At 47.6% G+C, this 72,089-nt stretch overlaps 1 protein-coding gene and 1 long non-coding RNA gene across 2 annotated transcripts; both read right to left on the reverse strand.

Moving 5' to 3' along the window:
• Nucleotides 1-11,594: 11,594 nt before the first annotated feature.
• LOC121053575 lies at nt 11,595-41,343 on the reverse strand. Its single transcript, XR_005811153.1, has 3 exons — nt 41,062-41,343; nt 40,531-40,612; nt 11,595-12,035 (listed from the first exon to the last, which is right to left on the reverse strand). It is a non-coding gene; the product is annotated as an uncharacterized LOC121053575 (long non-coding RNA).
• On the reverse strand, nt 36,293-37,448 carry LOC107305516. Its single transcript, XM_015843544.1, has 4 exons — nt 37,340-37,448; nt 37,132-37,278; nt 36,826-37,014; nt 36,293-36,755 (listed from the first exon to the last, which is right to left on the reverse strand). The coding sequence occupies exons 2-4, from the start codon at nt 37,199-37,201 to the stop codon at nt 36,409-36,411; spliced, it is 606 nt and encodes a 201-aa protein (XP_015699030.1). The 5' UTR covers nt 37,202-37,278; nt 37,340-37,448; the 3' UTR covers nt 36,293-36,408.
• Nucleotides 41,344-72,089: the final 30,746 nt, after the last annotated feature.

The raw sequence follows: 72,089 nt of genomic DNA on the forward strand, positions 1-72,089 counted from the left end.
CCCTGGCTCCAACCTTGCGGCCATCGGTGTGGCCTCCCACTACACTACTACTCATCCATCGCCAAAGCCTCACTTGCCATTGGCCGCCGTATCGCTGTCTGATTGGCCGGGGCTGAAAGGAAGCCCAAGCCGGTTAATATATACACTTATGCCGACCAGACTGGTTTGCTTTTCTTAATCCCGTGGTTAGTGCGTAGCTTAGGTAGGGCCTAGCTGCTAATTAATTGCTAGTTAATTAACGCGAGTCGTCCCCCAACGTCTCTATCCCCAGGCTCGACAATTTATGTGTCAGATTAGAATATGTCCGTGCTGAGATGACTCTTACGGTACGAAAGGTAAGCTAGCCTCCCTTAACCTCTTCATTTTATCCGTGAATCGAGTGTGATAGCGGTGTATATATCTTCTAAGCTCTTGACTGTGATGACTTATTGACTTGCACCAGGTGTACCTATGTAACACGGTCACGGAGATGACCAGGTATGTGTGGCTATAGCTCTTGAGTTTCTTCACAGACGAATATTATGACTAGTCTACCAATTCAAAGAAAACGGGAGAAGTCGATCGGGTAGTATTAATTCATTCATGACGGGAATACTCTAGCGATCACTCGATCCAGTGAAAAAAATTATTATCTACCAGCAGTGATGGACCTAGAAAAAAATATCGTGGATGTGCACACTTCGTTGGGTAGGGATTTGGCTGAGATCGAAACAAGAATTTGGCTAGAAACACAGAATATCCATGTAACAGAAAATTTATTTTTCATGTTTTCTTTGCAACCATGCTCCCTCTTTATGTTGTGCTTCAAAAATAACATCATGATCCCACTTGATTGCTCAAGATTTTGGGTGTTATATATGGCGCCCACACGGAACTTGCTACGTATGTCACTGAAATTCTGAACATGTTATATGCTCCAACCTATACATGCTTCTATTTGTGTTACTGAGTACCTTTTTTAATTTTTTGAGTTAGGCTGCGTTCGGTAGTTGGTGGGGGTGGGTTAGTTATCCGGTACGGAAAACGTAGTAATAGATTAATACATGATTAATTAATTATTAATTATTTTAAAAATATAAAATATATTAATATGATTTTAAAATAATTTTTCTATAGATTTTTTTTTACAAAATGTACACCATTTGGCCGTTCGGAAAGAGTGCGCGCGGGAAACGAGGGGCTTAGATAACAAAGCCCTGGCTGAACGCGGCCTTATAAGTGCACGAGAAACATGCATGTTGATTGAACTCATCAATGTTTTGAAGCATTCCGATCAATATGCACACATGGCGCAAGAAGATCCCTAGTTAATTAGTTGAGATAGCATATGACATTATGACAGCAACATGCCACCAATTAGCCAGCTGCCACCAGCAATTTTTGCATGATATGGAATCTTATAACGATCAACTAACTCGTACCTGGAGGAGCAAAAATCATTTGTACCAACCAAAAATTGATAGGGAGTACATATTAGCACTGCTGTGTAAAGTAACTAATATCATTGTACATTCATACAAATTAATGTTACTAGCTAAACGACCATACATGAAATAGAGAGAGAGAGATGACACAATTAAGTACGCAACGATTTGCGCTCAATCTTTCTTTTAAAAAAAATATCTACTAGACTTATATGCACGTTTATAGTTTCTTAAGTGCTAACGTGACAGTATATACATGACTCTTATGCTAATTTCTAATGCCATTCTGTTGCAAAATTTCCCACAAAATTCATGTATTCCAAACATTACCTTCACACCTTTTAAAACACCTAAACAAACAGTTTAATTATTACTAGGTTGGAAGCAAAAGTTACACATCTCTGCACACTGTCCAAAAAAGTTTTCCTCAAGACATGGTTTTGTCCTATTTTACCTTTTGAAGCATGCATGCATGCATGCCACCATTTGTTTCAAGCAAATCAACGAATTCAACAAAAATACAAAATGATGTATAGTTTTAGATTATTTCTATATATGGTCATAATATAGACCCACTATAACCAATGGCATAAATAGTATATATGTATTTTTTTTCACTAAGATTAACGTTTGTAATTTTAGGACTTGATGGAGCAAATTAATGTGGCAACTTCTTTAAGCGTACATTCTCTTAATAATATAATTGTATATTATATATTATAAGATTAACGTTGTAATTTTAGGACTTCAAAGGCATGTATCTCGCCGAACGGGGATAGACGAGCTTGAAGAAATGGTTTTCATGTAGCCAATTTATTAAATATGTGATGATACTCGATCGTAGAAATGGTGAAACACATGATACTACATTCTTGGATTCCTACATAGTACAAACAAGCGGATACATGCACGTGCTTCCGTTAAAGCGTTGTGCCAGATTATATTGTGCCAAGAGCCCCCAAGACCCTACTGTACATTTATTATGAAATTAAAGAGAAAGATATTTACATTAAGCTACAAATGAAAGAATAATACACACAACACTCACGAATGGGATGTATATATATATATACTTTATGTGACTGCTAGATATTAATACATATGTTGCGACAAAAAAAATTAGTGTACTCCCATTTATTTATGGATCGTTAAATAGACCTTGATCTAACAGTTGATAGTTGTATTACCCAATTACAGTTAATATTTCATAATAAGGAAAGCACTGTTTTAAATATGCATGGTGAACATTAACATAATATATACCATATACTACTATGCTTTATAATTTAAATATGATTTGCAAAAACATATCTATACAAAAATAATCTTAATTATCTACCATTTTATAAAACATATTTTAAAACTTTCATGATATTTTATCTCAAAATTTTGATTTCATATGAAAACGCAAATTTCCAGATGTCAAAATCAATCCTTTCCAATCTATTAACTAGAAATGGTGAAAAAACCAGATACTTGAATCATATTTGTTTCGCTCTGAAGTATTACAAGTTTAAAAGTTTAAGATACAAACACAATAACAATAGGTTAAATGTTGCTAAATAGTTTGCCCTTAATTTCCTCCATGAATGATGAAGTTTGGAAGAGCATCATGCGTGCTGGTACTCCTTTTGTGCTCTTCTCTTACTAATATATTGAGACAGGCAAATAGCTTTTATTATAAAATAACAGTAATAACCAATAATATTGAGATTTGCTTGAAGCTCTTATCTCCATGGAGGTAAGACGGACTAAAAAGAAATACCAAGTGTTACCGAGACACTCGTATATATAAATTGTTGATTCCACTTAATACTCTATTTTCACGGTTGAGACGCAAGTACATGTTTATTGGTTAAATAGCTAATCATCAATGATGAAGTCGCTAGTCATAAAATATATGAGTGTGATCTTGGGAAATGCAAGATATAGTGAACTTCAGGTGATTACTATGATCCCCTTTTTGCAAGAAATGTGATGGTATCCTGATCGCTGTGTCTATGTATTAATTTAAAACTAGCCGACCAGGTCACCAAAGCAGAACAATTTGTAAATTTCCTATCTAAGACATCATATATAAGAGTGGGTTCATACATGTGGACGTATAGAAGTAAAAAAATCATGTCCTGATGTTTGCCTTTTGTCTACAAGTGTGAGATATTACCCAGTTTATATTGGTAGTACTTGTTATATCCTCGAGCGTTGTGCCCATCATCCACCAGTGCATCATCCTAAGTTCCTAACCAGATATATAATCAAATGCATCCATGTTATTTTTTCCCTCGTGCCTTTGCCTGTTTCATCCCTAAGCTACCTTGTTTGCACATCACAGAGTAGTTGATCATAGATAATATATAGATCCATCGAGTTAATATGCATGCATCCTATTAACTGTTATTATCTGTTGTACTACGGTACACTTGTCCCTCTCTGCGGGTGAGGGGGAGGTGGTTTGGCACATATATTTGCTAAATTAATGTGACGTTCCTATTTATCAGACCATCAAAAATTATTTTACTAAAAAATCATATGTCTAAAAAGTCTGTTTTTTTTAAACTAAGAACATAAGTGCCAACATCTCGAGTTCCTTCCCAGGAAAACCCAGGGACCTCCTCCAAAATTATTGTTCAAATTCAAATATTGTTATTCGAATTTTATTTGAAATTCCTTCAAAAATATTGTCAACTAGCCTAAAAAATCGTTCAAATACTTCTCCAAAAGTTTCCAAATATCAAATTCAAATCCAGTGTTCAAATTTTAAATTCAAACTCCAAAATAGTCCGCCCAACAGCCTATCATATTGCGGCTCGCAACCCTTCCCAACCGACTGGAGAGGCCACACGACATGCACACATGTGTGAGGCCCACTCGTTATAGCCATCTCCTTCCTTTGACTCTCTCTCTTGGGTCTGCTGATAGTGCCATTGCACCTCATTATTTGCCTGTCTACCAACTTGCCCCGCCCTAGCTCCCTCCGTGCCCTACAGCGTCGCACCGTCACCTGCCATTGTGGTTTCACCCTAGCCAAGCATTGTGTTGCAGCCCTACTGCTTTATCGCCCTACAAGCAACACCACCATTGCATCACCTCAAAGCTCCGCGCCACCACATTCTTCATCATCCTCTGGCCCTGGTTGTCATCTACTATAGTCTATCTATAAATATCCATGTCAATTTCTCCTGACTTCAAGCAAGCTTGAGCTCACAACCAAGCCATAACGCAGGTCTCTTTCCCCTTCATGCTAGTGAGCTCTGGTTCCCACACTTTGTCCTTCCTCTCTAATTCGTCGGAGCCTCTAATTTGAACCGCCCCAACTTCTAAAATAACCAACCAGTAAATTGGTTACCGACGTGACACAAAGCCCCTAACAACACTATGAGACCCTCGCTTTGTCGTCGTATGCTGCTAGCATTCTCCCAATCTCCAGACCACACTCGAGCTAACCACCATGCTCGTAGTGTCCTTCTCTCCCTCGCGCCACCCTCCACTCCCTCTGGCGAGACACCGTTCACCGACGCCATTGATAGGGCATCGGGTCAACCCCTCCGGTAGTGGCTACATGGATGCCATGCAACAGCCACGTCAGTCATTGTTAGCCCTCTCACATGTTAGCATGACAAGCCACCTTACATCGGGCCCACCTGAGGACTAGGCCTGTGCGTCAGCCTGTTGGACCAAAGCCTCGACGACTTTCATCTGTCATTCCTCAAGCCAAGGGTTCAACCTTCCTCCCTCGACCCATTACAACCTCGGCCCAATAAATCTTAAGCTCAAGAAATCCTAAGTCTAATTCTCAAGACCCACTTGTCTGCCTTTGTCATTTTATTTTATTTTTCAGTAATCCTTTAATTCCTTGTAAATATTCTAGAAAATACTTTAAACTTCAAAAATCCTATATTTTTGTCCTTCTATATAAAACATAATTTCAAAATGTGACCTAACTTGATCAAACTTATATGTTTGATATTCGTCATGATAGGCACTGAATGAATTTTGGTCAAGCGAATGCCACAGATTTTGAAACGTGATACAATTTTCTGTTTTCATAACGTATATTAAATGTTACCTGTCGTAATCTACCTTATAGTGCACGGTGGCACTTTTTTGTTACTTTATTAATACAGTAGATTGACCTGGTAACATATGCGTGTTAATTCTTTCCCAAGACAGATGCACACATATAATCATATATACAGAGGGAGACATAGGGAGAGGAGAATCTCAATAATTAGGAAGTGATATATTCTCCATTCTTGATGCAAGTATTTCTACAATTTAAATTTTATTTCAAGATATACGCATGTATGGCACTATCACTTATCCTATCAATCATTTATTAAAAATTCAATAGTAGAGAACACCTTATCCGTCACAGGTCAATACTCTTATCGGTAACGGGTATTGGTTCTGTTACAGACAAAGAGTTACTTATATGAAAAAATCATCGGTAACGGGTAAACCCCCGTGACGAAAATGATATATCCGTAACGGGTCATGATTACGAACTGTTACGGAAATGATATATCTGTAACGGGTTATAATGACGAACCGTTACGAAAATACACCCGAAATACAAAAAAGAATAACGGGTTATAATTATGAACCGTTACGGAAATACACTCGAAATACAAAAAAGAATAGTTCTAATTTTATTAGACTGTCTAGCACGCTTGGAACCATCAGCACCATCTATATTCATATTCATCATATATATGTGCAAGTTCAAAATTCAAACTCAAGACCTCCACCTCTATAAACACACGCTCTAACCATCTCAGGTACGAAGCATTTTTTTATTGCTTCTTCCATTTTATTCTTTTGACTATTAATTTTTAAATCATATAATGCATATTTCAATCTCTATATGATCTTAAATTAAGTTCTCACCTATAAAGGTGGAGTTCTCGATGAGATCTACAGCTTTCATATAGGAATCTTCTTCATACGAGGTCATTTAAAAATTTTAACTATTTGTTTTCAAATATATTCAAATAATTATAAGGTATATTTGGCCAACAAAAAAATTTTAAATGAAAATATAGTCAATTATAAGTTGTAGATAAACTCAATATCTACAACTTTGATATAGAGCATATCTTCATCCAATGTCATTTGAAAAATTTGAAAATATCATGTATTTCAAATATTTCCAATCAATGAGAAATTCAAATCTAGACATGTAAACAATGTCAAATGAAAAAAGTTATTACGAAGTTGTAGACCTATCTGAGATCTATGCTTTCTCTATAGAGCACATATCTATTCGACATTGTTTTCTAAATTCAAAGCTTAGTTTTTCAAAATAGATCTAATGCTCTGTAACACATATTTGAGCATATAAACAATCTCAAATGAAAAAAATGTCAATTACAAAGTTGTAGATCTTATCAAAATCTCCAACTTTTCTATTAGGCATATCTCCATCCGGAACAATTTTAAAAACAATTTTTTAAATGGGTATTTTCTTATCCGTAACAGGTCGTAACCACCGACCGTTACGGATATGGTTAGTTTCCATAACGGGCCATAATTATGACCGGTTATAGATAGTTATCTATAACGGTTCGTCCTATGATACTCGTTACCGATATGTTCTTATTCGTAACCGTCCATAATTCAGACCCATTACAGATAAGGTTTGTTATCCATAATGGTTCGTCCTACAACACCCGTTACCAATACATTCTCATCCGTAACGATTTGTGGTTTTATCCCGTTACAGATCATCCGTAACGGTCCATAAATATGACCCGTGACAGGTAACCTTATTATAGGATCGTAAAGGGTCTTTCCTACCTCAAAAGGTAGCCAATGAGGTGAGAGACTCCTCCACTTATATCCTAGGTCCTTTGCCCCTCCACAACCAATGTGGGACTATTCAACAATCTCTCCCTTCACAAATTGGTGTCCCTCAGCCCTTCAACGGCTCTTTACCGTATCCGGGCTACCACCAGCCCACGGTCCATCAGGTATACAGACCCCGCATCTCGGCAGGCACCCTACGGTCTATCAGGCCTTCACACACTGTGTCCATCGGACCAGAGATGTTAAACTAGTCAGGCTCTGATACCAATTGTAGGATCGTAAAGGGCCTTTCCTACCTCAAAAGCTAGCCAATAAGGTGAGGGGCTCCCCCACTTATATACTAGGTCCTTTGCCCCTCCACAGCCGATGTGGAACTATTCAACACTTATATCCGTAACGGGTCATTCATAGCAGGCATATTTGAAACGGGCTGCACTTTAAGCCGTTACAGATAAGTTGTCCGTAACACACCGTATTTTCTTGAAGAAAATGAACCGTTGCCGATAGTGTTATTTACTAGTGATTCTTCCTATTTTATCCCCCTATTCTTCCGCCCCTATCAATTCCTTATTTATTAAGAGACACTACAATTGTTTTTCTTAATCTTAATATATGCTAAATAACTTGGAAACACTTATATTTTGTGACATTGTATATTTCCTCCCATATATGCATAGCTGGACCCACTATGCCTCGGACAAACTTCAGTTGTAGTGTTAACAATTGATAAATTATTGGTTGCTTTGATTTGATGCAAAACTTGTTCTCCCAAATACTCCATAATATTTGGTAACATTGAGGTTGTGTTCTTTCTCCATATTATTTTCAGTTTTTTTCCTCGGTTGTTGTGCACACGCTTTCCAAAATATTAAACGGATTATTTTTTGGAAATATTTCTATATAGAAATCCATCATCTCACATTTCTAAAGTAGTATATTTTCAACTTTGTAATAATTAATTCCATCATTTAAACTTTTAAATAGCTACAAAAATTAGATATTCTTTCATCCTTCATTTTCAAATAGAAAATAACACATGTATGTGCTACTCCCTCTATTCAAAAATATAAATATTTCCAGATTTAGCAGATATTATGGTCAACAAAAAAATATTTTGATGCCCATAAATAAATGTATGATGAGAATACACTTGAATGAGAAGTGATTTATTGGATATTAGTTTTTTTTTGTAAAATACTAGAAATGCTTATATTATGGAACAATATTTAAATTCTGAATATCTTATATTTTGCAATAGATGTATTATATTAAAATTGATAGAGTTCTACCCTTTCAAAACATGGGGTAATTTTTTATAGATGGCAGTGGATTCTCAACAAAACCGGTTTGTATATATGGAAATGTATAGATACTTTCATGGCACACGTAAAATCCGTTGTTTTGAGCTCCATTTCTTCACAATTTTTTCTAGATGGCGTTGACACGTCACTTTTCATGATTTTTCAAGGACGACATCAGCTTTGTTGTTGAATTAGCGCATGCTGTTGAAGATGCAACTCGGGCTTTTAATCACCTTCGACCTTCGATTCTGATTGTTGACGACCACTAGCTTGACGCAGGATGACGGCCAACTTGAACGAGAGTGCTCGGTGTGTTGGGTTATCTAATCCAATGTTAATTTCTAATCTCTAGCCTAATATTGATCAACTCTGCTATGTAAAATTAAATTAATCTACTGGCCTGGCCTGGTTGAGAAGCCATTGAAGTCAAATGTTGTCTTTTGTTCTTTCCTTTTCTGCCTTTTCTTCCGCGATCACTTCACGGCCCTCTACTAGTGCCTAATCAACCGGGCAATTAGGGTTTTAGTCTGAGGATAGCAAACTTGGACGTCCCCTCTTCCTCTGTTCCTCTATTTATATAGCATTGGTGGGGCTCGGTGTGTATCTTGAATTTAATTAGTTGGAAGTTTTGATTCTACCGATCACCGAAACAAACTTCTATTTTATCTCTTTATATGTTATCTTTTCTTATTAGAGAAGGACACAATAAATAGTCTCGGTGTATTTTGAAATTCTATACCGTTCTCTTTCTCTATTTCTGTTATCCGGTATCTAACCGAGAAATGAACCAATATGGTGAACCGCGAATTGGTGCATGGAGGCCGGACGACAGCTGGTGATGGGTCTCGAACGGCTCTGTTTGTTTTCATTGTCCGCTTCCACGCAAGTTGTATCACCGTTTCAATTCCCCTTCCCATCTCTCCAAACATATGCTCGGTCCATTTCATATTATAAATCTTTCTGGGTTTATCTAGATTTATCTATATATTAATGTATATATTTTGTATATATATATGTTTATTGACACACAAATAAATCTAGTCAAGGTAAAAAATTCTTATCATATAGAACGGAGGAAATATGTACTAGATGCATGCTGGTTTTCAACATGTGCACAGCGCTGCAGGTAGCGGGCGTATGTGCGTCAGAGCGTACATGTGCGTCCGTCTCTAATTGTTCATCGCTGCACAGGCCTACGTCTTATGCAGCGCCTGGCTGTTACGGCTTGTCAGCATGTACAAGTATGTGTTCTGGCGTGGTCTCTAGTGACTTAGGGCATATACAGTGCTTCGATGAGACGAGGAGCTCTAGTTCGCCACATCAGGGCTAGATCACCAAATCGGCATGAACCGTGCCCCAGCAGGGGTACACGGATCCTGATGAGGAAACGGTGGCCTCGTCACAAGAAAGGAGGATGGAGCGCCACTTGCACAGAACCACGGCGCCTGCTCACCTTCCTCCTGCGTCCAGGTCGCTCCCTTCTTGGTTGATTTATTCGGTTAGACATCGGAAAAAAGAAATTAGAGATAGATACTGGTTTATGAAATTCGGAATCCACCAAAACTGATTTTCTACTGTGTCCTACTCCTACTCAAACAAGAAATTTGAGATAGAATACGAGATAAACCCCCAACTCCCTCCAGCGATATAAGTACAGAGGAGGAGGGGACGTCCAAATCCAACGTGCAAAATTCGTGGCCCTAATTGCCTGATCGATTAGACGCTGGAAGGGAGTCGTGAGGTAATCTCAGGACATTGCAGGTACAGACCCGAAGGTCGTCGACACCTGATCAAAAGAGAAAGCCCTACTGCTTCAACAATCAAATCAAACAGCAAGGAAAAACATAGAAGAACGGGAGAACCGAAGAGGAATTTGATCATGATGGCTTCACAACCAGGTCAGTAGATCAATTTAATTTCGCCATTAGCAGAGGTGATCAATATTAAGGTCAGATTTGAAATTAACGTTGGATTAGATAACCCAACATCATCGACACCGCCGAGGTCGCCGGCCTGGACTAGATCCGCTCGCCGACGCCGCCGAGCTCGCCAGCTCGGATTGGATCCGCTGGGCCGACGCCGAGCTCCGCTCCCCAACCCTTGCCGCTGAGCTCCGCCGGCACCTCCCAGATCCGCGACTACCACCGAGCTCCGTCGCTGTCGCCGCGCTGCCCCAGCTCCGTCGCCATGGGCCGTCACCGCCGTCGGATCGGGGCTCAGATTCGTCGAGAGAAAGAGAAGAGAGAGCTCAGAGAGAGGAGAGACGGTGGAGTGGTGAGGAAAGAAAAGGAGATTTTCTTTTTCCCTAGAACCAGATCCTTTTAACTATGTATATATGCCCTTATATAGGCAGAGGCCAAGGCGACGGCACGGCTTGCTACTCACGCAAATCCAGTGACCGATCACGATTAATTCTTAATTTATTCAGATAAATGGAAGCAAACACGCTTCAATCAGTTCAGCTCCACTGAACTATACAGTACACATAAAAGATCGGTGTGTAATAACGATTCATTAATCATGAAAAAACTAAAAATGACATCAGGCCCATGCATCAGATGTGTTTGCCAGTCTGTCTTTACGTCAGAGATAATGACTATGTTCATATAAAGAAACCATCTAAGCAAGGCAGCACTAATATCTTTTCCTTTGCTGAATCATTTGAGTTCTATATCAAATTCCAAATTAACTAGTTTGAACTATGAATCCATTTGTGCATTCAGAAAATATAATAAAACAACTAAAATAATAGATATTCTAGACGTAGTTTATTATTTGAATTTCAGGAGGGCCCACCCGTCAAATAGTTGTGCTTCCAAATATTATAAATATTAATGTGTCCGTATATTGATCAAATGTTTGAAAATTTTAATTTCATCAATCAAATCTGGTCACTACCGTTGGATGATAGTCTGAAGATATGCACGCAAGTCAAAAATCTCATACACGCTCCCTTCCCCCAAGCCCCCATGCATTACACGCATGTTTGGCAGAAGAACAAAAAATCAAATGTTTGATCAATAGCAAAAATAAATATTAATTATATGAGTGAAAAAATGGCACCGGGTAATGAATTATTTAGTATTCAAAAGTTCATCAAACAATATACATAATGGTTTTGAATAGATGTGCATTGTTTGGTGATGGGCTCTTCTAATTCTCCATGAGGTATATGTATAATTTTCTAAGGTAAAAGAGTACCCGACCAGATGGATAGAAAATAGAAAGAAACATAGTTCCAATATATGGAACCCAAAGTCCATATTCAGTCTCGAACAAACTCCAACCTAGTCTCGGCACGATCTAAACTCTAGAGGAAGATGAATGGTAGGTAAGCCAAAACCAAATCTTTTGCCGAATTAAAAGATTTAACTCGAACCAAAAAAACAACGAAGTCTATGTAAGCCCACACCCTCACCGCCGGTCTTACCATGTTGCTTAAATAGTTTGATGGCTGACTCTCCCGAAATTGGACCGCCGCATGTCCTCCAGTCTAACAGCATGCCTGTCACCAGTTAGACTCAGAATCTTGAAAACGCAGGTTGACGAAACTCGAATTTAAAGAATGGAATTATCTTGACTTTATTGATCAATTATTGGTTATAAAGTGTTCCAACAACACTTCTCGTAAAACTTTTGATCTAAAATCAAATTCTAGGTTATTCCCTAATTTTGTCTCATCTAGAGCTCAGCAAAATGCCTATGCGGGACCATCCCCTCGCTATCTATTTATACCCTTAATATAGTTGTGCAAAGCTCGTGTATCCAACATAAATTAGGACTACCATCCACATGGAAAACCTTCCCTTACATCTTCAAGCATAGCGTTCATCCACTACTCATTAGTTGAGACATAAGTAACATCTTTGGATTCAAAAGAAGCAACAAAAGCATAACGTGGCCTTGTTGGTGGCCTCGTTGATGGCTGATGTGCTCTCGGTAGCAGTGATGGATAATAGAATGCACGTATCAAAGATGATGAGTGCTTTATCTGTGGCTGATGACCAATGATGCAGAAGTGGTGGTGTGGGATACCTATACCGGGGGTATCCGGAGACTACACGAATACGTACGGTCAATGGGGTGCTGAATAGGAAGGAAAATATATCTGTATGGTGTCGGCTAGGAGTCTAGTACGTACCGGATTACATGCCGTGTACTTCGGACCCGAGCCATAACTGAACTGGGATAGATCTTAGTCTTGTTAGATTAGGACTCTATCATATCCGTGACCCTTTCCCCACTATATAAGGGGTACGGGGTGCCCCCTTGAGGGCAACAGAGATTCATCTACGCAATACAATCGCCAAGCAGGAGTAAGGTATTATCTCGCCACGCCGAGAGCCTGAACCTGGGTAAATCGTCTCCCTCTTCATCTTAACTATCTAATTCCGAGCCCGGTAGCCAACATAAATGTTATTGCCGACATCAATCGTCGACAGTTGGCACGCCAGGTAGGGGGTGCGCTATCTTTTCTTTTTCGATCTAAAGCTCTTTTTAGCGAAGTTCGATGGACTTCAACTTGGACATCATGAAGAGGAAGTTCCTACCGGGCTCGACTTCCAAGTTTGACGGCATCAGGCTCAAGCTCCTCCGACTCCGACGAACAGGTTTGTCGGTTTGAGCCCAACTAGAAGGAATCAGGTCAGACCCAGATCCAATCTGGGTCACATGACACCAAGATGCTCTCCCCTGGGTCGGATCAGCAGGCAAGTCAAGACCAATCTCGAGGTGGCGCGACTCCTTTGGTCGACGTTTCGAAGACTCATAGCAGCACCGGAAGCTTCGTGCCGCCCCGAGAGGTCTTCGCCGCTAGCAAGCCGGCGTCACCTTCCTCCGTAGCCAAGCGGCAAGAAGGGGAGGCGGCCCGACTAGAAGAAGAGCGCCGACTCGAGGAACAAAGGGAACGCCAGGAGTAGGAGGAAAGGGCACGACCAACGACGCAATCTCATGCTGCGCTGGGACTCCAATCTCGGAAGATGTAGAGCAATCTGCTCCAAACCCAAGTCGACGGGCATGACGTCTTCAAGACGCCCCAGCAGAACGTCCGTATGACCGCCGATCTACTCGGTGACATCATCCAGCAGCTCCCACAGCCAGATTTACCTATGGTGACTACTGCTACGATCCAGCACTCCCTCCAGCGCACGACAGGTTCCCCAACCGCTCGTTCGGAGGCTCAGTCGTCCAGATCTCCTAGGTCTCGGGCTCACGCCCAGAAATTCCTCACACGAATTTCTGAACTTAATTATGTATTAAATCCCTGTCCAGGACCAGCCAGGGTACACAAAAAGACAATGTTGATTACATAACCATCGTTCTTAGAAACAACTGAAAATAACACTTATTCTAGCGGAAATGCAGCGGAAAGAAAAGGTAGACTAGCTCCAGCGGGTACGGCTGCAGTCCACAGGCAAAGCTTCGACGGTAGAACAGCTCACTCCTTAGAGACACCTCCATCGGACTCAACTTCTAGCTCTGAAGGGGGAAAAAGTTGGGCAAGGCTGAGTACAAACCACCGTACTCCACAAGTGACACGAAAAAGAGGGTAATAAATGATGCATAGGGATTATCGAGGGCAGGCTAGGGTTAGTTGCAATAAAGCAGCGGTTAAACAAATAACAGAGATCAAAAAGAGTAAAGGTAATTGAAGACATTAAAGGATAAGTAAATAACAGTTGTAAAATACCACAACACTATCCAACGTTACACCATGTTGCAACAGGCCCAACCACTACTCAACGTTACACCACGTTGCAGTAGTCCCGAGTGAAAACCAGTTTACTCAAGTTATTAAAGGTTCACTAATCACAGTGAAGCTGGGAGCTCGCCCGTGACTGTGGGCACGACTATTCGAATAGTTTATACTCTGATCAGAGGTGCACTACTGTACCCACAAGACACGACTCCACTACACTTGAACGTGCGCCGACATACCACCATGGTATACCGGAAAGGAGACCGTGATAGGAACCGTCACACAACCCTCCCTATTTAATCGCACCACACTTCAAGTTTCACCCCCTCCTTTACACTAAGTCGGGCAGTCCCCTCTTGTGCCTTGGTAGATCCGGAAGCAGCAGAGGCTTTCGTTACACCACGATTGCCCGTCCATACTCCATCACGTCTACCCTTGCCTCGGTACGTCAAATAGTTCGAAGCCACGCTTTAAATCCCACCTTACCCATTTCGGCATGTGGTTAGCACTTAATTACTTCCAAGGTTTCCCGTGAACCGGTCCTTAATCGCCATGGGTGCGACGCTCAAAACCATGCACCCACAGCCCACCATTAGCAATATTTTAGTTGACATTAACCCGAACCGGGTAGTGAATCATTATCTTGGCTATTCAGAACCAAGCATTATTAAATGTGATCCCATGAGCTATTTGTTCTAAGCATGGCTAAGCATTAGCCTAGGCCTATCTCTAGTCAAGTTACCCCTGGTCCAGCAATGAATAAAGTTGGATAAACAACAGCATAATAATAAGGTTTACCCGAAAATAGCATAAGGTAAGTACTTTAATTAAAACAATGCATATTTGAACTAATAAAGCGGGGAATTTGCAATAATGGGTTCAATATGTTCAAGGATGAGTGTCACTTGCCTTGCTCTGGCCCTTGGGGAACTTCGGCGACGATCTCGAAGTAAACCGGCACTTCGGCGGGGTCCGAATCTAAGCGACAAAGCACAAAAATAAATAAAACAGGCACAAACTCTACTGAAACCGCAAAAGAAACTATTTTTAATGGATTCTTGATAATTTTATGAATTTAATGAAATTTGAATAGACCTAAACGGAGACTTGATGAATTACTTATGAATTTTAGAAGTTTTCTGGGTTTTTTAGCTAAACAGAAAAGTCCTAAATCAATTATTGCGCAATTAATGGGGCTGCTGACGTCAGCGAGGAGAGAGGAAGCTGACGGCTGACAGGTGGGGACCACCTGTCAGTGAGAGAAGGGGAGAGGGAGAGACTGACATAAGGGCCCGGGGAGGAGAGAGAGAGGAGGCGGGCGCGGGGACGACTGACGGGTGGGACCCACTCGTCAGCGAGAGAGGAATAGAGAGGAGGTGACAGAACGCGCGGTCGGGCGAACGGCGGCGACCGGCGGGAGCAGCGGGCGACGCGGCGGCGGCGACGCACGGCGACTGCTGCGCGACGGCGACGGCGGGACGGCGACGACCGGCGAGCGGCGAGCGGCGACGGCGCGACGGCGACGACGGCCGGGGCGGCGACGCACGGGCGCAACCCGGCAGAACAGCGGCGACAGCGACTGGCGAGCAACGACGGCGCGGCACGCGCGGGGGCAAGCGACGGTGGCTGGACGTCGGCGACGCGAAGGCGACGACGACCACGGCGGCCGGCGGGAGGGGTGAGCTTCGCACTCGTCCGGCGATGGCACGCGACTCGGCGGCGGTCGGCCGGAAGGAGGAACAGAGGGGAGGAGGGTGCGGGTGCTCACCGGCGGCGGCGAGGGCGCGGGCGGGTCGGCGAGACCGAGGCAGAGGTGGTGACGCGGGCGGGAGCGGGAGATCGGCGGTGGCGGCGGTGAGGCGACCGGGCGCGATGGCGACGACGCGACGGAGGAAAGCGCGGCGCGGGGACGCTCACCGGCGACGACGAGGACGGCGACTGGTCGGCGACAGCGGTGCGGAGGCGATGACACGGCTGGACAACGGCGAAGGCGTCCGACGGCGAAGTTGCGCGGTGGCGGCGAGAGGCAGCAGCGCGGCGGCGACACGAGCGATGGCGGAAAGTGGGCGACGGCGCGGCGGCGGTGGGGATTTATAGGGTGGCGGCACCGGCTAGGGCGGGCGGAGGTTGGAGACCGAGTCGGCGACGACGCCGTCTCGGCGGCGGCCGTTGCGGCGACGGCGGTTGCGGCACGGCGGCGGACTCGGACTCGGCCGGCGCGGGCGCGGCGCGGGTTGGTGAAACGGTCACTGACAGGTGGGCCCCACCTGTCAGTGGCGCGAGAGAGAGGAGGGAGGCGGCGCGGACTCGCGGCGCGGGCGAGCGGGCAACGCGGGAGCTGGGCCGAGCGGCGGCCCAGGCGGGGCGCGCGCTGGCGGGCGGAGGGAGCCGGCTCGGCTGGACCGGCCGAGGAGGCTGCGGGCTGGCTCGGCTGGGCCGGCCCGGGAAGGAAAAGAAAAAGAAAAAGAAAAGGAAAAAGAAAGGTGGAGGAAAATTGGACTTCGGCCCAATTTGAGAAGGAAGGGAAAAAGAAAAGAAAAAGGAGGGAAAAAGAAAAACCCCACTTTTGCCGAGTTTTAAATTAATTTGTTTGGCCAAATTTTATACTTCTGCAATTTGAATTTAAATCCAGTTAGTCGATTTGCGAGCCTCGCTTTTGTTGAATTAAGTTCTTTTAGAGGGATTCTTCCTGAGTTAATTAAGCCAATTGTTACTTACGAATTTCTTTTTACAATTTAGGCTTAGGACAAAAACTCCGGGTGTGACAGGAGAGGCTGACAGGTGGGCCCGGGAGGTGAGAGGGAGGAGGGGCGCGGCGGCGGCTGACGGGTGGGACCCGTCGGTCAGCGAGAGGGAAACAGAGAGGGGAGCGGGGAGAGCGGCTTGGCCGACGGCGGCAGCTGGCGGCGGCGCTCGGCGACGGTGCGCGGCATAGTGGCGACGGCGCGATGGTGACGACCGGCGTCCGGCGACGGCGCGCGGTGCACGACCGAGGCGGCGGCACACGCGGCGCAGCCGGGCAAAGCGGCGACGACGGACTGGCGTGGCGACGACGACCAGGCGACGAGCGCGGGCGCGGACGGGCGCGGGTGGCGGCGGCTTGATGACGGCGTCGCGAAGGCGACGACGACAGCAGCGGGCGGCGGCGACGACGAGCTCCGCACACGTCCGGCGACGCCGTGCGGCTCGGTGGCGGTCGGCCAGGAAGGAAAAGACAGAGGGGAGGAGGAAGGAGACGCTCACCGGTGGCGGCGACCGTGCGGGTGAGTCGGTGAGGTCGAGGCGGTGGTGGTGACGCGGGTAGGCGCAGTCGATCGGCGATGGCGGCGGAGATCGATCGGCGACGGTGAGGAGGTCAGGCGCGGCGGTGACCGGGTGGCGAGAGAATGCGCGGGCGCTGGAGAGCCCCGCCGGCGACGACCGGGGCGGCAGCAAGTCGGCGACGGCGAGGCGGAGGTGATGACGCGGCTGGACGGCGACAAAGGGCATCCGACAACGAGATCGAATGGTGGCGACGACGGGGCAGCGCGGCGGCGGCTCGGGCGGAGAGGAAAAAGTGGGCGACGGCACGGTGGCGGTCGGGATTTATAGTGCGGGGAGGCCGGCTAGGGTGGGGCGGTGGTTGGAGACCAAGTCGGGTGCGGCGAGGACTCGGCGGCGGCGGTTGCAGCGGCGGCGCGGCGTCCGGCTCGGACGCGGCCGGCGCGGGCGCGAGCGAGCTGGCGCGGTCGCTGACAGGTGGGCCCCACCTGTCAGTGGCACGAGGGAGGAGGGAGGCGGCAACGGACTTTGTGGGCGAGCTGGGCCGAGGCGGCGGCCCAGGCGGAGGGGAGCGCGTGCAAGGAGAGGAGGCCGGTCAGTCGGCTGGGCCGGCCCGAGAAGGAGGAGAGGAAAAAGAAAAAGGAAAAAGAAAAGGAAGAGCAGGAAAATTGGACTTCGGCCCAATTTGAGAAGGAAGGGAAAAAGTAAGGAAAAAGGAGGGAAAAAGGAAAGCCCCACTTTTGCCAAGTTTTAAATTAATTTGTTTGGCCAAATTTTATACTTCTGCAATTTGAATTTAAATCCAGTTAGTCGATTTGCGAACCTCGATTTAATTAAATTAAGTTCTTTTAGAGGGATTTTTTCTGAGTTAATTAAGTCAATTGTTATTTACGGATTTCTTTTTATGATTTTAGGCTTAGGACAGAACTCCGGGTGTGACTTGGGCGAACGTCTCGCGCAATCGACTGGGTCCCGGCCGCATAGCGAAAGCAAATTGCGCCGGCACTCTCCTGAGTCGGCGCAGAAGAGAGACTCCATCGAAAGGCAACGCCACATCGATAACGAGATTCACCTACTGGATCGGCAATGCCAAGAGCTCAGGGCTGAGAAGCGGTGCCTCAATCAACAGGACTCCGCCAACCTCCGTCGCAAGCTTGAACACCAAAGCCACACCCGCCGGGAGGACCGTCGCCGCGACCGGGACCACCAAAGTCATAGCCAGGCGTCTAGGCATCGGTCACCCGAGAGCTCTAACACTGACATGACAGACGGCGTCCCGGACTTCACCAAGAACTTAAGTCAGTTGACTTGGCCGACTGGTTTCAAGCCCACTAGCATCAAGAAGTACGACAGCTCCACTGACCCGAAAGCATGGCTTATGGTATACTCCATGGCCATTCGGGCCGCACGAGGTGACACCAAAGCCATGGCCAACTATCTGCCGATTGCCTTGGACGATTCGGCCGGACATTGGTTGTCGGGGCTCCCCAAACGGTCTATTGACTCATGGGCAGAGCTTCGCGACCGGTTCATCGCCAATTTCCAGGGCACATATGAAAGGCCAAGGACGAAGTACAATCTGTACCAAGTCCAACAAAGAAAAATGAATCCCTACGGGCTTACATCAAGCGGTTCTCAGAGGTCCGCGATTCCACCCCGAACATAAAAGATGACGTGGTCATCGCCGCATTCCGGAAAGGAGTATGCGACGAGCCATTCATCGCCATATTCACCAGGAAAGAGCCGACTACTGTTAAAGATCTCTTCGACATGGCTAACTCCTACGCAGCGGCCACCGATGCAGTATCCGCCTCATGGGGAGATAAGCACGATGAGAAAGGACAGGCGTCCGGCAAAGGAAAGAAAAAGGAGCACAAGAAGGACTCGGACTCACGGAAATGCAACCCCGAGGAGCTGGTCGCTGTCGTAGACCGATAGCCGATCCAGCGTCCCAAGATGTCTGATTATGACAAAGTCATGAACAGCAAGTGCCCCTACCACCTGAAGTCCTCCCACTTGGCAAAATATTGTTTTGTCATGCGTCAGTACGCAGAGCAATTAGCTAAAGGCTAGTCGGGGGCCGCCAGACCAAGCAAGACGAAGCCCGCCGACAAGAAAGACGACGACTTCCAGGATTCGCAAGCCGAGCTAAACCACATCTTTGGTGGCCCGCTCGCATATGAGTCAAGCCAGAAGCAAAAGCTCGCATCAAGGGAGATAAACACCACAACGGTGGATGTCCCCCAATACCTACGATGGTCAGAAGTTCCGATCACATTTGACCGCTCGGATCACCCTGATCGAGTGGTCCACCCGGGACGGTACACACTAGTGCTAGCCCCAATCGTCAAAAGCGTCAAGTTGAAGCGCGTGCTCATTGACGGAGGAAGCGCTCTCAACGTCCTCTTCACCAAGACGCTCGATGACGTGAAAATCCCAAGGTCGGAGCTACGCGCGAGCAATGCAGCCTTCCACGGGATCATTCTTGGGCTGTCGGCAGCACCACTCGGGCATATCACTCTTCCGGTAACCTTCGAAACAAAGGATAACTACCGGATGGAGAATATCTGCTTTGAAGTCGCTGACTTCGAAACGGCGTACCATGCCATTATCGGCAGACTCGCGCAGGCAATGTTCATGGCGGTCCCGCACTACACCAACCTCATGGTCAAGATGCCCGAACCAGATGCGTCATCACCCTGTGCAGCGACATCAACCAGACCTTCAGCTGCGAGGCGGAAAGCTGCGAAATCGCACAACAGGATGAAGAGCAAGCCGGCTGGGATCAGATACGCGAAGCCTCGACTCACAGGACAGAGGACGACGACCTAATTCCAAAAAGAGGGCAAAGATCACCTCCAACGAGAAGAAGTAGATCGCCCTCGACCCCGCCAACTCGTCTAAATTTACATTCATAGAAACTCAGTTCGACTCTAAATAGGAACTCGCGCTCGTCACTTTCCTCCGAAATAATAAACATATTTTTGCTTGGAAACCGTCTGATATGCCGGGTGTCCCTAGGAAAGTGATTGAGCACTCTTTGAATGTAAAAGACGACGCTAGGCCAGTTAAGCAGCGCCTTCGCCGCTTCGCACAGGACAAGAAAGACGTGATTAAGGAGGAGTTAAGCAGTGCCTTCGCCGCTTCACACCAATTGGTTGGCCAACCCTGTCTTGGTCAAAAAGAAGAACAACAAATGGTGAATGTGTGTGGATTACACGGACCTTAACAAGGCATACCCTAAGGATCCGTTTGGTCTGCCCCACATCGACCAAGTCGTAGACTCGACGGCTAGCTATGTATTACTCAGCTTCCTCGATTGCTACTCGGGCTACCACCAGATCAGCCTAAGACAGGCCGATCAGATGAAGACTGCCTTCATCACACCATTCGGCACATACTGCTACATCACGATGCCGTTCGGTCTAAAAAAAGCAGGGGCAACCTATTAGCGAACGATCCAGGATTGCCTCCACAACCAGATCGGGCAAACCATAGAAGCATACGTCGACGACATGGTCGTCATATCGAGAAAGAAGGATGACATACTAGATGACCTAGAGGAAACCTTCAATAACCTTCGACGGTACAGGATGAAACTGAATCCTGCGAAGTGTGTGTTTGGCGTCCCCTCCGGCATGCTCCTTGGTTTCGTCATATCCCGACGAGGCACCGAGCCAAACCTGGAGAAAGTCCAGGCCATACTCAACATGAAGCCTCCCAACGAGTTCTAACATGTCCAGAAGCTGGTCGGATGAATGGCGGCCCTTAGCCGATTCGTATCACGACTCGGCCTACGAGGGATGCCCTTCTTCAAGCTATTGAAGAAGACCGACCACTTCACGTGGACCTCGAAAGCACAAGAAGACTTCGAGGACTTCAAGAAATACTTGACATCTCCCCCCGTGCTGGCTTCGCCCAGCCCAAGCGAGCCGCTCTTACTCTATGTCTCAGCCATAGAACAAATCGTCAGCACGGTCCTCGTGGTCGAGCGGGAAGAAGATGGACACGCTAAATTGGTGTAGCGACCAGTCTACTTCGTCAGCGAAGTACTCGGAGAGTCCAAGCTAAAATACCCCCAAGTCCAGAAACTCCTCTAGGGCATCCTGATCACGGTAAGGAAGCGTGTTCATTACTTCCAAGCCCATTAGTTTCAGTCGTCACGTCCTATCCCCTTGGTGACATCATACACAATAAGGAAGTGCAAGGCCGCATCGTAAAGTAGGCACTGGAGATGATGCCATACAACATCACCTTCAAGCCCCGCACCGCGATCAAGTAAGAGGCACTTGCCGATTTCGTAGCCGAGTGGACCGATGTACAGCTGGAAACCGCACCAGAAGAACTGCCCCACTGGACAATACACTTCGATGGCTCCCTACGCATGTCGGGAGCTAGGGTTGGAGTGGTGCTTATATCGCCCAATGGCGAGAAGTTTAAGTACGTACTCCAAACCCACTTCTCGGCCTCACATAACGTAGCCGAGTATGAAGCGCTCCTGCACGGGCTACGGATGGCTATATCCCTCGGGATTAGGCGGCTGCTCGTTCGTGGGGATTCCTAGCGAGGAGTGAACCAGGTCATGAACGAGTGGACATGTGCTGACGAAAACATGCAAGCCTACCGACAGGAGGTGCGCAAGCTCTAAAATAAGTTCGATGGACTTGAGCTGGTCCACGTTCTGCGGCACAAAAATGAAGCCACCGACGAATTAGTCAACCTCAACTCAAAGCGATTGTAGGTGCCAACCGACATATTCGTTGAACACCTCAAGAAGCTAACAGTTGAAAAGAAGGGCGAACCCAAGCCAGCCCCGAGTGGAGCAATAGACAAAGGGAGCTCTGACGACCGTACGGTCGTAGTCATCAACAACGAATGGAGAACACCATTCATCAAGTTCCTCACGGAGGAAGTCCTCTTGACCGATAAAGCAGAAGCCGAACGCGTCAGTAGACGAAGATACTGCTACATCGTCTCGGACGGAGAACTCCTCCGACGAAGCGCGTCGGGCATCCTTATGCGCTGCGTGCTCCTCGATGAGGGCAAACAAATCCTCGAGTCGATCCACTCCGGCTTCTGCGGCAACGACGCCTCAGCCAAGACGCTAGTCGGAAAGGCATACATGCAAGGGTTTTTCTGGCCAACCACTGTCACAGACGCGCAAGAACGTACTGGTTAGAAAGAGCAAAGGGTGTCAATTCTTCGCAAGGCAAACACACGTGTCGGCACAGGAACTACAAACTATCCCGATCTCATGGCCGTTTGCTGTCTGGGGACTCGACATTGTCAGGCCCTTCAAGCGGGCATTAGGGGGCTTCACTCACCTGTTCATCGCCATCGACAAATTCACCAAGTGGATAGAAGCAAAACCAGTCACCACAATCGACTCGGCGCACGCGAGAGGCTTCATACAGAACATTATCTACCGCTTTGGCATTCCAAACCATATCATCACGGACAATGGTAGGCAGTTCATCTCAGGAGTCTTTCAGGATTTTTGCGAGGAGCGTGAGATGATGATTTGCTACGCGTCCATAGCACACCCGAAAAGCAACGGGCAGGTCGAGAGGGCTAATGGCATGATCCTTCAAGGAATCAAAACCAGAGTCTTCGACCGACTACATCCCTACGCCGGACGATGGGTGCAAGAGCTGCCACCAGTACTCTAGGCACTCCGCACCTTCGTCAGTCGAGCTACGGTGTCACACCCAGAGTTTCGTCCTAAGCCTAAATCGTAAAAAGAAATTCGTAAGCAACAATTGGCTTAATTAACTCAGGAGAAATCCCTCTAAAAGGAATTAATTCAATTAAATCGAGGCTCGCAAATCGACTAACTGGATTTAAATTTAAATTGCAGAAGTATAAAATTTGGCCAAACAAATTAATTTAAAACTCGGCAAAAGTGGGGTTTTCCTTTTCCCTCCTTTTTCCTTTCTTTTTCCCTTCCTTCTCAAATTGGGCCGAAGTCCAATTTTCCTCCCTCTCTCTTTTTCCTTTTCTTTTTCTTTTTCTTTTTCTTCCCGGGCCGGCCCGGCCGAGCCGGCCCACTCCTCCTCGGCCAGCCCAGCCGCGCCGGCAACCTCCCCCTTCGCGCGTGCCCCGCCTGGGCCGTGGCTTTGGCCCAGCTCCCGCGCTCGCCGCGTCGCCCGCGTCGCGAGTCCGCGTCGCCTCCCTCCTCTCTCACGCGCCACTGACAGGTGGGGCCCACCTGTCAGTGACCGTTCCGCCCGCTCGCGCCCGCGCCGCGCCGGCCGAGTCCGGACTCCGCGCCGTCGCCGCAACCGCCGCCGCCGCAACGGCCGCCGCCGAGACCGCATCGTCGCCGACTCGGTCTCCAACCTCCGCCGGCCGTAGCCGGTGCCGCCACCCTATAAATCCCGAGCCGCCGTGCGCCGTCGCGCACTTTCCGCCGTCCGCTCGAGTCGCCGCCGCGCTGCTGCCTCTCGCCGCCGCCGCGCAACTTCGCTGTCGGACGCCTTCGCCGCTGTCCAGCCGCGTCATCACCTCAGCGTCGCTGTCGCCGACCAGTCGCCGTCCTCGTCGTCGCCGGTGAACGTCCCCGCGCCGCGCATTCCTCCGTCGCGTCATCGCCGTCGCGCCCGGTCGCCTCGCCGCCGCCGATCGATCTCCGCCGCCACCGCCCATCTCCCGCTCCAGCCCGCATCGCCACCTTCGCCTCGATCTCGCCGACCCGTCCGCGCTCTCGCCGCCGCCGGTGAGCATTCCCATCCTCCTCCCCTCTCTCTTCCCCTTTCCGGCCGACCGCCGCCGAGTCGCGCGCCGAAGCTCGCCGCTCCCGCCGGCCGCCGTGGTCGTCGTCGCCTCCGCGTCGCCGACGTTGCTTGCGCCCGCGCGTGCCGCGCCGTCGCTGCTCGCCAGTCGCCGTCGCCGCTGTCCTTCCACCGTCGCCGTGCGTCGCCGCCTCGGCCGTCGTCGCCGTCGCTCCGCCGTCGCCGTGCGCCGCCGCCGCCGCGTCGCCCGCCGCTCCCGCCGGCCGCCGCCGTCCGCCCGAGCCACGCTCTGCTCCCCTCCTCTCTGTTCCCTCTCGCTGACGAGTGGGCCCCACCCGTCAGTCACCCCGCGTCCGCCTCCTCTCTCTCCTCCCGTGGGACCCGCGTGTCAGTCTCTCCCTCTCCCCTTCTCTCACCGATAGGTGGTCCCCACCTGTCAGCCGTCAGCTTCCTCTCTCCTCGCTGACGTCAGCAGCCCCATTAATTGCGCAATAATTGATTTAGGACTTTTCTGTTTAGCTAAAAAACCCAGAAAACTTCTAAAATTCATAAGTAATTCATCTAGTCTCCGTTTAGGTCCATTCAAATTTCATTAAATTTATAAAATTGTCAAGAATCCATTAAAAATAGTTTCTTTTGCTGTTTCAGTAGAGTTTGTGCCTGTTTTATTTATTTTTGTGCTTTGTCACTTAGATTCGGACCCCGCCGAAGAGCCGGTTTACTTCGAGATCGTTGCCGAAGTTCCCCAAGAGCCAGAGCAAGGCAAGTGACACTCATCCTTGAACATATTGAACCCATTATTGCAAATTCCCCCGCTTTAATAATTCAAATATGCATTGTTTTGATTAAAGTATTTCCTGTATTTATTTTCTTCGGGTAAACCTTATTATTATGCCGTTGTTTATCCAACTTTATTCATTGCTGGACCAGGGGTAACTTGATTAGAGTCAGGCCTAGGTTAATGCTTAGCCATGCTTAGAACAAATAGCTCATGGGATCACATATAATTATGTTTAGTTCTGAATAGCTGAGACATGGATTCACTACCCGGTTCGGGTTAATGTCAACTAAAATATTGATAATGGTGGGCTGTGGGTGCATGGTTTTGAGAGTCGCACCCATGGCGATTAAGGACCGGTTCACGGGAAACCCTGGAAGTCATTAAGTGCTAACCACATGCCGAAATGGGTAAGGTGGGATTTGGAGCATGACTTCGAACTATTTGATGTACCCAGGCAAGGGTAGGCGTCATGGAGTATGGACGAGCAATCGTGGAGTAACGAAAGCTTCTCCTGCTTCCGGATCTACCAAGGCACAAGAGGGGACTGCCCGACTTGGTGTAAGGGAGGGGGTGAAACCTGAAGTGTGGTACGATTAAATAGGGAGGGTTGTGTAACGGGTCCTATCACGGTCTCCTTTCCGGTATGCCGTGGTGGTATGTCGGTGCACGTTCAAGTGTAGTGGAGTCGTGTCTTGTGGGTACAGTAGTACACCTCTGATAAGAGTATAAACTATTCGAATAGCCGTGCCCACTGTTAAGGGCGAACTCCCAGCTTCACTGTGATTAGTGAACCTTAATAACTTGAGTAAATTTGTTATCACTTGGGACTACTGCAACGTGGTGTAACGTTGAGTAGTGGTTGGGCCTGTTGCAACGTGGTGTAACGTTGGACAGTGTTGTGGTACTTTACAACTGCTTATTTTATTTATGCTTTACTGTACTTAATTACCTTTATTCTTTAAGCTCTGTTATTTGTTTAAACTGCTGCTTTATCGCAACAAACCCTAGCCTATCCTTGTAAATCCCGTTGCATCATTTATTTTCCCCTTGTCCGTGTTACTTGTTGAGTACGGTGGTTTGTACTCAGCCTTGCTTAACTTTCCCAACCCAGAGCCAGATGCAGAGTCCGATGGAGGTGCCTCTCAGGAGTGAGCTGTTCCGCCGTCGAAGTGTTGCCTGTCGACTGGAGCCGTACCCGCTGGAGCTAGTCTACCTTTTTCTTTCCGCTGCATTTTCCGCTAGAATAAGTGTAATTTTCAGTTGTTTCTAAGAACGATGGTTATGTAATCGACATTGTCTTTTTGTGTACCCTGGCTGGTCCTGGACAGGGATTTAATACACAATTAAGTTCAGAAATTCGTGTGAGGAATTTCTGGGCGTGACAAGTTGGTATCAGAGCCTCCTTTGACCGTAGGATCAGCCCAATGGAAACCCTAAGAGCCCTCTGCTTTTCATGTTTGTGCATAGTTTGCGAAAGTGGGAGTGTTTTGAAAATGGGTTAGTGCTTTTCAAAAGCGTGAGTGATTTAAAAAGACAAAACCCCTTTGATTGAAAAGTGTGAGTAAATCGATTTACAGGTAAAACTTTATTTACTTTCTTTCTTTTATGATTTATTTATCTTGAAATAAAATTTTGCATCTATTGATTCCAGATCCTTGTGTTCATTAGATGGCTGACCACCCTTTGTATCATCGTGGAAACGGGATGGCTGGATTCGTGGCAGAGTTGGCAAGAGTCTCGTTCACAGCAGGATATCCCTATGAGCCGGAGTACACCACGATCCACCCTCTCGAAGGCGAGTTCCCCCACCGAGTCAGATTGGAGCTACATGGAATCCCTGGTTTCCTCCCTAACTTGGAAGCAGAAGGAGCTGGAGGTTCGCATGAGCATGCCTGCCAGGAAGCTGCCTACAGTCTGATGACAACGCTCAGGGCCAGGCATGACCTGACGTTTCGACATTCGGCTTACCGGTATCACCCTGGTCGTGGACCCAACTCCATGGTCAGTAGGTTTCGGTCTGCCCGAAGTGAGCAAGACCCTACCTTTGGTAGGATGTGCACGATGCTGCAGGGTCTCGACCAGATGCATCACGACCTCCACGAAGCGTCCAAGGCCTTGAACGACGCCAAGCTCACCCAGATCGTTCGTCTGCAAGATGAGGTCGACCGCTTGAAGAAGGAGAACGCCAGGCTCAAAGGACTCCCAGAGCCCGGAGGTGCAATGTGTCGCACTACGGCAAGAAAGCGAACCCATGGGCCGCCAAGAGTTCAGTCTTACCCAGGTGCCCCGGATGAACCAAGACCACTGATGCAGATGGTGCCAACCTCTCCGACCCCAGCGCCCGAGGAAGGTGTCTCCCCGTTCAACGCTGCAAGGAACCGCAACAGGGTCGTCTCGGTCTCAAGCAGCAGCGAGTCCGCTTCTGGTGAAGATGAAGATGGTCTCCCTAGCAACTCCAGAAGCCGCTCTGAAGACGAGGAAGAAGATCCGTCTCCCGTCGTCGATCGTCGCTCTCCTTCCGTGCCCTAGACGCCGCCCTTAGCTTCGTTTTAGTCGTTGTGTGCTAGTTTTTGGTGTGTTAGGTTTGCTTCGCTTGGGGCTAGTGGTGAACCATAGCAGTAGTGGGGTTATGGTTGTGCCGCCAGGAGTTGTGTGGTTTTAAGTGTGTTTCTTAAGCAAGACAATTACAGTTCACTAATTAATTAAAGCCCTTGTTTGCTTAGTCGTTTCTTTTTCTTCTTTCTCTTTCTGTTCCTCTCGCCCCGCAGATGGTGAACACCCGCCACGGCAACCGCGACACCGACTAGTCCAGTACCGGAGGGCTGTCCCCGCCGCCTCCACCAGAGAACCCGTCGCTTGCCCAGATTCTTGCTAGCCAGACGCAGATGCTCTTTTGGATGATGCAGCAGATGCAACAGCAACAGCAGCAACACCAACAAGTGCTCCACCAGCTTCTAAATCAGAACCAGAACAACCAGCAACAGCATGGACCACCCCCTGTGCAGTCCAAGTTACCAGAGTTTCTCCGTGTTCGTCCCCCCAACTTTCTCAAGCACCACCAACCCCATGGAGGCAAGTGATTGGCTCCATGCTATCGAGAAGAAGCTCAACCTATTGCAGTGCACTGACCAAGAGAAGGTCTCCTTTGCCGCACATCAACTGATGGGTCCCGCCTCTGCTTGGTGGGATAATTTCCTGGTTACCCGCACCGCTACCACGGAAGTGACTTGGGCGGAGTTCTGCCTTAACTTCCGCAAGGCCATATTCCCGATGGGATAGTCACACAGAAGAAGCGTGAGTTCCGCGCTCTGCAGCAAGGTACCAAGAAGGTGACTGAGTACCTTCATGAGTTCAATCGCCTAGCACGATACGCTCCCGAGGACGTCCGCACCGACGCCGAAAGACAAGAAAAGTTCCTTGGAGGCTTGGATGATGAACTGAAGAAGCAGTTGCTTTCGGGCGACTATGCCGATTTTGAGAAACTAGTAGACAAGGCCATCCGTCAAGAGGACCAGCACCTCCAGATGGATAGAAAGAGGAAGGCTTCGCAGTCCAGGTCTAACCAGCCGCCTCCTCAGAAGCCCCGATTCCACACCGGTTCCTATCCTTCGAATCAGCAGCATGGGCAATCAACCTTCATTGTCCGCCAACATCGTCCTTACAATCCCAGCAACTTCTCCAGCGGTTCATCCCAGCGTGCTCCACCTCAACGCGCTCTCCCTGCACCAGCTCCCCGGCAACAGAATGCTCCTCCACCAACAGCTCAACCTCCTCCAGTCAGGAAGGATGCAGGTGCAAAGCCTGGGGTGTGCTACAACTGTGGCGACCCAGGTCACTTTGCCGACAAGTGCCTGAAGCCGAAGCGCAGTGGGCAAAGGTTCGTGCTAGCTCGCGTGAATCACGTCACCGCCGAAGAAGCACAGGCTGCGCTAGAAGTAATACTGGGTACGTTTCCTGTCAACTCCGTACCTGCTACAGTACTTTTTGATTCTGGTTCTACACACTCTTTTATTTCAAGGAAGTTTGTGGGATTGCTTGGGTTAAAAAGGGGAAGTTAAGAAACCCGATGCGGGTTAGTACTCCAGGGCATAGTATGTTTTCGGACATTTACAGCCCTGAGGTGCCCATAGAAATCCAAGGGACACCCTTTCTAGCCAATCTCATCCTTCTCGAATCTAAAGACCTAGACGTCATTTTGGGAATGGACTGGCTTACCAAGCATCAAGGAGTGATTGATTGTGCCAAGCGTACAATCACCTTGACCAGTGAAGAAGGTAAAGTGGTGACTTATCAGTCGCTGGAGTCAGTGACAACCAGGACTTGTTTGAATCAGATGAAAGCCGAAGAGCAGCCCTCGGAAAAAGCCAAAGACCCAAAAAAGTTGGAAGACATACCAGTGGTTTGTGAGTATCCGGAGGTGTTTCCAGATGATCTCACCATGATGCCGCCAGAAAGAGAGATCGAGTTCCGTATCGACTTGGTACCCGGAACCGCACCGATCTATAAGAGACCCTACAGGATGGCCGCCAATGAGATGGCAGAAGTGAAGAAGCAAGTGGATGAACAGCTTCAGAAAGGTTATATCCGACCGAGTACCTCGCCTTGGGGTGCCCCGGTTATTTTTGTTGAGAAGAAGGACAAAACTAAGAGAATGTGTGTGGACTATCGTGCTTTGAACGATGTCACTATCAAGAATAAGTATCCTCTGCCAAGGATTGATGATCTGTTTGATCAGTTGAAGGGAGCCAAAGTGTTCTCCAAGATCGATTTGAGATCCGGGTATCACCAGTTGAGAATTCGGGAAGAAGATATCCCTAAGACGGCATTCACTACTCGCTGTGGCTTGTATGAGTGTACGGTAATGTCGTTTGGACTTACTAATGCCCCGGCATTCTTCATGAATCTCATGAATAAGGTGTTCATGGAATACCTGGACAAGTTTGTGGTTGTCTTCATCGACGACATTCTTATCTACTCCAAGTCAGAAGAAGAGCACGAGCAACATTTGCGGATTGTGCTAGAGAAGCTAAGAGAACACCAGTTGTATGCCAAGTTTAGCAAGTGTGATTTTTGGCTGCACGAAGTGAAGTTCCTCGGCCATGTGATCAATGCCCAAGGTGTAGCAGTGGACCCCAGTAACGTGGAGTCAGTGATCAAGTGGACCCCGCCTAAGACGGTTTCCCAAATCAGGAGTTTCTTAGGACTTGCGGGCTATTACCGCCGGTTCATTGAGAATTTCTCGAAGATAGCCAAGCCAATGACACAGTTGTTGAAAAAGGAAGAGAAGTTCAAGTGGTCTAGTGAGTGCGACAGGAGTTTTGAAGAGCTCAAGCAAAGGTTGGTTTCGGCACCCGTGTTGGTTTTGCCGGATCAAACGAAGGACTTCCAGGTTTACTGTGACGCATCCAGATCAGGACTGGGATGTGTGCTAATGCAAGAAGGAAAGGTGGTTGCTTACGCCTCTCGACAGTTGAGACCACATGAGGGTAACTACCCGACTCACGATTTGGAATTAGCAGCTGTGGTGCATGCCCTAAAGATTTGGCGACACTACTTAATCGGTAACAAGTGTGAAGTATATACGGATCATAAGAGTTTAAAGTATATCTTTACACAACCAGATTTGAACCTCCGTCAGCGAAGATGGTTGGAATTGATCAAGGACTATGATCTAAGTATCCATTACCATCCAGGCAAAGCAAATGTAGTTGCAGATGCTTTGAGCCGGAAGAATTACTGCAGCTCTGCGATGTCAACGGAAGTTTGTGAGCAGTTACAACAGGAGTTTGAACGACTAAATTTGGGTTTAGTCGAAGAAGGCTTTGTGGCAGCCCTAGAAGTGCAGCCTACTTTGGTGGATCAAGTTCGCCAATCCCAAGCAGATGATCTGGAGATAGCCGAGCTAAAGAAAAATATGCGAGTCGGTAAAGCTCGAGATTTTTCAGAAGATGAACATGGAACAATCTGGATGGGAAATAGGTTGTGTGTACCAGATAACAAGGAGTTAAAGGAGTTGATACTCCAAGAAGCTCATCAAACCCAGTACTCTATTCACCCCGGGAGTACCAAGATGTATCAGGACCTCAAAGAAAAGTTTTGGTGGGTTAGTATGAAGAAAGAAATTGCAGAATACGTCGCCTTGTGCGATGTTTGTCAACGAGTCAAAGCAAAACACCAAAGGCCAGCAGGATTGTTGCAACCTCTCCAGATTCCAGAATGGAAATGGGAAGAAATCGGGATGGATTTCATCACTGGTTTACCAAGGACCGCTGCTGGTCATGACTCGATTTGGGTAATTGTTGATCGATTGACAAAGGTCGCTCATTTCATACCAGTTCACACTACCTACTCGGGGAAAAGATTAGCCGAGATTTACTTGGCTAGGATCATGTGTTTACATGGAGTACCGAAGAAGATCGTTTCTGACCGTGGAAGCCAGTTTACTTCAAAGTTTTGGCAGAAGCTACAGGGAGAATTGGGAACCCGACTGAATTTCAGTACGGCTTATGACCCATAGACAGATGGTCAGACAGAGAGGGTAAATCAGATTCTTGAAGATATGCTCAGAGCTTGTGCTCTCGACTTTGGTAGAACTTGGGATAAGAATCTACCGTATGCAGAGTTCTCATACAACAACAGTTATCAAGTCAGTCTGTAGATGGCACCTTTTGAAGCATTGTATGGGCGAAAATGTCGTACACCCCTCTTCTGGGATCAAACAGGAGAACGTCAAGTTTTTGGGACTGAAGTTTTAAGCCAGGCGAAAGAAAAAGTCAGAATAATCCGTGAAAGGTTGAAAACAGCTCAAACCCGACAGAAGAGTTATGCAGATAATCGTCGAAGGGACTTAGCCTTCGAAGCAGGAGACTATGTGTACCTCCGCGTCACACCTTTGCGAGGAGTACACCGGTTTCAGACCAAAGGAAAATTGGCACCACGTTTCGTGGGACCATACCGGATAGTGGAACGCAGGGGAGAAGTTGCGTACCAGTTGGAACTCCCCGCTAACATGGCCGGAATCCATGACGTGTTCCATGTGTCGCAGCTCAAGAAGTGTCTCCGTGTGCCTGAGGAACAGACCAACTCCGAGCACATCGATCTACAGGAAGATCTAACGTATGTGGAGAAGCCAGCACGGATTCTAGAAACCAGTGAAAGGAAGACTCGGAACCGTGTGATCAGATTCTGCAGAGTTCAGTGGAGTTACCACTCAGAAGAAGAAGCGACATGGGAAAGAGAAGATGAGCTCAAGGCCGCCCATCCGCACCTCTTCGCCAGTGCCTCCGAATCTCGGGGTCGAGATTCCGTTTAAGGGGGGTAGGTTTGTCACACCCGGAGTTTCGTCCTAAGCCTAAATCGTAAAAAGAAATTCGTAAGCAACAATTGGCTTAATTAACTCAGGAGAAATCCCTCTAAAAGGAATTAATTCAATTAAATCGAGGCTCACAAATCGACTAACTGGATTCAAATTTAAATTGCAGAAGTATAAAATTTGGCCAAACAAATTAATTTAAAACTCGGCAAAAGTGGGGTTTTCCTTTTCCCTCCTTTTTCCTTTCTTTTTCCCTTCCTTCTCAAATTGGGCCGAAGTCCAATTTTCCTCCCTCTCTCTTTTTCCTTTTCTTTTTCTTTTTCTTTTTCTTCCCGGGCCGGCCCGGCCGAGCCGGCCCACTCCTCCTCGGCCAGCCCAGCCGCGCCGGCCTCCCTCCCCCTTCGCGCGCGCCCCGCCTGGGCCGTGGCTTCGGCCCAGCTCCCGCGCTCGCCGCGTCGTGAGTCCCGTCGCCTCCCTCCTCTCTCACGCGCCACTGACAGGTGGGGCCCACCTGTCAGTGACCGTTCCGCCCGCCCGCGCCCGCGCCGCGCCGGCCGATTCCGGACTCCGCGCCGTCGCCGCAACCGCCGCCGCCGCAACGGCCGCCGCCGAGACCGCGTCGTCGCCTACTCGGTCTCCAACCTCCGCCCGCCCTAGCCGGTGCCGCCACCCTATAAATCCCGAGCCGCCGTGCGCCGTCGCTCACTTTCCGTCGTCCGCTCGAGTCGCCGCCGCGCTGCTGCCTCTCGCCGCCGCCGCGCAACTTCGCCGTCGGACGCCTTCGCCGCTGTCCAGCCGCGTCATCAGCTCAGCGTCGCTGTCGCCGACCAGTCACTGTCCTCGTCGTCGCCGGTGAACCTCCCCGCGCCGCGCATTCCTCCGTCGTGTCGTCGCCGTCGCGCCCGGTCGCCTCGCCGCCGCCGATCGATCTTCGCCGCCACCGCCGATCTCCCGCTCCAACCCGCGTCGCCACCTTCGCCTCAATCTCGCCGACCCGTCCGCGCTCTCGCCGCCGCCGGTGAACATCCCCATCCTCCTCCCCTCTCTCTTCCCCTTTCCGGCCGACCGCCACCGAGTCGCGCGCCGTTGCCGGACGAGGCCGAAGCTCGCCGCTCCCGCCGGCCGCCGTGGTCGTCGTCGCCTCCGCGTCGCCGACGTCTGGCCGCCGTTGCTTGCGCCCGCGCGTGCCGCGCCGTTGCTGCTCGCCAGTCGCCGTTGCCGCTGTCCTTCCACCGTCGCCGTGCGTCGCCGCCTCGGCCGTCGTCGCCGTCGCGCCGTCGCCGTCGCGCCGCCGTCGCCGTGTGCCGCCGCCGCCGCGTCGCCCGCCGCTCCCGCCGGCCGCCGCCGTCCGCCCGAGCCACGCTCTGCTCCCCTCCTCTCTGTTCCCTCTCGCTGACAAGTGGGCCCCACCCGTCAGTCACCCCGCGTCCGCCTCCTCTCTCTCCTCCCGTGGGACCCGCCTGTCAGTCTCTCCCTCTCCCCTTCTCTCACCGACAGGTGGTCCCCACCTGTCAGCCGTCAGCTTCCTCTCTCCTCGCTGACGTCAGCAGCCCCATTAATTGCGCAATAATTGATTTAGGACTTTTCTGTTTAGCTAAAAAACCCAGAAAACTTCTAAAATTCATAAGTAAGTCATCTAGTCTCCGTTTAGGTCCATTCAAATTTCATTAAATTCATAAAATTGTCAAGAATCCATTAAAAATAGTTTCTTTTGCTGTTTCAGTAGAGTTTGTGCCTGTTTAATTTATTTTTGTGCTTTGTCGCTTAGATTCGGACCCCGCCGAAGAGCCGGTTTACTTCGAGATCGTCGCCGAAGTTCCCCAAGAGCTAGAGCAAGGCAAGTGACACTCATCCTTGAACATATTGAACCCATTATTGCAAATTCCCCCGCTTTAATAATTCAAATATGCATTGTTTTGATTAAAGTATTTCCTGTATTTATTTTCTTCGGGTAAACCTTATTATTATGCCGTTGTTTATCCAACTTTATTCATTGCTGGACCAGGGGTAACTTGATTAGAGTCAGGCCTAGGTTAATGCTTAGCCATGCTTAGAACAAATAGCTCATGGGATCACATATAATTATGTTTAGTTCTGAATAGCTGAGACATGGATTCACTACCCGGTTCGGGTTAATGTCAACTAAAATATTGATAGTGGTGGGCTGTGGGTGCATGGTTTTGAGAGTCGCACCCATGGCGATTAAGGACCGGTTCACGGGAAACCCTGGAAGTCATTAAGTGCTAACCACATGCCGAAATGGGTAAGGTGGGATTTGGAGCATGACTTCGAACTATTTGACGTACCCAGGCAAGGGTAGGCGTGATGGAGTATGGACGAGCAATCGTGGTGTAACGAAAGCTTCTCCTGCTTCCGGATCTACCAAGGCACAAGAGGGGACTGCCCGACTTGGTGTAAAGGAGGGGGTGAAACCTGAAGTGTGGTACGATTAAATAGGGAGGGTTGTGTAACGGGTCCTATCACGGTCTCCTTTCCGGTATGCCGTGGTGGTATGTCGGCGCACGTTCAAGTGTAGTGGAGTCGTGTCTTGTGGGTACAGTAGTACACCTCTGATCAGAGTATAAACTATTCGAATAGCCGTGCCCACGGTTAAGGGCGAACTCCCAGCTTCACTGTGATTAGTGAACCTTAATAACTTGAGTAAATTTTTTATCACTTGGGACTACTGCAACGTGGTGTAACGTTGAGTAGTGATTGGGCCTGTTGCAACGTGGTGTAACGTTGTACAGTGTTGTGGTACTTTACAACTGCTTATTTTATTTATGCTTTACTGTACTTAATTACCTTTATTCTTTAAGCTCTGTTATTTGTTTAAACTGCTGCTTTATCGCAACTAAGCCTAGCCTGTCCTTGTAAATCCCGTTGCATCATTTATTTTCCCCTTGTCCGTGTTACTTGTTGAGTACGGTGGTTTGTACTCAGCCTTGCTTAACTTTCCCAACCCAGAGCTAGAAGTCCGATGGAGGTGCCTCTCAGGAGTGAGCTGTTCCGCCGTCGAAGTGTTGCCTGTGGACTGGAGCCGTACCTGCTGGAGCTAGTCTACCTTTTTCTTTCCGCTGCATTTTCCGCTAGAATAAGTGTAATTTTCAGTTGTTTCTAAGAACGATGGTTATGTAATCAACATTGTCTTTTTGTGTACCCTGGCTGGTCCTGGACAGGGATTTAATACACAATTAAGTTCAGAAATTCGTGTGAGGAATTTCTGGGCGTGACATATGGGACAATCGCCCTTCTTCCTCGTGTACGGAGCAGAAGCAGTCCTACCCACCGAAATCAACCACGAATCTTTTGAGAAGATAGACGTGGCCACGATAGACCTGGCCAGGGAAGACGACCTCAACAGGTTTTGAGAAGATAGAGATATCGCGACCATCCAGTCGGCACGCTACCTGCAGGGACTCCGCTGATACTACAACAGGAATGTTCGCGGGCAAGCATTCCTAGTCGGAGACATGGTCTTACGCAAAGTACAGACCACAAAGGATCGACACAAGCTCTCCAATCTAGGAAGGGCCCTACGTTATAGCCGAGGTCACTCGGCCCGGTTCATACCGACTAAGGATGGAAGACGGAAGGCTGCTAGAGAATTGATGGAACATCGAACAACTATGTCCCTTCCATACATAGTCGATTTTGTTTTGTAATTTTTTCTTCTTAACCCTTGACTGCCCTCGCCGAGTGGTCCCCACTCGGAAGACCAGTCGGGGGCTACAATGTACTTTACCTCCGGGTTCCTTTTAACAAAGTCTGCTGCCAATGAGCTCTCTAACTGTCGGTTAAATCGAAGTCTGGATGCTGTGGCACATCCACTCGGCCACACCTCTCTCCCCACAAAACCGGGTAACACTATGCTAAGCTCCGCGCTGGCTAAGTCCGCTCGGGGGCTGCTGGGACAGGCACATGCCGAGAGGATATCTCTTCACGTGATGACGAAACACACCACAGCAAAAGACTCAAAAGCAAATAGATTAAATAAAATCACATTACAATCGTTCAGCCTAAATATGGCAAACTACTGCAAATTCTCCAACTTCTTTACAGGCCAAGGTCGTCTACGACCGACTCGGCGCCCTTCTACGCTTCATTGATGTACTTCACTGCTGTCTTCTCGTCGCAGTCAGCGGCAAACCGGTCGCAGATGGTGTTGACCTCCACTCGGGGATACAGCGACTTTACAATGGCGCTGGCGTGGTTGGATGCCAACTTCGTTGTCTCCCGCAGCTCAGCGCTGTGAGTCATAGGCATCTTCTCGAGCTGCTGGATCACCCCGTCTATACTGACCGACAAAGAGCCCTGCGCTAACAGCGGTGTCGCCTCGAGCACGTTAAGGGCAACCGTGATGAGCCGGTCCCGAGCCAACTCAGCTTCCTGGGTCATGGTCTTAGTAGCCTCCACCATGGATTTCGCCTGAGATTGTGCCTCTGCTAAGAAGGGCACGGGTCAGTCGACGATACGGAGGAAGAAGCGAAGGACGGAATAAAAAGAACTTACCCACGAGGTCGGCAACGGCGGTGTCCTTAGCTTTCTTGAGCCGAGAGCATTCGACTTCCAGCGCAGCCTTCAACGCCGACAGCTGGGAGCACTCGACTTCAAGCTCAGCCTTCACCGCTAGTAGCTTGGCGCACTCGGCTTGCAGCCCAGTGTTCACTTTCTTCAGCTCTCTCAAGGCTATATATTGATCTAGTAAAGGAAGATCACGATTAGTTACGAAGTGAAAGTGATAATCAAAGTCAAAACATCGCACCTTTGATCCAGGTGGTGCTGGACACTTGCTCTACACGGAGTCAGCTATCTCACCGTACAGGCGGCTCTCCATAGCTTTGGCACGCTCCAAGAGCTCGTCGCGATCCCGACGTAGGGCATCCATGTTCCCGAGCTACGGGTATAACGAGAGAAGGAAGTCATGCGCGCCTTGGATCGTGCCTTGGATCGTGCCTCGATTCCCTGAGCACCTTGACGTGAGCTAAGGAAGTCATGCGCGTGGGGTAACAACAAGGAAGCGTACCTTCATAAGCCTGACCGACTTCTCAATGTATCACTCGATCTTGGCGATGTCATTGGAGTCGTCCGACAAGTCGACCTTGACCTACTCGGTGCAACTTTCATGGGCCCTAGGAGGAGCTGCCCTCGGGGTCATCATCACGATTGGTGGAGCGAGCGCCTCAACATCCAGCCCGCGTTGCCTGTGGCCGGGAGCGCTACGCCGGGTCCCGGCCCTGTGGTTGGCACCGAGGCGATGGCCAGGACGATCGCAAGAGATGCTCTAACGACTGCCCCTGCAACGGGGTTAGCCGCTGGTGTGGGGGTCGTGCTCGAGGCAACTGGCGCAATGGCCGTCGGTGGGCCTGGGGTAAGAACCTCTCCAAAACCAGTCGGAGCAGCGGGGTCGATGTTGCTCGACTTCCTGGAAAGCGTGGCAATTTAGCAAGGATAAGCCACAAGACGATTATGGGCGAGGTAGCATTACCTTGGACCGGTTTTGAAAACCGGCTTCCTCATGCGCCTCGGGGCCGGCGGGCTTCGAGAGCGAGTCAGAGCTGGGGTGTCGTTGTCCTCTGGTGCTTCGGCTAGCCCGGCGTCGGGATCAAATGCCATCCTCTTGGCAGCGGGCTCATCAGTCGAGGCTTCCGACCTCCTCTTCAGCACGAGCGAAACCCGACTAGGAGGTAGGAGAAGAATTGGTGACGATCCTACACGAAAACCAGGCATCAAGATACACGAACGGGGGTAAACATCTTCCAAAACAGGAGACAAGTTTCCAAGGGCATGATTTCACTCACCGTAGGTGGAACGTTCCCAGCGTTGAACGGAGATGGAAAACCGGAGGCTATAGCTGGGATCAGGGTGTTGGGAGCAAATAGCTTGCGGGCTCGTGACCGGATATCCTATGTCGCAGTGTCTCCGTAGTCTCTTGAGTTGGGTCGTCACTTCCAGTGTAGTAGAAGGCAAGTCGGACCCGGTCCTTTAGAGGCTGGATCCAGCGACGAACGAAGTGCTTTGTCGCCCAAACGCCTGTCAGACCGGCGGTCTTTAGGTTCTCGATCAAATTGAGCAGCGAGTTGACTTGAGACATTTCCTCAGTCGTCGACAACAGTGACCATGACTCCTGAGCTACGGGGGCGTGGCCGACAAAGGGAGGAAGGGAGTCGGTCAGATTGGAACAGTAAAACCAGGTTGCGTGCCAACCTTTGAGAGAGGTCCTCATCGGCAAGGTATTCCGCCAACTCTTTGCTCTGGATCAGCCCCGCTCCCGACAGCACCAAAAGGTTGTCGTCGGAGATGATGGAGGCTTGCCAGGCATGCAGTGGCAGTTCCTTCTCGGAATCGGTTGGGGAAGCCATTTGCGGGGACCTCGGGCGAACGGGGAGGAGAGCGTGTATGCAACGAGAGGTGGAGGCGGTGGATCCGATGGCTAGGGTTACCGGGTGTGGGGATCGCGAGAGCAAATTGGGTCTACAATAATCAGTGCGGCGGAGAAGAAGATGAATAGTCAGGGTAACGGGAGGCTTAAATGGGCTGCCAATCGGCCTAACGGCTAGAAAATTCTGTTACTAGGCTAAGTATTGTTATATTCCCCTGCGGACAGAGCAGGCCAAAATTTTCGGTGCTGGCATAACGGATACCATGCTGTTTTTCAGTAACATTACGAGTTTTATGACGATTTTATGGAATTCGTAATTTCCTTCAAATCGGGAATCAATGGTACGCCTATGTTATGGGCCCATGGCCGCGCTCGGGAAGGCGTAGGTCGATATCGCCCATGGCACTTAATTGTGCTTCTTAGCCAGTGCCTAAACTTTGAGTAATCCCGAATACACTCGGTACTAATTACTCGGCTCTAACGGTTAGGCCAATCGGCGTGACCTACCCCACGGGCAGAATGTAGCCAAAGGCTGTATGTCCGGGGAAACACGGCACAAAATCATCTCCAAACCACTCGGGTCTGGAAGCACTACGAACAGTGCAGCTCGAGTCAGAAAGCCTTTTTGGGTAACAGTCCATAGATGACTATATGTTTAATTGTTACGCATTTAAGCATAGAGTCGAGGGCTACACATATTAGGTGCATCGAACTTTTCTTCCAATCGGAGCCCTCCACAGCCTCTACAATCATCCCAGAGTACTCGGAATCAATCGGGAAGCACTCGGGGAGCGCCTGAAAAGCACTCAGATAGTGTCAAGCATATAGCGCAGGGATACGCCTGATAATCAACAATCTGCATGGATGACGTGCACTGCTATGGACGACTCCGAGGGCTACTGTGGGATACCTATACCGGGGGTATCCGGAGACTACATGAATACGTACAGTCAATGGAGTACTAAATAGAAAGAAAAATATATCTGTATGGTGTCGGCTAGGAGTCTGGTATGTACAGGATTGCATGCCGTGTACTTCAGACCCGAGCCGTAACTGAACTAGGATAGATCTTAGTCCTGTTAGATTAGGACTCTATCATATCCGTAACCCTTTCCCCACTATATAAGGGGTACGGGATGCCCCCTTGAGGGCAACAGAGATTCATCTACGTAATACAATCGCCAAGGAGGAGTAAGATATTATCTCAGCACGCCGAGAGCCTGAATCTGGCTAAATCATCTCCCTCTTCATCTTAACCATCGAATTCCGAGCCCGATAGCCACCCTGTAAGTTTATTGCGGACATCAATCGTCGACAGTTGGCCTCACCTATAACAAGACATACTATTATTATCCATGATGGTCTCTGGTTGTGACCTTTTAGTGGGGACCTACAATTACCTCCGTCGTATGGAGAGGAGTACTTGTTATAGGTAAGACCGTTCCTATGACATGTCAAACCTCTCGGTCTCACTTACAATTGTTCCTTTCAGAACTAGTCAAATATGAGTCTATCTATGACGAGACAGAGACCCCCGCCTTGTCACAAGTAGACTATCATATTTGAAGAGGTCTAGTGCTTCTTTTGGCTTGCCTATGCCAAAATTATAAGGTGCTTCTACGTGTGATTTGTTCTGTTCACTCCCAACAGTTTAAGGAATTGACATGCGACAAAATTCATTAGAAATTAGACTTCATTAGCAATATGTCATGCATTGAAACTAGAGGTGATTTTGCTGGATTATATCCCAAATATAATTAAATATAAATGTAACAAAACCTCGCATAAAATTTAATGATTGAGATCACATTATATTCGTGCAAGAGATGGGAAACCTTATTCTCTTCCCTGAACCCCTCGTCTTCCAGCGCCGTTGTTTGGTAGCTTGTAAGACGTCGGGCACCTTTGAGAGGAAGCCTTGCAGTTTGACATAATGATGCACATAAAACGAGAAATACCATTAGCGTATGATTAATTAAGTAATAACTAATGTAATAATCTTGAAAAATTAATTAATTTTATTTTTATAAGCAACTTTCATATAAACATTTTTGCAAAAAAAACTACTATTATTTAGTAAGTTGGAAAGCATGCACATGAAAAAAAAAAAGATATTAGAGCCTGTTAGCCGCTTCGGACACACCCCCTCATCGCTCCTTGTAACTCCCCTTCTTTCCTGAATGAATGCCTTCTCCTCCCGGGCCAGCCGGACTCGTGGATGAAGTAGGATTATATTTGACTTGATCTTGTCAGCAAATTTTGATGTAAGTTGGCAACTCAATCGATCCTCGATCTCCATGGCCGGCCGGCGCTTCCCATAAGAGTATGGAATAAAAACAGCCGCGGTAGAAGACGAAAAACGGTACCTGCGCGCTCGACGACGAAACCACCCCACCAGCCGGACGGCACGCCTGCACCTGCGTACGAAGGAGGCCGCATGTGCGCGCCCGTGGGCCGTGGGGACTGCGGAGTCGCGCGCTTGACGAGGGCGGGGGCGGGGGCGCGGTTCGGATCTCGGCGCGTGGTGGGCGGGGGGTTCGAGTTGGCGTGCGGTCCCCAGCCCGCCGAACCTGGGCACGCGGACACCTGGTGGATTCGATTTCGCCCACCCCGCGCCCCCCCGTCTGCGGGAGACAATTCGCGCTTTCCGCGGGCGCGCCCGTGCGTGCGGTGCGAATGTGCGATCCGCCGATGCCCTCCCCCCATCTCGTTCCTTTTTTGAGGCTAGGCCGTTTTTCTCGTGTGCCCGCGCGGCGCGCATCGGATGGACAGACGGAGCAAGCGCAAGCACAGCAGCGTGTGCTGCGCCGTGCATGGGGCCGGGGGAAACCAGAGAACAACGCGGGCGAGATTAATTGACTGGATCGGATCGTTGGGGCAGTGCATGCAGCACACGCCTGTCTTCAGTCAGTGCTAGCTGTAGCTGCTACTTTGTGAGCTCGCTAGCGCGCTGTATCAGTCCGGGATGCATGTCAGCATGTGTACATATACTATAGTATAGAGCTTCTGTCAACATTTGCTTTGCAAGCTTACGTTGTATTGGTTGGGTTTGGATCGCATGAAACCCATTGACAATTAAATGACTTAGGGCGTCCGCAACAAGGCTAAGTCAGCTAGCTATTTAGTTGTATACGTCAGCATGTATCCTATGTGGAGGAAAGAGAATGCGCACAAAAAATCGAGCCAGCGATTCCCTCGTCGCTCATCTCGCACACGGAACGATGAGCTAAATCGTCGGCCTCTTCGTCATCTCCTAGCGATTTCGGTCGGACTTCTTCCCGCATACAAATCTGTTGCGCGCGTGAATCCTTCTTTTCCCTCGTCCGTTGCACACGAATCCTCCCCTTTCTCCCGCGTCCACCACACGCGACAATCCATCCCAATCCAGCTGCTCCCGCCCTTCCGATTTATTTCTAGAGCCTGCAAAACCAAAGGTCGCTTCCTCTTCCCATCCATCCTCTTCCCATCTCTCTTTCTCTGCTCTATTCAAATATGTATGACTCGTTGCAAGGGGCGTGATTCAAAGATCTGAAATCCATTTGCTGCTTGTGGTGATGAGCCGCCGGAGCAAGCGAGAGATGGCTCCGCCACCACATCAGACTGAATCTACTCCTTCGTATCTTACTGGATCCGCTCGTGCCGCTGGGAATCAAGTCCCTACTCCGTTTCCTACATTTCTTGGTGGTGGTTCTACTATCAGAGGTCAAGCAGGTAATTGATTTTGTTAGCTGGTGACAGCTGCCGGCCGCCGACGCTACTTGCTGCATGTCTGCCTTGCTGCTGCGTGTTGTTGCTTGCTTGGTGCTAGCCGCCCGCCGCCGGCATCCCTTGCTAGTTGTCTGCCTTGTTTAATTAATTGGTGTTTGTTCGATTAATAGATTATATTAAGGTGCTTCTGACTGCTATCTTCTAATAAGAAGTACCATTATCAATTAATCTTTAAATTTATCATGTATTAGATATTCATGTGCATATGTATGACCACATCATTAAAAACTGGATGATTTCTCTAAACTAATGGCCGAATGGCATGACTTTCTGTAGCATGGTGGCCTAGACCTTTGTCACAAGCCACATCTTCAGCAGCCACATCCACAAATTGGTAAGTTTTTTTATATGTAATTCTCTTGTTGCACTAGTTGTCATTTTATTATGTTCGGAAACAGTTAGTTCACTTGATATGTTAGTTTCAATAGAACTAACGATATGGCTTGCTTGATTTTCCAGTGGTATGGATTACTATCCACCTGGTGGTTTTATGAACTTTCTTCAAACTGGACAACCATTCATTCCTCATTTTTCATCCCCATGGCCACCTATGGGAAATGAATCTCAATTGGCACCACCAAAAAATAGCTCAGGAAACCAAAATGCTAAGAATAGGTCGAGAAACAAAACTATCATCAACTTAGATGAAGGAAATGATGTCAGGACTGCAAAGCGTCTAGTATTTGATCCAGATGAGGACGAGAGGCTAGTAAGTAAAATCGTATCACTCACTTTCTTTTTTACCTTTACAAATGTATGAATCTACATTTAGGTTAGTGCATGGTTGTTTCACTCGAGTGACCCAATCAATGGGAATTGCAAGAAAAATAAGAGCTACTGGGGTGATGTACATGAACTCTATAATAAAACTACACCTACAAACCGAAAAAGAGAGGTGAAACATCTCAAAGATCGCTGGCAAAAAATTAAGAGATGGGTGGGTTTTTTCTGTGCATATTGAAAGAAGGCTACCTCAATTTATCTTAGTGGATATTCAGATGACCAGCTAAGAGACATGGCTAAGCAGTTTTATTTGGATGACTATCCTAAGGAAGGCGCATTCACAGTTGAGCATTGCTGGAAGATTCTTTGTGATGAACCCAAGTGGCATGCAATTTTGGAAGAACTTGAAAAACCAAATAAAAGGAGTTTGGAGGATGAAGGTGAGGCAATTGACATCTCAGGTGTGTAGGAGAAAAGGAACGTCCTATAGGGACAAAAAAAGCTAAGAAATAACATAATGGTAAAGGAAGAGTCAAGATGATGATGTCAGTTTAGATGAAGACTTGAAGAAATTCATTGACATTGAAGCAGCAACAAAAAAATGACAGGAAGACTTCTTAGAGGCACAAGAACGTATTACTGATAAGAAGTTTGAAACAGCAAGGATTAGGAGGGAGTCTGCTTTACTAGAATCATATCAAAAACTCTTGTGCATGGACACTAGGGAGATGACAGAGGATATTAGAGCTGAGCATGTGCTTGCCCTGAAGATGCTAAGGGAGAAATTGGCTGGCAATAGTAACTAAGGTAGTTCCTTATTTTTGTTTACTGCTATTTTTACAGCTAGTCAACATGTATAAATGCATTGCTAAATATCATGCAGTAACACTAAATACAGTCAGTCAACATATAGTGTCAATGCTTTGTGAATTATCATGCACTGTCATTATTATTGGTATGCAATACCAATACAGTTCAATGTAGTAGTCAAAATGCATTAGTACTTCTGTGTGTGTATATATACATGACCAGTATAGCTGCATCTATATATGCACGGCAGCACAAAGTCTCCAACCTCTGTACCCCTTTCTAAATTTGTCTCCAAACATGTCGGATCAATCCGATGATTCTGTAGACCCTTTAGAAGAGTTCTCAGCTGAGCAACAAACCCTTGACTCTCTTGCTGGCCGGATTTTTATGAAGATTAAGGCAAAGTTGGCGGGTAGTTCATCTAGGCGCCGAACTAGAAAGTACATCAATAGGAATCATGAAGGTGCTCATCAACAACTTGTGGTTGATTACTTTGCAGAAGAGCCTCTCTATTCTGATGTTATGTTTCGTAGAAGATTTCGGATGAGAAGGCATGTTTTTTTACGCATTGTGGATGCCTTAGATAGTTGGTCTCCCTATTTCACTCAAAGGGTAGGCTGTACTAATCGACTGGGGCTTTCACCACTGCAAAAGTATACAACAGCAATCCGTATGCTTGCATATGGGACTGCAGCTGACATGCTTGATGAGTACTTAAAGGTTGCAGAGAGAACTGCCCTTGAGTGGTTGGAAAAATTTGTCCAAGGAGTGATTGATGTTTTTGGCTCCCAGTACCTACGACGACCTACAGCTGAAGACATGGAGCGTCTGCTTCAAGTTGGGGAGTCTCGTGGATTCCCTAGGATGTTGGGTAATATTGACTGCATGCATTGGCGATGGGAAAATTGTCCAACAGCATGGAAGGGGCAATATACCACTGGTCGGTATGGATTCCCAACCATGATCCTTGAAGCGGTAGCTTCACATGACCTCCATATTTGGCATGCATTCTTTGGTGTTGCCGGGTCTAATAATGACATCAACGTGCTTAATCAGTCCCCTTTGTTTCTTAAGGTGATAAAGGGTGAAGCTCCTCGGGTTCAGTTTTCTATCAATGGTAGGCAATACAACACGGGTTATTACCTAGCCGATGGAATTTACCCAGAATGGGCAGCCTTTGTGAAGTCAATAAATTCACCCAAACTACAAAAGCACAAGGTGTATGTAGCAGAACAAGAAGGTGCAAGGAAAGATGTGGAGCGTGCTTTTGGTGTTCTGCAAGCTCGCTTCAATATTGTGCGTCGTCTAGCACGATCTTGGAGCACAAGGATTATTGGACAGATCATGAAAGCTTGTGTTATTCTCCACAACATGATAGTGGAAGATGAGGGAGAAATGGCTAAGGAACCTATTGATCTGAATGCAATTCCTAGAGCATCAATTGTTCTTCCTCCAGAAGTTCAAAAGGCCTCAAACAGTAACCCATGCTTCAATGATGTTCGATGTAGAAATTCTTCTATACGTGCTCACTCAGTCCACATTCAACTAGAAGATGATTTAATTGAGCACATTTGGCACGTTTTGGCCATAGGGCTTCCCACTAGTTATATAACCTCATGTAAGATCTTTCATGGAATTGTTTTATTAGCATAGTTATTTATATTGAGAAAGCTGACTTACTTTATGTTTTCTTTTTTCAGAATCGTTGATATGAGGTTGATTGGAATTATAGCAGGCTATGAAGGAGGTTGTTGGGTTAGAGATGACTTTTGGCTTTTGGTGACTACACCTCAACGATGCACTGTTCAATTTGCTTTTGTGGTATGAAAAAATATGTATGGCTTAAGTATGGTTATCAATTTACACATTTTGTTGTAACATATGGACATTTTATTTTATTTTTATGTTAAAAACCTTTAGTTGTACCTGTTGCTTATCTTTAGTTGGTCATGTAATGAATTACCTTAAGTCACGATCTATGCAACCAGTTGGTTATCTTTAGTTGGCCACTAAGCCTCCACACAGTGAGCCACAAAGATGGTGCACAGTGTATCTATTTTTTCTTTATATGTATGGAACTATTAAAAATGCAAATAGCTAGCAATATAGCTGGCTCTTTGGACTGCTGGCTATTTTACTCATGACGTGTATATCTTCTAGCTAGCAACTATCTAGGAATGTTGCGGACGCCCTTATTGTCGATCTTATCCATGAATCCACGCCCTCATAAACGTGTCATTGTGTTTAGGCCCGGCTGGTTCCCGACCGCACACGATGGGGCCAGAGTCGCCCGGAGATGCATATCACGCATACAAGGATTTGCAGCCAACTTGCTGTGATGGACCAGCCGGATTATCCGGGTAAGCGGAGGAAGGGCGGCGCGCGGGAGCCTTGGCCTGGGCTAGTCTTGAGTGCCAATGACGTAGTTGGTTTTTGCTAAGGTGGTGTTTAGATTGAGAAAATTTTTGGGAGAAGTGTCACATCAAATATTTGACCAGATGTCGGAAGGGGTTTTCGGACACGAATGAAAAAACGAATTTCACGGCTAGCCTAGAAACCGCGAGACGAATCTTTTGAGCCTAATTAATCCGTTATTAGCACATATTAGTTACTGTAGCACTTATGGTTAATCATGGACTAATTAGCCTCAAAAGATTCGTCTCAAGATTTCTTACATAACTGTGCAATTAGTTTTTTGGTTCATCTATGTTTAATGCTTCATTTAGGTGTCCAAAAATTCGATGTGATGTTTTTGAAAAAAAAATTTGGGAACTAAACAAAGCCATGTCGTGTCATCGGCGGCCGCTCATCAATTGTATACAACATGCTAGGTCCAAGCTAGCGAAAGCTTAGAACCTATGCCTTCGATGTCCTATAGGGTGTGTTTAGTTTGCAAAAACAAAATTTTTGTAGTCGACATCGAACGTTTGACCAAATGTTGGAAGAAGTTTTTGGACACGGATAAAAAAACGAATTTCACGGCTCGCCTGGAAACCGCGAGGCTGAGCCTAATTAATCCATCATTAGCACATGTGGGTTACTGTAGCACTTATGACTAACATGCACTAATTAGACTCAAAAAATTCGTTTCACGATTTCTTGCATAACTGTGTAATTAGTTTTTGATTTCATCTATGTTTAGTGGTTCAGTTAGATGTCTAAAGATTTAATGTGATGTTTTTAGAAAAAAGTTATTGAGGGCCTTAGTTTTGTACGTACGTCCTTCCTTGGCAAGACACGGAAATTTCTTGACAAGAAAGCTAGACTGACAGAGGTCGTAATACCAGTATTACTATTAGCCTACATGAGGACGTGTGTGTGCCAGTAACTTTTGCAGACAACGTATACCGATTATCGCATGCAGATGTTAATTGATTCAGCCTTTTTTTTTCGCGCCTTTAGCCCTACGTATGACGACGTGGAATCTCCCTAATTTGTTTGGAATCTCCTCGATTTTTTGAATGCCGGAGCGGGAGTGTCATATGATTCCAGTCACGAGCAGTTGGATTTGCTGCCTCATTCACATGCCCCGTTGGACTTATATTTACGCTTTCTTTAACTAATTAAATCGCACTCTGGGACAGCTAAGTTCGTTGACCCGAGCTCTATTTTCAGATTTCTATTGCGAGATGCAAACAAAACGGTGGTTGGTAAAAAAGGCGAGCTCGACACAATCTTTGTCTTCTCTCGGTGATGAAAAATTAATACTACCGTCTTTGATAATGTGGAATTGACTGATTTAAGAGATAGAATGAGTTGGTGAGTGGAAAAGAAATCAAGGTTTTCACGACTGGATAACAGATCAGCATACAGAGAGCACTGACGTTCAGAGGGGTAAACAACGTTAACTCAATTGGTAGAGATTTGGATGTTACACAAGTAACACAACTATATGCAAACATCTTGATCTTTGTATATATATAGCAGGAGCGAACCAAATTAAATACATAACTTATGCTGCGCGCAAGTATTGAAACAATAACTAAACCAAGTTAATTACTCTACGTTTTGTGTATGTACTATGCTCTTCAAGTCGGCACAGCATATTTTTCTAGTCTTTTCGACGCGGTGTTGAATTTCTTTGCAAACTGGCATCCTAGATTTGTTTATTTTTCATCTAAGTATTTCATCCTTGTCTTTTGCTTATACTTATAAGCCAAAATTTAAATTTTTAACCATAAATTTGAAGTTGATTATGATGTTTTTTCATCGAAGTTTATTTTTCAACCATGTTTTTGATCTCTATGAACTATATAAAAATGTTATCCGTAAATTATTTTCAGTTTACAAATGTGCCATTGGTATTTTTTCTTCAAAAACTGGAAAGATGACCCTTGAACTTTTAACCTGATCGGCCTGTGTTACTTGATCTTGATTAAAAAAATGAAATTTTTAGGAGGGGGCAGAAGTTGTATGTATCATGGTCATTTCCTAATTACATTTAAGTCTTCCTTACGGGATTTAATGAAACGGTAGCTAGAGAAAAGTGTGGTACAACTGTCTCCCAACGATCATCTAAAAATTTAGAGGTCTCTTATGCGCATGTATAAGCATTGAGTCGTCTCGGAGATGACTGTAAATTATTAGAGACTAATGTAGCATTAACGGAGACAAATATGCAGTATTACATAACCTAGCAAATTAGATAGGCCATTCATAACTGAACCAATAGCCCGTCACAGGTCTAGTCATCTGTAACAGGTCAAAATAAAACCCGTTGCAGATGATTGTACTACGTTTGGTCTATCACCAATAGCATATCATCTTTCACATGTCCAAAAATCAGCCAGACAAGACTCATATGTGAATGATCAAAATCAGTACCAGTCACCGATGACGCCTCATATTTTACGCGCCATGGTATACGGCCCATCACCGATGACTCATCGGTGACAGGCACATATTATGCACGTCACCGATGATCATCTCCGAAGGGCTTACTGTATGACTCGTCGCCGATGTGGTTGATAAATCTGTTGACTAGAGTTTTCACCCTGTTCACTGAGTTTGATCTCCGGATCGAATACAAGTCCTGCACATGTGCTGCTGGCCACAACTAGTTTGCCTGCCGCCACCACTCCCGAAACCATTTTTACAACCGGCCAAAACACTTTTTTAATGCAGGGATCAGAGTCGAATGCAATAGATCGCCTGCGAAGATCAAGCGTCTTTCCAGGTGGTATGGCAGCCACGTGCGAAAACACTCTTTGTAGGCGACACATCACAATAGTTTCCTACAAAGAGTATTTTTGCACGCGGTGCTAATCTTTTTCCAAGCGGCTCATGTAATGTGCCGCCTGTGAAAATAGACACCCTGAAATATAGTTTGGCGGAATTAATTAATTTTTTTATATTTGCATATGAATCAATATATATTTTGGTATTGTATACCATAAATATATTTTTGCATGTGAGGTAGTATCGTATGTAATATGAACTTAACTGAAATAATAAAAAGAGATTCAAAATAAAGATTAATTTTGCTTGAAAAGATAGTTATTATAGATGAATTAATAAGACACACTAATAACTAATTACACAGAGTCATATTATTTTGAAACATGAATTGTTATATATCGAAGATCCTATCCAATGTTGTTATTCAAGGAAACATTGGAATGTCCCAATCGATTATTCCTCAGTATTATGCTTCCTCGTCATGTACCCACAGCATTGACATGACAAATTTCGTGGTGAACTAAATGATAGAAGTTCCAAATCATATTCTCAATCTAGTTATCGTCGAGCGCCTTGTCACTACCATCAATTCTGGCATCTAAATACATAAATTTCATCCAAGACAAACAATAAAATATTTATTTACGGTGTGTGTATTTATATTCATATACACTTACATGCCGAGGGTTGTTGTATACATCCATTCACTTTTAGATAGTGCCACACATAATATCCACATAGTACGGTGTTGGCAGGTCACTAAAAAACAAAACAGAATTATATATGGGAAAGAGATTTGAATGAATCAATAACTATGAGAGGAAATTAGGGAGGAATTTAGTCAAGGATTAAATTCCAATATCACAGAAGTTGAGGCTAGGATCATGCGAGAACTGCGACAGAGACAAAATGCAGAAGACTCACCTGTAGCCGCGTGAGAAGCGAGCCCTACACAACGAAGAAGTAGTTGGGCATTCACAGGCCAGGCTGAAGAACAATCACCAGTTCCAGCTGCGTACAGTCAACTAGATCGATGTAAGATGAGATTTTGTGAGTACTACATAAACTCGATGTCATATATATAACTCTTTTCACAAAAAACTGTTGGATTATTTGATCCAACGTTAATTTCTAATCTTAGCCTAATATTGATCACCTCTGCTAATGAGAAAATAAATTAATCTACTGACCTAATTGAGAAGCCATTGAATCGGATTGATCTCCTTGCTATGTTCTTTCCTCTCTTCTTCACTGTTCTCCCTTGCAGTAGGCGTGGATAGCATAGCAGTAGGCCTTCTTTTCTTGATCTAGGTGTTGACGTCCTTCGGGTCTTCTTCCTGCAAGTCCTGAGATTACCTCACGATTCCTTTCCAGCGTCTAATTGATCATACAATTAGGGTTACAAATTTTTGCACGTTAGATTTTGAGTGTCCCCTCCTTCTCTGTATTTATAAGAATTTATCTCGTATTTGATATAGAGTCTGATTCTACCAATCACCGAAACAGACTCCTGTTCTATCTCGAATTTCTTGTTTGAGTAGGAGTAGGACATGGTACAAAATCAGTTATGGTGGATTCCAAATTTTTTAAACCGGCATCTATCTCTAATTTCTTTTATCCAGTGAACATGGGATACATACAAATGCATCCTCCAAATAAGGGTGACACCGATGACAGGAACGTGCATGGTTATTGGCAATAGTATCATACTACCTCCATCCCATAATAAGCTCTTTTTCGTTTTTCCGTGTCCAATGTTTGACCATTCGTCTTATTTGAAAAATTTATTAAAAAACTAAAAAAAATTAGTCACATGTAAAGTATATATATTTTATCATCTAGTAATAATAAAAATATTAATCGCAAAAAAATTTCAAATAAAACGAATGGTCAAACGTTGGACACGGAAAAACGAAAAATAAGGTTATTATGGGATGGAGGTAGTATTACAATATATTTTTGTATTTTTTAATAAAGAAGCTATTTTGAAAAAGAATTCATGAAAGAGTTGTATTTTGATAATAAATTCCTAGAATTGCAGGTTGCCAACATCAGCAAAGAGCACCTCTTGGTCCTCACAGGCGCCTTTCTGTTGCCTAAGGGCATGTATAAAGGTGTTTATTAGTTGACTCTCTCAATTGCCACATAAGCAAATTTGGTGACGTGGAGAAAAGAAAGGGAATAAAAGAGAAAAGTTGTTGTCATGCATGACAACGACTTAGAGTCGACTCTTAGCATTTATTAAAGGAAACTTTCTTGAATGAGAGAGGATAAAAAGGAAACTAACGTAATAAAAACATTTTATTGCATTAATGAAGAATAGGTTCTTGTTGCTGATGTAGATCAGATAAAAATTGATAATGAGCTCTACCTTTGAATATGCCTAATTACAAATCCATGTTGGCAATGTAACCTACCAAATTCTTGCCAGATAATGCTGTTTTACTTGGGTAGGAATAGCGTAGTGCTAGGATGTTGTAGATGAAACATTTACGTTTGGAAATAAGTTTTTCCATTCTATGTTGTCAAAATTATATTAGAAAGGGTTAAAACTAAAAACATTAGCCTTTAAGTATTCTTATAGCACGGTGGGACATAATATTCAAATGTTAATTTTAATTACATGGTGAATTTTTTTTATTACTCTGAAACTGTTCTCAAAATAGTTATGGGCCTAGCCCATTAATTCCATCGGTTAATGCTTCTTCTTGTCTAGTAAATAATGGAAAACTTGTTGAAATAACAAAATGAAAGATATTTGTTCTTTTGCATTGGATTTCCCTATTTACATACAAAAGTTTCAGCCAAAAATATTATAGTGTGATATCCGTCTAAAATTTAAAATTGTTTGCATTCAACACTGGACTTGAGAAGAAACTGAATATTTTGAGAGTGTAAGTTTGATAAGGGAACATTTGTTCTACCTATTCGGTCTGGAACTGTTGATGGTTCTCTTCAGAGCAAAAAATAACAAACGTAACAAAAAAAAATTAAGGGTCCAACAGACACTGTATATGGATGGCTAAGCTATCTCGGCCACGTTCGGCTAAAGTGGTGGTAATATTTGACACGAAAAAAATAGTAATAGATTAGTATATAATTAATTAATTATTAATTATTAGATTTTAAAACAAATTTTCTGTAGAAATTTTTTAATAAAATATACACCGTCCGTTTAACAGTTAAGTTCGCTTAGCACCAATGTCGAACGCGGCCTTGAGTGGCCATATCTTGGTGGGCTGGCTGAGTCCAGCAAGCCGTTTGTGTGCCCATCTCTTGCACTCTCTCCCTCACCTCTTGAATATCTTGCACTTTCTCACCACCATGTTGCTTCTCTGGATCCCGCTGACACCTCCTCAACCTAGTCTACAGCTACACATCCGACCATAGCGTCTCACGCACGTTCGAAGTTGGAATTGTCACCTAATCTAATCCGCACATGTACATGAACGACAAAGCCATTAGCATATAATTAATTGAGCATTAATTTTTGCAAACTTAAATAATGGATTGATCTAATTTTTTCAAACAACTTTTATATATCTATATATATATTTTGCAAAAAATAATCCGTTTAGCAGCTTGAAAAACGTGCGCGTAGAAAATAGAGAAAGTTTTCCTCCGCTGACACTTGCAAACGCATGCATGGAACCATCCTACTGTGCTGCCTCTCGAGCAACCGCCTCACGAACTCTCTTCCAATCCTGTCCGAGGGTGGTGCCAAGCGGTGAAGATGAGGTTGAAGGAGGTTTCAGCGGGATCTGCAGAGCAGCACGGGGACATAATTTAGAGGCTGTTGACTGTTGAGGATACTCTTTAGTCGCCTTTGAATGTTCAGTTCAGACGAGATAACACCAATGTAGAATTCAGCTCTTGTTCTTAATGGGCTATTTGCAGATTGCATGCAGCCCATGATGATCTTGTCTCACAATCAAACAGCTGAGCAGGCCGCATCCGCCAGAGTATCAATCCCACAGTCATGCAACAACGGAAGTCAAAAACTCTGTTCGCCTGAAATTGATATCTGTTTTTCCTTCTGAAATTTCATATTTGCCAGCAGATTTCTTCTGGTTGGTGAATTTCCGTGCAGTACCTCCAACAAATTTCTGCAGGTCAACTTCTCAAATTTATGTATTTGGGTAATGGAATAAACATTCCCATCTCAAATTTATTCAATCAGACCAAACAACATGGGAAACACTAAATCAAATTAATTTGCACTAAACCATAAGCTTCCCGTCGTGTAAGTGCTCGCATATACTACTTGAAACTTTCTCATACTAAAAAGCAGGAGAGACAACGAAGAGTTGATGACAGAATAAAGAGAATACAAGTTGGCATCGAATGGCTACTGCAATTCCAAAATGGTTGTGAAATACAGTCATGCAACAACGTATATCATAAGCTCGGTGCCACCTTAATTAATTGTCTCTGATGGCTGATGGCAAGGGGTACACTAACTCCCATCAATCATGGTCGCAGGGCAAGATATATCCCGAGCTCTTATTATGCAGGTTGTCTGAAATCTCAATGAACCTGAATGAAGCAATACATGTGACAAACTTAACACGCCATAGTGTTCATTGCAATCTGTTTTGGCCAGCCGGTCGATTCCATTAGCTTTGAGACAATGACTGATCGACGCGTTTTCGCTTGACAAAGTCAGATACAACGCACCTGAGGAATGAAGACTGAAGACGCTGGGAGAATGCGCGTGACATGCAAGCTGTTATCGAAGCAAGATAACCTTGTCCGGTAATCATGGCGCACGACAGAAATATTGCTCACGTTGAAGCTAACCAAAATTGAGGATTTGGGGTTCCTGGCCTTATTAAATATAGGAATTTCCTAAGATGCCCTCCTCCAATGATTGTGACACATTCATTATTTTAAATCCAACTGATCTGATTTTCTTATACTGTATGTTGCAATGAAGTACATATTTTTATAGGGTTAAATTAAAACTAAAATATTGCAATAAGTTTATGTGGGATATATCATGTTAAAATAGATAAATTGGCAAATAAATCTTACCAAAATTATAAATAAAATATTTAAAATACTTATAAAAATACATAGTTAGACTCATTTTAGTGAATTTTCGTAAAAAAGTTTCGAGATAAACCCATCAAAAACATTATCAAAAAGTTAACGCATTTCTCGGCACCACATAACGTGACGCCAAGGTATAACAGGTGGCGCCGAGTTGAGGTTGATTAGGTTCTAATATGCACTGAGGTGGTATTGGAGTGGAGAAGTCAACCCCACCTCGACACTACGTATCGTAGCGCCGAGCTGTGGGTCTATTTTTAGATAATATTTCTCGATATGTACATTTGTAAAATTTATTTGCGAAAAAGCCTATATTATGAAAAATTCAGTAAATATTACTACACTACCATTACTATTTTAGAAAATAGAGGTACATAATAATGCCCTAAATCTAACGGTTCCAACAATGTTGGGGATGTGGCCGTATCAATTTATCACACCAATCTTAATGACAGATGTGTGCATGTAATTCCAAACCAATAAGACAGCACTACAACGTTCGGTGCTCAACGAGAACTCATCGGTTCACTCACACACTGGGAATATCCCGTTGACAATGTTCACCAGCTCATTGTAATCTGAATAATTGCTGACTTCTCGAGACAGCCCAGCTGCCCAACAACAACGACACATTGGCGTGCAGCGTGTCCCCCGAATCTTTCGCCATCAGACAAGGCCCATTAACGTCTGGGTTCTTGCACCCATGCCCTGACGTCCTGTAGTTCGATCAACGTGTGTGTGTAACAACTAACCATGCACACCCACATAACCATCGATTGCCAATAAATAGAATATCATGATCCCTGAAATCTGAAGAGATCGATCGACCAACAAACAGTCCTCCGCCTGCCTAGTTCACATGGACAGGGCAGGCGCAGGCCGGGCACGCACTCCCGGCGGAGGCATCACTGTACAGGCCCTGGATATATGCAGCCAGTAGATAGGGGCGTCCAGTGGAGCACTACACATGGCGGCCATGTGGCGCGGCTGCTGCCGAAGCGACCGAATTATATTGACAGCGCTGTCTAACTGGTGATGGCTACCGGCCCGCGCGCTCGAGCTGTCGGTAAATGGTGGCGACGCTCATGCATGATATATAGACGGTGGTGCGCTGCGAGGTGTGTATGCGTGGAGATGAGAGCGACCGACGCGTACGTGTACGAGCCGAAGCCCTGAACCTTTGTGTGGATCGAAACGTACGCCGGACGGCCGGCTGTATCCGCCGCTTGGAAAATTGATTGGATGATTAGTTGGAGTGTGTTGCTCCAACTAATCAATGCATGCATGGCCTGTCTCCTTCAAGCCTCATCCTTGACAGTGAGCGTCTTTGGGTGACGTCTTAGAAATAAAAAAAAAAGTCGTGAAATTAATGAGGATATGTTGTGCCGGAAATTATTAGCCCATCAAAGACCCATTAGGCATGGCGTTAGTGGGCTTGCCCCAAGTCGACCAGCTTATAAGCCTACATTCATGTCAAGAAGAGAATATTGTAACCCTACATTCTCTACTTGACAGGGCTATTATAAGAGATTAATAGGACATAACTTGTGTAAAACATTCAAAGTCGGGAATCCAATTTTCTTAATTTAATTGTCCATTTCGACAACACTATAAAATGATATTTTTTTGTTAAAACAAATTTTTCTAGCCCGTGCCTATGAGGGCCAGAATATGTCACTCAATAGATTGATGATATATTTTTTTTTCTTAACAGAATGGCATGTTGACTCACAAGTGATCACAATATGGCGGAGATGTCACGTTTAGAGACCTCACTAATCATGCCCTATAAATGGTTGACTGTGTTAACCCAGTCCCACTAGGGATAGATCCGGCGAAGAGGCAATGCATCGTGACTTACGGTGTATTTGGATCCACCCTTTCCTAAATTCTACTCCCTTGTTTTCAATGCGTAAGATTCCAGAACTACAACTAAACAATGTGTTTTTATAACTATAAAAAATTACTTTAAAAATTATATTAATTTATTTCTTAAAGCTTCTTATAGATAATAATTATATGCTAATAAGCCATCCTGTTTTGCGTACCAGGGAGAAGGGTTCTCAACCCATCTCCCGAACACTAATAGAGTCATAGGTGGCTTATAATTTTGAATCCTTAGCGTGTAAATCGAAATAGTCACTGAACCATAATTTGCTAGCGTAGTGATTTGGATCTTGGTTTGTACAGACTAAATAAGTGGTGGTATAAAAATGAGTTTGACATGTTGTTGCACATATTTTGGTCCATCGTTCAAGTTCGCGCATTGTGATGGCAACGAAGCTTCTATGCTATGGATATATACAATAATGTTATGAGTAAGTTCAGAGATGGTAGCGGATCGGATAAGCTGTGTAAAGGGTTTATCCGTCCACATGCACACCTACGACTTTGACTTTTACCCACCGGCGAATATACCTGTGGGTATAGTTTTGTATCCATGCCCACGCCCACCGGGTCTCGACAAATATCACATAATATAGTGATCACAAGAGTGAGACCAGGCTCCCACATGCCATGTAGCAAGACAAAAGTAGGGAGCAAGGAAGACAAACAACACTTCATCAATAGGCACGTACCGCGATTCAGAAATTTCAGTGAAACCAGATAAATTGAAAATACAAATCAAACAAAATAGACCAAAAAATTAATATGAAATGTATTCAGCGGCCTTCTGTCACTGAGAGGCCAGGTAGCCACTCGCCGTCTTCCCTTCTGTTGCGGAGTCGTGGAGGACGTCAGCGTGGACGCGTGGTATGGATCTCGCGAGCAAGAAGTGTCTCAACAACTCGACAGTGGCATCGAGTCACGTTGTGAGGCATAGTTCACCGTCAGCAGCCATGCCAAGTGCTGCCGGGGCGACCTTGCCAGCCATAGGACTAGTGAAATCGACGCCTCAACGGGTGCCCCGACGACTTCCGCGTTCTACTCACAGAGAGACAAGATTCTTTTTTTTTTAAAAAAATGGAATTGAGAGGAGAGGAGTTGGCCAGTTGAGCGTAAGGTCTCTCGTTGACATGCTTGTAGGTGGCCAGTGGCCTGATGGGGGTCTCTCACACTGTTGTGAATTAATTTATGGGTCCAATTACTAGGCGCTGATGGGCTGGACCTGTGTGCATGTAGGGGTAAATGGGTTAGTTCGGTCACTTGTTTAGCTAGTCGCGGTGATCCAATCCATCGAACTCAGATCACCCTCTCAGATTACTCAACGAATTACTGGCCGATGACTGATATTTCGGTCTTTTCGGGTCCGGTCTTGGATCCTCGGTTTCTATTTTTTATGCCCAGCCATACTCGCAGAAATGCAGAGTAGTAGAAGAAGAAATAAGTTGTTACTGCAGTGGTAGAAAAGTGAATGTTCCGATCCGATTGTTACTGTTAGAAATTGTGATTAGATTATATTAACCCTAGAAGGGTTGAGGTGATATATACATGGGCCTCCTGGGCCTTGGGCCACATACCATCACCCCCCACAGTCTGAACGTACCGACGCAGCGGAGTTCGAGACTGGACAAGAAATAAAGAACACACAAGAGCACACACACCCGTAGTCACAACTAGCCACTGGTGACGTTGAGACTGGAACAGAACTCCAAGAAAGTCGAGGAGGGTAGACCCTTGGTGAAGATGTCAGCAAACAGGGAGGTAGTCGGTACATGGAGAATCCGAACATCACCGACAGCAACGCGGTCGTGGATGAAGTGTAGGTCGATCTCCACATGCTTTGTCCGCTGATGCTGAACCGGGTTGGTGGAGAGGTAGACGGCGCTGACGTTGTTGCAGTAGACCAGAGTGCTCCTGGCGAGCGGACTGTGAAGCTCCGCCAAGAGCTGTCGGAGCCACGACGCCTCAGCCACGCCGTTGGCAACGACACGGTATTCTGCTTCAGCACTGGAGCGGCAAACAACCCGTCTGGCGCTTGGACGACCAGGAGACAAGGTTGCCACCGAGAAAGACGGCGTAGCCAGAGGTGGAGCGACGAGTGTCTGGACAGCCAGCCCAGTCGGCATTAGTGTAAACGACGAGCTCAGCGGAATGGGACCGGTGAAGAACCAAACCGTAGTCAGCCATGCCACGAACATAGCGGAGAAGTCGCTTCAGAGCAGCGAGGTGGGACTCGCGAGGATCATGCATATGGAGGCAGACCTGCTGGATGGCATATGTGATATCTGGCCTGGTAAAGGTGAGGTACTGCAAGGCCCCAGCAAGGCTCCGGTAGGCAGTCGGGTCAGCAACAAGATCTCCCAAGTCGGCAGAAAGCTTTGCCTGAGTGTCGACCGGAGTGGAACACGACTTGCAATCAGTCATCTCGGCCTGCTCCAGAATGTCAAGAGCATACTGGCGCTGGTGAAGAAAGAGGCCAGAAGGATGAGGCTCGACAGTGACACCTAGGAAGTGGTAGAGCACAACCAGATCCTTCATGGCAAACTCCTACTGTAAGGACTGGATGATGCGCTGAAGCAAGGGCTGACCAGACGCTGCAAGGATGATGTCATTGACATACAGCAGCAGATAAGCAGTGTTAGTGCCACGACGGTAGACAAATAGGGAGGGATCCGACTTGCACTCAGTGAACCCCAGGGAGACCAAGAACGTGGCAAACCGAGAGTACCAAGCTCGCGAAGCCTGTTTCAGTCCATAGAGGGACATGTTGAGGCGGCAGACCATCTCAGGACGGCTCGAATCCACAAACCTGGCTGGCTGCAGTAGACTGTCTCAGACAAGGTGCCAAGGAGGAACGCATTCTTGACATCCAGCTGATGCACATGCCATGAGCGAGAGAGAGCAAGCGAGAGAACCACACGCACTGTGGCAGGCTTCACCGCCGGGCTGAACGTCTCATCATAGTCCACCCCAGGTCGCTGAGTAAAACCTCGGAGAACCCAACGAGCATTGTAACGGTCCAATGAGCCATCAGCACAACGCTTATGCGTCCAGATCCACTTGCCCCTGACCACGTTGCAACTAGACGAACGTGGTACAAGGTCCCACGTCTGGTTGGCAAGAAGGGCCGCGAACTCCTCTTCCATCGCCTGACGCCAGTGGGGATCAGCGAGAGCATCGTGCACCGAGGAGGGAATTGGGGATATCTCCGGCTTGGCAGCAGCGGTAGAGAGGACCTTCGGGTGGAGAACACCCGCCGCCTGCCGTGTCACCATGGGATGGCTGTGACTAGGATACCGATGGAGGACAGGCCTACCGGACCTCACGATAAGGCAGAGGGTCGGGGCTGCATTGTCTGGCCCCTGGGTCTGGACCGTCCGGCCAAAACCCGCTACTAGACAGAGGGCCGCAGCCGCATTCGACCCTTGGGTTCAGACTTTTCGGACTGTCCGATCGCTGAGGAGGAGAGGCCAACATCGGGGCCGGTGCCGACCGGCACCGGTAAACGAGCACTGGCCGGTCAGAAGAGGAGACCAGGGCCGCGCGTGGCACGGTAGGGGGCTCCTGGGCCACGCATGGCACGGTGGAGGGTTCCAGGGCCGCGCGTGGCACGGGGGAAGACGCCGGGGCCGCGCATGGCGCAGCTGAGATGACCGGAGGAGAAATCGGTGGAACCGGGAGACCTGCAGGTAGGGGGTACATAGAGACAAGTGGCTGGACCACCGGGTCAGGCGGAAACATGTACTCCAGGACAGGATCATGAGAGGGAGTAGTGGAGGTGGAGTAGGGGAAATCCGACTCATCGAACACGACATGCCGGGAGATAAGGACTCAGCGAGAGGTGAGGTTGAAACAGCGGTACCCCTTGTGGTCAGAGGAGTAGCCAAGAAACACGTACCAAGTCGAACGGGGTGCCAACTTGTGACGAGCGGTGGCAGAGGTGTTAGGGTAGTAGACGCACCTGAAGACACAGAGGTGATGTACTGAGGTGGGGTGCCGAAAAGGGCTTCGTGTGGGGTGGGAGCTGGGAAGGCAGTGGAGGGAAGGCGATTGAGGAGGTAGGTGGCAGTGTGAAGCCCCTCGGCCCAGAAGCGTGCAGAAAGGGAGGCTTGGAGAAGGAGGGTGCACACCACATCATTCGTGGTGCGGATCATCTGCTCAGCTTTGTCGTTTTCAGGGGATGTGTACGGGCAAGACATGCGCAAGTGAACGCCACGGGAGAGGAAGAAGGCACGGGAGGCACTATTGTCGAACTCGCGACCATTATAACACTGGACGACTTTGATGGTGAGACCGAACTGAGTAGTGACCCAGGCGAAGAAGTAGAGAAGGGTGGAGAATGTGTCAAACTTCGCACGCAGCGGGAACGTCCATGAGTAGTGGAAGAAATCGTCAACTATCACTAGATAATATTTAAAGCCAGAAAGACTGAGGACAGGAGAAGTCCATAGATCACAGTGAATGAGATCAGAAGCATGACTCGTATGCGAAGAAGAGGAAGAAAAAGAAAGTCTAACATGACGGCCTAACTGGCACGCATGACAAAAATGCCCATCAGTTCCCCTAGTACAAGTAAGATCTGCACTATGACTGAGACGAGCCAAAACATCACAGCCGGGATGACCGAGCCGGCAATGCGAAGTAGTGGAAGAAGTGGTAGAGCCCAAGGCAGCAGACGAAGGTGGAGTCGATGGAGGAGCAGCGGAAGCAGGAAGACGGAGGGTGTAAAGGGGTCCCTGGCTGTCACATCGGAGGAGCAGACGCCAGGAAGCCAAATCCTTCACAGTAAGACCAGAAGAGTCAAATTCAACAGAACATAAATTGTCAGCGGTAAACTTGCGAATAGAAAGAAGGTTGTGAACCATCGGGGGAGCAACAAGAACATTGGGAAGGTGAAAGGAACCAGGAACCGAGCCCACAGAGGTGATAGGAAGGCAAGAACCATTGCCAACCATTATGGCAGAAGGGCAGGAAGCGTGGGGAGGGTGGACGGAAGAAAGTATACCAGCATCAGGTGTGGTGTGATATGAGGCGCCCGAGTCGGCGATCCACTCTGCGCTGACCGGCGAAGTGAGCTACATGGTGCTGAAGGACTGGGCCAATGCCGCCTGGTCCCACCCCCCGGCCAGGCCGGTCAAGTCGGAGCAGGAGGAGTCCAGGACACTGGGGGAGCAGGGCCAACAAACATGTCCATTGGCTGGTGTGGAGGCCGAGCCCCGCCTCCCAGAGTCTGGAATGGCCACATCGAGATGCGCCCTGACGATGGATTACTGAAGGTTGGCCAGGGAGCACTAGGAGCCGGTTTCATCACGGGCGTCGCCGCGGGAGGAGCACGACCACCTCCACCCGAACCCCCACCCCCACCGCCACCACCAGAGCCACCAACACCCTTCCCATTCCGGTGACGACGCCCGGAACGACCGCCCGCACCCCCGCTTGGCCCGAGAGGAGGAGTGCTAAGGAGAGAAGAGGCAGGCGGGGCTGAGGAGGCTGGTGGAGCCGTCACAAGAGCGGTGGAGGTGGACGAGGAGGAGGAGGAACCCGGTGAGAGGGCCCGAGTGATCTCGTCGAGGCAGAGGTCGTCGCGAACCTACAGGAAAGAGGGGAAAGGCCGCTGCCGAGGTAGCGAAGTCCAGAGAAGTTCGTAGTGGCTACTGAGACCCCGCAGGACATGGAGCACCAAGATCCGGTCACTCACCGGATAGCCGAGGTCATGAAGAGCATCCACCATACCTTTCATCTTTCGGCAGTACTCGCCAACAGAGAGGTCCCTCTGCACGAAGGTGCGGAACTGCGCGTCAAGCTGAAGAGCACGAGCCTCGAGGGCTAGCCAGGCCTGGCGCGCGGTGCCGCCAGGAGTCCGCACGACGTCCTGGAGATCGAGGGAGATGGTCCCAAAGATCCAGGAGACGACGATGCTGTCAAGGTGCAGCCAAAGTCCATCCCGGGTCTGAACAGGGGTATCGGCGAGGACGTGATCGTCGAGGGCGTAGTGGCAGAAAGCGAGAAGGACCTGGTCCCGCCAACGGCCGTAGGAGGTGTACGAAGTGTCGAGGACGACAGGAACCAGGGCCCGGATCACAAGACTAGCCTCCTGCCGCCCTCCTAGAGGGCGGAATGCTGACATGGCGCACGGCGCGGCGCCCGGGCGGGATGGCCGTTAGCGGCGCGGCGCGCAATTTTGCACTAAGCCCCTTTCCGCCCTTACGGAGGGCGGGAAGGGGTAAGTGCAAAATTCGCACGGCCGGCTGACGCGCCCGTGAGGGTAGGGGGCCTGGCCATTTTGCAGGCGGCCCCCTACCGCCCTCCGTAAGGGTGGTTTAGGTTAGTTTGGCTAATTACTGTTAGGTAAAGGGTTAGATTTAGGTTAGTTTTATGTTATATTGTTTAATGTTATATTTAGTACTAATTAAAGGTAATATTTTATTAAATTGGATTTGTATATACAACTTAAAAGAAAATATAGAAAATATGTTCCGAATGTTAATAAACGTTAAAAGCAAAGTTAAAAATTATGGAGGTTCGATTTAGGAAGTATTGTTTAATGTTACATTTAGTACTAAATTAAGCTTCGTATTAAATTGGCTTCGTATGTTGAAGTAAAGAAAAAATAATGTCATTAAAATATATGTTGAAGTAAAGAAAAAATATTCTGAATGTTAATACAACATAATAGCAAAGTAAAATTGTAGCACATGAGAACGACAAAACTAGAGAAAGAACATAATGGAGCAAGAAGCGAAAATGTAGTGCGATTCCATCGCTCAATTCGGGAAACAATGTATTACAACAATGCTCAAATCGGGATACAATCGTTAAAAATACATTGCGGTCATCTTGGGAGTTTTCCCCTTGAGCGTCGTTGTACCGGTGATCATTCGTGGTACTCCTTCTCTCGCTTGTACTCATGACATGTTTCGGCTTCAGTTATTTTATGGCCGTAGTACTCAGGCATGACTTCGTCGATCCACGCAGTGAAACAACACGCTCTTTTGTTCCCCTAAAAATATCGGTGATGCTCCCAAACGAGGTTAACAAAGAAACGTGGAAGGCATAATGTCATATTAGGATGATGTTTACTTACGGTGTGGTTATCGGTTATGTTTGGACAAAGGAAATATCTCCTCCCATAACTGTGGTTCGAATGATGTAGTCATCTGGCAGCGATTTCCACAACTGCATACTAGACGTTCGACCCAATCTGGTACGTCGAATGGATTATTCCTCCAATCAAGGGTAGCGGCTTCTACACGCCGTACGTCCTCTATCCCTGCTTGAAGGAGTTGTGAGGGGGTTTCTGGCTGCGTAATTGATGAACCTGCGACAGAAGTTCTCTCTGTATCTATCCATTGTAAGAAGTTACATTGTCTTTGTTTTTCCTGCGTGAAAATAAGAATAATGTTGATCTATAAACTAGAACGTCCAGCAATATATATATGTAGAGAAATGGTATTTACAACGAGATCGTCGTCGACAATGCAAGGGCAAACGAAGCATCGTCGGCCGAGAGTTCACCGTGAAATAGATCTTACAACCTGGCAACGTTTACCGCAGTTACATTCGGGATGTTCCCTCCACGCTGGTAGTCCGTTGGGATCGACCCACCAATCGCGATTCTCAGCCGCTATACGCCGTTTGTGTTGAGCCTTCCTTCTGCGGTAGTTGGATATATGTTCACTTCGTGGATAGGGGCGTGATTCATTGCGGGTGAGATTCTCTCTATCAACCCATTGAATGAATCTATATACTGGGTTTTGGTACTGGAAAATCCAAATTTTGGAAAACAATTTAGAAGGTAGGTACTTATGACAAACGTTGGGATAGGTGTTGTGGTCAACCATACCTGAGTCAAGTTTGCACATCTGAAGAACCTCCTCCCTGGATTTTCACTGTGCAACGAGGCCATTAGGATGTACCGGTCATCACAATAGCAGAATGGACGATCACACCATGGTGGCATACAGACAGAGTCTCTCCCATGGTAAACAAGGAATTAACGATAAGCTTGTTTGTTTGGGTGGTGTGTGAATGTCGTCGCTGTTATAACGAGCGGCGTCAAAAGTTTGTTGTCGTGATGCGTTCAAAGTTGATTGCGACACCTCGAGCAGGGGCTTTCGTTTGGCCGAATGAGTTCTGCTACGGTTGCTGTAACTGGTTGGACATGACACGACAACTCGGAAAGGGTTGTCACGCCCACGCGCAGGGATAGAGGCTTAGCTAGGTGACATTGAACTTTCGGCGCCTCGATATATACAATTCTCACTGTCCACTCGAGCCACGACAATCTACTTTCAGTGCCTCACTGTGCATCGTGTCAGAACGTGCAGACGCTAAGCTTCACGACATTCAACTTTCGGCGCCCCTCGACTTTCGGTGCCTCACTGTGCATCGTGCCAAAACGTGTAGACACTGAGCTTCATTACATTGAACTTTTGGCCCCCCTCGACTTTTGGTGGCTCGCTGTGCATCGTGTCAGAACGTGCAGACGCAGAGCTTCACGACATTCAACTTTCGGCGCCCTCTCGCTATAAGAGCAACGACCTTCGCACACCACCCAAACAAACCATCCTACTCATTAATTCCTTCTCTACCATCGGAGTGGCTCCATTTGTTGAAGAAAGCTAGTAGATTATACGCAACAAGTAAATTTGGGTCACCAACCAGCTTTTTCGGTTTCTTTCAGTACTTCAATAGATTTCTATTGTGAAATCTTGAAATGCAAATGTACTTGAAGAAATGGAAAAGGCTATTGGCGATCCAAATTTACCTGTTAAGCATAGTCTGCTTATGGATAGAGAGCATTAAGGATAGATTGTTATTCTGATGGTTAATACACCTTACAAGCAAGGTAACAACTATAGTATATATTAAATTCAGTATGTACTTTCGATTTAACGGTAATATTTGCTTGTGTTTCCATACTTGAGGCACCGAAAGTAGATCTGTCGTTTAGTTCAATTTTCCCAGTTTATGTGTCTTTTCTGTTCGGTATTGAAGTTAATTTATTTCTAACATTGTATGGTTAAGTACTGCTAGAAATGTCATGTAACTTGAAATAATCGTTTGTTCAATGAAATGTATTTGTAATATGGTGTGTTTGAGATGTCCAACACCATTGGTGGAATACATGTGCGGCATAATAAACGACTAACGAATCAGATAGAACGTAGTTGTACATTAATTCATACAAAACATAGGTACAAACTAGTCTGGGTAATGAAAGAAACGGTAATACAACTGACGTCTGCATATAGCTGGTAGGTAACCCCACCCTAAGCACCAGAACCTCGGTGTGTGCTTTTCTTACCCTTCCCCCGCTGCGCCCTCACGTGGCCCCGGGAGTACGTAAGCGGATCGGGTAGCATGCCGCGGGTAGTACGTGTGGGGGGGACTGGAGTGGACGAAGTAGTAAGCTGTGTGGGAAGCGGAGCTCCACTAAGCTGGGAGTTGTCAATGACGTCCGGATCATCCTCCAAATCGTCCAAATCTAGTGATCGGTGTCCCGACGAGGTACCTCCTGGCGTGTCCTGGCAAGCTGCGATGTGCGTACAACAAAAACGAAGTTGTAAACATGCTGCGTGCTTGGAGTTATACCGGTTTGTACATTAAAATTGAGGTGTCATTCGTACCTGGTGTCGTCGTGGTCCCGCTAGTAGGTGGCGTCGTCCAACCAGCCCTAGTCCATCCGGACGAGCTACCTACCGCCGTGTCCTCCCAGCCTATGTAAGCGTACAACAAAAACAAAGTTATAAAACTATAGTACGGTCGAAGTTGTATTGGATAGCATAATACATCGAAGTTGGCATCGGTACCTTGTGTGGATGTGGTACAGCTGGTAGGGGGGCCATCCAACTTGCCTCTAAAGTCCACGCCCCTCCACCATACGAGAACCACCCTCCTGCCGACGTGGACGACATGTGTGGGCCTGTCGTCCACGTCCACGGGTCACCCTGCGAGAACGGGTCCATAGAGGTCCCTCCACCCGGCACCTGTGTGGAGGTCCTCGCCCCGTGCGTGGATGTCCACGGAGTCCACTGAGGCTCCGTGGACGTGTGGCCTGCCTGAGTAGAAGTACCTCCTGCCGCACTCAAGGACCCGGCAGCCTACGTCGATGTCTCGGCACCTGTGGCTCCTAAAAAGAACATCCGCACAGTTATAGTTCATTGGTTAGTCTATGTAAAACTGTTAGCAGTGATGGTTACGCATCAGTGTCTCTTACCCTGGGCGGATGAACGACCACGACCACAACCACCCTGTCACGCCCAGAAATTTACACCAAATTTCTGAACAATAGCATGTATTAAATCTCGGTCCAGGCATCAGCCCGAGTACACACTATGACAAATTAATACACAGTTCCACGACTTAAAAACAGATAAAAACAATTATCTATCGAAATGCAGCGGAAAAGGAAAACAAGACTAGACCATCTAATCTTCAGCTTCAGCTGGCGAAGACGGCTCCACACCACAGGCACTCTCGACGGCGGACTGAACCTCACTTCAACCTTCGGAACAACCTTCTTCTGACACAGGCTTTGGCACTTGCTCTGGTGGGGGAAAAATTAAGCAAGGCTGAGTACAAACCACCGTACTCAACAAGTAACACCCAAGAGAGGGAGAATAATGAATGCAATAGGGTAACAAGGGTAGGCTAAGGTTAAATTGCACAAAAGCTGCAGTAATTTAGCAAAACAGTAAATAAAATAGACTGAAATAAAAGTAAAGTAAACAATTAAAATAATCATCCACTGTCCAACGTTACACCACGTTGCAACAGGCCCAGACCGCTGTCGAATGTTACACCACGTAGCGACAGGGTCAACCCTCTGCCCAACGTTAAACCACGTTGCGACAGACCCAAACCACTGCCAACGTTACACCACGTTGCGCAGGGTCAAACCAGTTCCAAGATTAATAAAATTATTAAAGAGGTTGAACTAATCCCAGTGAGTCTGTCAGTTCGCCCAATAACCGCGGGCACGGCTATTCGAATAGTTTTACTCTGCAGAGGTGTACAACTTTACCCACAAGACATGGCTGCCAAGCATGTTACCATGCCCCAACGTATCACCACGATACCTCAGTACGGAAACCATGATAAGACCTTTCGCCTAACCCTCCCTAGACAATCGTACCACACTTCAGGTTTCACCCCCTCCTTTACACCAAGTCAGGCAGTCCCCTCTTGTGCCTTGGTAGATCCGGAAGCAGGAGAAGCTTTCGTTACACCACGATTGCCCGTCCATACTCCATCACGCCTACCCTTGCCTGGGTACGTCGAATAGGGACAAGCTAGATTACGAGTCTCACCGTTGCCCATTCTGGCTTGTGGTTAGTACGTGTAAGACCTTCAGGGTTTCCTGAGAACCAGTCCTTAATTGCCATGGGCACGACTCTCAAAACCATGCACCCACAGCCCACCATAAGCAATATTTTAGTTGTATTAATCCTCAACGGGAAATGAATAATGGTAGCAACCATTAAAGGTCTATTAAAGTTTAATCAATAAATAAGAATTGTTGAGCTAGTTGAACTAAGCATGGCTAAGCATCGACTAACCCTAATTCTAGTCAAATTAACCCTGGGATGACAATAATAATGAATGAGGATCAACGGATATATAGGTAATTGCCCAATAGATAAATACAATAAATAGATTTGCATAAAACAATGCATGTTTGAATGTAAAAGCGGGGGATTTTATAAACATAGGTTCAATATGATCAAAGAAGGGTGCCACTTGCCTTGCTTACACCCACGAGGAACTTCGGCGACGACTTCGAGAACGAACGACGCTGCGACGGGGTCAAAACCTACGACAAACAAGGCAAAACAAACAAAACAGGCTAAAAACCACTGAAACAGAGAAACAAACTATTTTTAATGGATTCTTGGCATTTTTCTGGATTTAATGAAACTTGACTGGACCTAAACGGAGGCTAGATGAATTACTTATGAATTTTAGAAGTTTTCTGGGTTTTTTAGCTAAACAGAAAAGTCCTAAATCAATTATTGCGCAATTAATGGGGCTGCTGACGTCAGCGAGGAGAGAGGAAGCTGACGGCTGACAGGTGGGGACCACCTGTCGGTGAGAGAGAGAGGGAGGTGGGCGGCTGACACGCGGGCCCGGGGAGGAGAGAGAGGAAGGGAGGCGCGGGGAACGGCTGACGGGTGGGGCCCACTCGTCAGCGAGAGGGAACAGAGAGGAGGGGAGCAGAGCGCGGCTCGGGTGGACGGCGGCGGCCGGCGGGAGCTGCGGGTGACGCAGCTGCGGCGGCGCACGGCGACAGTGACGGCGACGCGACGGCGACGGCGCGACGACGACGACCGGCGTCCGGCGACAGCGCGACGGTGACGACGGCCGAGGCGGCGATGCACGGGTGCAACCCGGCAGAGCAGCGGCGACGGCTGGCACGGCGGCGACTGGCGAGCGGCGAGCGCGGGCACGCGCGAGCGCAGGCGATGGCGGCTAGTCGTCGGCGACGCGAAGGCGACGACGGCCGTAGCGGCCGGCGGCGAGGGCGAGCTTCGTACCCGTCCGGCGACGGCGTGCGACGCGGCGGCGGTCGGCCGGGAAGGGAGAGAGAGAGGGGAGGAGGATGGGGATGGTCACCGGCGGCGGCGAGAGCGCGGACGGGTCGGCGAGAGCGGGAGGTGGTTAGCGGCGGCGCGGATTGCGGCTGGTGGAGGGGCGACGAGCGATGCAAGGCGACGGGCGGCAACGCACGGTCCGGGGCGATGGCGATGGCGCCGGGAGGTGGTGGCGGCAGCGGGCGCCGGCAGCGATGGATTGGCGACCGCGAGGTGATGGCGTCGCCGGGCGGAGATGCGGCAGCGACGCGGCGGTAGCGCGCGGCACCTGGCAACGGCGCGGCGGCGAGGGGACCCAGCGACGGTGGAAGAAAGAGAGGAAGAGAGGAGGGGAGGGCTCACCGACGGCGACGGAGGACGGCAGCAAGTCGGCGAGGATGAGGCGGAGGTGGAGACGCGGACGGGCGGCGACGTCCGATGGCCGACGAGAAGATCGGCGGCTGATGACGCGGCGGGAAGCTTCGGGCGGAGGGGGAAAGTGGCGGCGGGGCAGCGGCACGGGGATTTTATAGGTGGTGGCGCCGGCTAGGGCGGGACGGAGGTTGGAGACCGAGTCGGCGACGCGGCGAACTCGGCGGCGGCGGTTGCGGTGGCGGCGTGGCGGGCGGAGGAGTCGGGGCAGCGGCGGACTCGGCTGGCGCGACGCGGCGCGGACGCGGGCTGGCGCGGAGGCGGGGTTTCGGTCGCTGACAGGCGGGGCCCGCCTGTCAGTGGCGCAAGGGAGGCGAGGCGGACTTCGCGGCGGCGCGGGCGCGGACGCACGAGCGGGCGAGCTAGGCCGAGGCGGCCCGGCCGGGAGGAGGCGCGCGCGTGCGCGGGGACGGAGCGGAAGGCCGGCTCGGCTGGGCCGGCCGGGCGGGGAGAGGTGGGCCGGCTCGGCTGGGCCGGCCCGGGAAGGAGGAGAGGAAAAAGAAAAAGGAAAAAGAAAAGGAAAGGGAGGAAAATTGGACTTCGGCCCAATTTGAGAAGGAAGGGAAAAAGAGAGGAAAAAGGAGGGAAAAAGGAAAACCCCACTTTTGCCGAGTTTTAAATTAATTTGTTTGATCAAATTTTATACTTCTGCAATTTGAATTTAAATCCAGTTAATTGATTTACGAGCCTCGATTTAATTGAATTAATGCCTTTTAGAGGGATTCTTCCTGAGTTAATTAAGCCAATTGTTGTTTACGAATTTCTTTTTACGATTTTAGGCTTGGGATGAAACTCTGGGCGTGACACACCCGTCGCCGCTGAACTACCTCCACGTCGGTGAACTACGTCGTCGCCACGACAACTGAGTGCACGCACAACAGCTGCAATCTTCTTCTGGATGCAACGGAAAGTGATGGTCTGCTCTTGGTCTGTTAGCGGGACACCGGAGTCTAGACGTCTGACAACCCCGTCCACCTCGCCCTGCACCTCACGCGAGGCGTCCACCTGTATTGAACAACATGCGAACAATGAACAAATAACTACACAACGTCAATCTTCGAGAATGACTACGGACTTACCGCACGAAAGTACTCCTGGTCGTGGTGCCTAGGGTACTGGTCTTCAATCCTAGCGACGTGCACGACACGCTCTGCTGGGGTGTGAGTAACGCGAGTACGGGTCCGTGGCTGGTACCACTGAAGGTAGTCCTCGTAGTTGCTGTCGGTGTGCGGTCGTTGCTCATCCGTGGTCTCGTCCATTCAGCGACGTGCTCCTGTAGTCTTGGAACCCACCGCACCCCTAGAGTCTGTCCACGTTGACTAAATCTGCAAGAACAATGGCTCAATTAGCATACGAACCGTGACATACTTGCTTTTTACAAAACAACATTAGTACCCGTGGTCGGGAGCTAGCTCCTGTGGAATCAGGAACGACTGAAGCAGACCGAACTGACGGAGCACTCGGTAGGGACTGTGCGGCTCGACGAAGATGTCGTACACAACGGGTACGATGGTCAGCTAGTATGCCTTGTCCCGTGTGCAGAGAGACGAGAGACCGCGCGTAGTCCTAGCGAGGATCACCGCATCTATGTGCAGCTCCCAAATGATGTCGCTCGCCTGAATCCGGTCGAAGTCCACCACAAACTCTAGGTACGACCGCAGCACCTACTTGTGGGCCCACTTCCTCTGTAAATAACAGTTAGTTCAACAATGTACAATGGGTACTCTGACACAATGAATACGAACGCAACGTGCGAGAAACATACCTGGCGACGACACCACAACGTGCCCATCGTGGGGTACTCTACCGGTAAACGCCCTGTGTAAAGATCGTCGTCGTACTCCGATAGGCTGACCTTCGGTCGTCCTATCGCGAACCGCTTCGCTGCCCACAACTGTAGAAGGAGGGGACATCCGGCGATAAGAGCGTTCACGGCCGTTCGCGTGCAGCCATCGCACAATGCTCGATACGTCGCTGCTAGCACGGCGGACCCCAACTCCACTGCGGGACGCATCGAACATCTACATCTGCGATGGCCCGTGCATACCTGATCATGCCCTTCTCCACTAGGTGGCTTTATGTGCCAGTGAAGATGACCCACCCAAACAGCCAAAGCAGGTAGGCCTCCAAGCTACGCCGCACGGAGTACTCGTTGGCGTGGGGGGCTAGCTTGTCCGACTGCAAGACAGTAGTTGAGGTTAGAAGACATACAATCTTAATTTCTTTGTCAACTTGCATGTGGTTACATACCATGTACTGCATCAGCCAGTGCTTCGTCGGCCCTGATGCCGTGCATGGATCCATCGCGTCAAGTATAAGCCCGTCACGACGCTGAACGAGAGCGAAACGCTGAAGGATGTCCACATGCCACCCCTCCATTCCATCCACAGGGCCAACCACATCACCTACGAGAGGGAGGCCCAGGAGGTAGGAGACGTCCTGCAGTGTAGGGGCTACCTCTCCGCACGGTAGGTGGAAAGTGTGCGTCTCTGGCCTCCATCTGTCAACCAGAGCGGCTAGTAGGGGGCGATTGATCATCCACCGCTTCACCGGGTCTGTGTTGCCGGCTGATGGCTCAACAAGCCAGCAAAGTGGAAGCAGGCCTGCCTCACATAACCTGCAAAAAACATATGTAATTAGTTAAAATCTGTTCTAATCAGTTACAATTGATCTCATTAGTTGGTCGAACAATTTTTTGTCGTAATGTAAAATGACAAAGTACCTTGGTATGTGGCAGGGGTCGAGGGGGGTGCCTCCCGATAAGTGCGTGGGTGGAGTGTGGCAAGAGTCGAGTTCCGCTCGGCAGACAGGAACAATCTGTGTGTCCGATCGAGAATTGGATCGAGCAACTCTGGTGTGTCAACGTCGACGTCCATACCTGCAAGATTAAAATGAAACGTTAACCCCATCCAATGTAAAAAATTGATAACTTAATACAAGGAAAGAACAAATAGTCAGGGTCAATGCGTAAGTAC

The sequence above is a fragment of the Oryza brachyantha genome, chromosome 2, assembly GCF_000231095.2.
Source record: "Oryza brachyantha chromosome 2, ObraRS2, whole genome shotgun sequence".
Classification (NCBI taxonomy): domain Eukaryota; kingdom Viridiplantae; phylum Streptophyta; class Magnoliopsida; order Poales; family Poaceae; genus Oryza; species Oryza brachyantha.

What these genes read in the sequence shown, in the direction of transcription:
- LOC107305516 (XM_015843544.1), bottom strand. Translation starts at nt 37,201, where the DNA reads ATGGATGCCCTACGTCGGGATCGCGACGAGCTCTTGGAGCGTGCCAAA. An exon ending in TATGGAGAGCCGCCTGTACG is followed by an intron (nt 37,015 to 37,131) that starts GTGAGATAGCTG and finishes TTCCTTTACTAG; the next exon opens with ATCAATATATAGCCTTGAGA. An exon ending in CGCCGTTGCCGACCTCGTGG is followed by an intron (nt 36,756 to 36,825) that starts GTAAGTTCTTTT and finishes CCTTCTTAGCAG; the next exon opens with AGGCACAATCTCAGGCGAAA.